The 72,089-nt window shown below is 37.0% G+C and overlaps 5 protein-coding genes across 12 annotated transcripts; 4 read left to right on the top strand and 1 right to left on the bottom strand.

Moving 5' to 3' along the window:
* Window positions 1–11,698: 11,698 nt before the first annotated feature.
* LOC114271229 (uncharacterized) lies at window positions 11,699–18,310 on the top strand. 8 transcript variants are annotated; one of them, XM_082925141.1, is made up of 8 exons: window positions 11,715–11,856; window positions 11,977–12,214; window positions 13,539–14,041; window positions 14,241–14,330; window positions 16,025–16,070; window positions 17,119–17,201; window positions 17,299–17,415; window positions 18,089–18,310. In XM_082925141.1, the coding sequence occupies exons 3-8, from the start codon at window positions 14,012–14,014 to the stop codon at window positions 18,191–18,193; spliced, it is 471 nt and encodes a 156-aa protein (XP_082781267.1). In that variant the 5' UTR covers window positions 11,715–11,856; window positions 11,977–12,214; window positions 13,539–14,011; the 3' UTR covers window positions 18,194–18,310. The 8 variants fall into 8 exon arrangements, 5 of the variants coding, with proteins under 5 accessions (XP_082781267.1, XP_028068641.2, XP_082781268.1 ...); XM_028212840.2 differs by having other exon boundaries at window positions 13,973–14,041; XM_082925142.1 differs by having other exon boundaries at window positions 11,977–12,183.
* Window positions 18,311–23,611: 5,301 nt separating this feature from the next.
* LOC145823817 (uncharacterized) lies at window positions 23,612–24,536 on the top strand. Its single transcript, XM_082923342.1, has 2 exons — window positions 23,612–24,050; window positions 24,439–24,536. Exons 1-2 carry the CDS (start codon window positions 23,612–23,614, stop codon window positions 24,534–24,536), a joined length of 537 nt encoding a protein of 178 aa, XP_082779468.1.
* Window positions 24,537–25,104: 568 nt separating this feature from the next.
* Window positions 25,105–25,569, top strand: LOC145823818 (uncharacterized). The gene has a single exon (XM_082923343.1). It carries the CDS (start codon window positions 25,105–25,107, stop codon window positions 25,567–25,569), a length of 465 nt encoding a protein of 154 aa, XP_082779469.1.
* A 612-nt stretch (window positions 25,570–26,181) lies between these two features.
* LOC145823819 (uncharacterized) lies at window positions 26,182–26,757 on the top strand. Its single transcript, XM_082923344.1, has one exon. It carries the CDS (start codon window positions 26,182–26,184, stop codon window positions 26,755–26,757), a length of 576 nt encoding a protein of 191 aa, XP_082779470.1.
* Window positions 26,758–38,266: 11,509 nt separating this feature from the next.
* Window positions 38,267–49,335, bottom strand: LOC114271257 (wax ester synthase/diacylglycerol acyltransferase 6). The gene is made up of 7 exons (XM_082925143.1): window positions 48,683–49,335; window positions 44,487–45,038; window positions 42,821–42,887; window positions 41,650–41,756; window positions 40,774–40,983; window positions 39,127–39,264; window positions 38,267–38,638 (listed from the first exon to the last, which is right to left on the bottom strand). The coding sequence occupies exons 1-7, from the start codon at window positions 48,923–48,925 to the stop codon at window positions 38,474–38,476; spliced, it is 1,482 nt and encodes a 493-aa protein (XP_082781269.1). The 5' UTR covers window positions 48,926–49,335; the 3' UTR covers window positions 38,267–38,473.
* Window positions 49,336–72,089: the final 22,754 nt, after the last annotated feature.

Here is a 72,089-nt window from a genome sequence, read left to right on the forward strand (position 1 = left end):
GAGTTCATACCCAGTATGAAGCAGAGAACCTCATCGAAGAATACAATGACTTCAAGAATAAAGACTCTGCATACTGGGATGACTTGGATATGGACGAGCTGGAACAAGGGTTAAAAGAAACAGCGTTCGAAATAAAGGCTGAAGAACTCTTTTATCAAGTGAGAGCACATCAACTTCAGCAGCCAAGCCTGGAGAAAATAAAGGATAGAATAAAAAAAGAACATAAATTTATTGACCATAGCTGGACTAAATTCCATGATCTTATTATTTATTATATTCCTTACTTTTATGAACTCGAATTTGTACCCAAAGAAGGCCTTTTGATGTAATTGCTCTTGTTTCAATATAGCTAAGACTTTTCTCTTTGTTTGGCATAGTTTGACTTTATCTCTGTTTGTCTTTATAAGCAAATTTGGGGCTTCGAACTCAACAATCTCATCATTCGAATCTGGATTCAATCATCTCAAATGAAACACTGAAAAACCAACATGAACTTTTCCAGTTCATGGAATACAGTTGACAACTTTTGCTGATTTCTATTTAGAATCAGTGCTTCGAATTTAACAATATTGCCCTTTAAAGCTTGTTTTAATCATATCCAACATATGGTCATATGGTTAGTACGATCAATCAATTTTAAATTGATCATTTTTGCTTCAAACAACAGTCCATACTTTCAAAAATATGGAAGCCCCTCTCAAGGGCTGCACTGTTTTATTTTTGAAAAAGCAATCTCTTCTGTATATTACCAAACCAACTATTGGTTTTGATACTTCGAACAACGATTTCCATCCTTAAGAGATCTCAAGTATTGCTTCAAAGGATTTATTCTCATTAAGAAACCATAAAACATGTTCTTAATCCTTTTGAAGTAAACAAAAATCCAAACATTCTTTCACCGTGAGGCATGGAATGTGCTTCGAAGTAAGCTTTCGACATTCAAAATCGTTTGTCATTTCATTTTGGCACCAAAAATTGGCTTCGAAACCAAATATTCTATTTCGAAGTTGACATTAGTATTTGAGATGTGTTTCCCTCTAGAAATTATCAATATTGAGGAAAACTCTTCGCATCTGTACTTTTAGTACTTCTTTACGAATTCCACGATATATTTTCAGACACAAAGGTTTTAAAACCCTTTTATTTCGTGCTTTGAATTCACCTATTTGCCTATCACATAAACCCTTCGTCTCTACTGACTTTTCTTTTCCTTTTACTCTCTCCCGACTTTGTATCAATGGCTTCTTCTTCTCTAAAAATACCGGTTATGGAGCATGGGAGTCCGTCTGTGACCTTGAAAAGGATTATTGCTGAAGAGTGTGAGAAGTATAAGGCCGGTAAGAAAAGCGCCATTGACGGACGCATCTTCATTCCCCGCCATCATGAGCAGCAAGAGTATGTGCTTGGGCCCATCTTCAAAGAGATTCCTATTGAGCTTCCAGCTTTATATCCACGTCTAGAAGACCATTGTCTCCTTTACGAAGGTGGTCTTAACTGGGAAAACTGGAGGATGAACCGCCCCCATCGCTGCCGGCCCACGGTGAGACCAAAGTGGCAAGAATGGTACGATCAAGTTGTCCCTGATAGGACTCTGGACCTTCAAGAGATCTGCCTTTTCGATGCCCTCCAATTATCTAGGTTCACTATCTCAGAGGACCCTTTCTTAATACCTGCTGCCTTTGCTTTTGGAATTCTGCCTTTAATTTCTTTCAATTCAGATATGGGATGATGGCTCCTACTGTTCTTGAAATCTTTCATCTATTAGGTTTGTCCCCCATTGGACCAGATTATCCTAACCTACCAACCCCTTTTTCCCTCCCCTCTCTCAACTCATCCTATAGTGAATTTGTCAAGGCTGAGAATAAAAGGGAGGGCCCTGTGACTGATAGGGAATTCTTTTGTTTCATATTGTATTGGCTTTACAAATTCCTTTTCTGCACCTCTTCTCAAAGAATTATGCATGAATTCGCCCCTCTTGCCAAAGCCCTTGTTTTACAGAAAAATGTGGCTTTAGCCCCATACGTCCTAGGTCACGTATATAGAGCATGTTCTCTTTTTTGTGAGAAACCCTTGGATGCCAATTAAGGGGGTCCATTTTGGATACTTCAGCTTTGGCTTTTTGCTTATTTTATTGAGCTACAATCTAAATGCCTTAAATTTGTTGAGCCAAACCCTACTACTCATGGCATGAGGCTAGCCAATGCTTCATTTTATCCTTCTACCTTTGCCTTTTACTTCTCTTTCTTCCACCAACTTCCAACTCCCTCTCATTCTTACAGCTTTCGTCCCTTCGAACCTACTACCATTGGCCCATCTTGGTTGAAAAACTTTCTAAGTGATAGGTTATGCTCTTCACCTCAACACAAGAACATATGGGCCTCTATTATGATCCCCAGAGAGTTGTTCATTGGGACTATGAACCCCAGAGCTTACAAGTGCATTGCTGAGCCCTATTGTCCTGCTCAATTTGCTAGGCAATTTGGCCTCTCACAAGGGGTCCCAATACCTCTCTGCAGCCAGACCAATTTAAGTCTAACCAGCAGGGATTTAAAGGTTCGAAGATCCAGATTAGAAAAAGCAACTTCTAAATTTATCCAGGACTTGATTGAGTGTGAGTATCTCCCTTTCATTCCTCAGAGTAACCTATTGAAAATGTGCCAAAACTGGTGGGTGACCAATATGGAGGTATACTTGGCCATTCCTCCCCAAGACCTATTAATGGTGCTAGATGTGTCCCAAGCCAAGCCCAAAAGAGCTGGAGTTGTCACCTCTTCCACTGCTCCTACCACTTCAATTCCTGTGCCTGCCACCACACAGTCTATTCCTACTGCCTCAACTCCTCCTAGAGTTACTCGAGCTGCCTCGAAGAAATGTATATACCTTTGTTTCTTTTCTTTTCCCCTTCTTTATAATGCTTTTAGCCTTATCTCTAGTTCTTCTTTTTGTGAAGATGGTGCAGGTGCCTCATAGAGAGATTCTCCTCAGAAGATCCAAGCTTTAAATCTTCTCAAGAGCAAACAGCAACAAAAGAAAGAAGCTTTTACTTGATCCTGAAGAGGAAGCGCCTGGGGTTCAGGCAGCAAACAAAGAAAAGGCAGATCAAGAGCAAGAGACACCCTTAAAAAGAAGAAAGAAAATGACTATCACTCTTGTTGATTTTACTGGAGATCCTATCAATGAAGCATCTGCTAAAGCAGTGTAAGCAGAGCATTCCAAAGAGCTTATTGTATTCCATAGAGCTGAGAAGAGGAAGCAACAACAAATGCTCAGGGATGAAGCTGCTGCCGCTGATGCACTCCATAAAAAGGTTGCAAGGAAACAGCAAGCTGCTGGACACTATACTCTTCACAGCTTCCCAATCATGGCCATTACTTCTGAAACCAGTAAGCTCCTTTGTACTTTTATTCATCTTTCTCAAATTCTGAATACTGAGGCTTGAGATTGTTTTGTATTTCTTCTTTTGCAGCCACAACTACTTTGCCTATTCTTCCAATAAAGACTCCATCAGTTTCAGTCAAAGTTGAACAACCTCAAGATGTGGAGCCCATTCAAATAATTCTCCCACTTCTTGGCCCTATATTTTCCATACCGTTCTTGAGGCCAAGTATTCTTGCTCCTTTTCACTTTGGCTTAACTCCATATCTCTCTCATTTGTCTTTTGATTTTACTCAATTTGATTCTTTCTCGAGCCCTGCTTCTCCTCCTCCTCCTAAGGAAATTCCAGATGCTACTTCATCTTTGATAGTAGCTGATTCCTCTGTAGAGGGTAGTGGTAGCTCTCCAACTCATGGTCTATTATCTCTGTCTAGTTCCAGTCCCTCTTCCCTACACCTATTGGTGGCTAGAACTATAGAGACTGCTGAAGATGTTCCACCCACTTCTCCTATTCCAATGCAGTCCTTTCTTCCTTCCACCAAAGCTCTTTCTGCACCTTTCATGTCCATGGATGAGGTAGACATCTTCGAAGCTAGACTAGCTAGTCTCTTCGACATACCTTCCACCTCTCCAATGGCTAGCGATGAGACTGAGCCATTAGTTCTGGTTGATTATCTGCTAGAAATTTTTGAGAGCTCTTCCACCAATAGTAAGACTTACTTACCTCCAATAGACTTGGACAGCTATCTGGAGCTGCTGACATCATTTTCGAGAATCCCTTTCGAAGCCTTACAGATGCTTATAATAAGAAATGGCTTCCTCCAGTGCTGCACGATTGTTCAACAATCCGGCATGATTGTCTCAGGTCATTTGTCTCAAGCAGCAGCCACCATTGATTTTTACATCAACATTTGCCATGCTGCCAAGGTTACAGAGGAGAAATTGGTGAAAAACCAGAGCTTTGTTTCCAAAATACATACTGAAGTATCAGAGTTAAAGGAACAACATTCCTCTGTCTCCCAATTTCGAACTCAACTATTGGAGAAGAAATCTCAACTTGAAGAGAAGCTATCCACGGTTAACCAGGCCTTAGATCGCACTGTCACCAAATTGTAGATTACCAATCAAGGACTGGCCGACCGAAAGCAAGAAATGACCATAGCCATCCAGTTGTTCTCATCATTTAAGAATAGAACATCCATTGTAAAAAAACAACTGAGACATTGTACTGACTTTTGGGCCAATTTATGGCAGAATGTATTCAACTCTTTATGAAAAGAAAATTCTTATTTATCATTTGAATATTCTTATGTTCTTTTACTTAACATTTTTTCTATTCCTTGTGTTTCCCATATGGTTGGAAAATAAGGTTTCAAATATCTGCCATTAATCTTTTTGGGATGTACATATCCATTCAAATTTCTCAAATGGTATGCTCCAAAAGACAGAAGTCTATGAACTTGATATGGTCTTTCCTAGTTAGGTGACCATGTGCCAAACTTATGGCTTTTAATCCCTATTGGGAGTATTGTCTTCCATACCAAATTACCTTCATCAAAGCCAATGTGTTTGAATTTCTTATTATAGTTTTTGGCTGCTTTCTTCTTTTGGAAAAGAATGCTATTTAATGCCAGAATTCTAGCTTCATCTATACTTTCTAATTCCAAGCACACACTCTGATGGTATTGCTCAAGATCTAACTGGTCTTGGCATCTCACCCTCAAGGACTTAACATTAATTTCCACAGGTAGCACTGCATTATGACCATATACTAAGGCATAAGGAGTGATTCCTGTGCTTGACCTTGGAGAAGTCCTACAAGCCCACAATACATCCAACAATAAGTTATGCCAATCCCTAGGATTATCTTCCACAACTTTCTGTATTCCTTTTTATAAAGCCTTATTGGATAATTAAGCTTGACCATTGGCTTGTGCATAATAGGGGGTGGAATTAATAAGGCTAATTCCAAACTCTGCCACAAAAGACTTTACCATTTTCCTATCAAATACAATCCCATTATCAACAGTTATAGTCTGTGGGATGCCAAATCTATGGATTAAATCCTTAATGAATCCAATGACTTCAGTCTGGTCTGCAGCCTTGTATGGCTTAGTTTTGACCCACTTAGTGAAGTAATCAGTGGCCACTAAGATGAAACAATGATGCTTCGAAGAGGGTGGGTGTATTTTCCCTATCATATCCATAGCCCATCCTCTAAATGGCCAAGGCTTCATAACTGCATGCAGGTCAGTTATGGGCACGTGCCTTATTATGCCATGCTTTTGGCATGCCTGGCAACCTCTTGCATATTCTATGCAGTCTTTAAGGATAGTTGGCCAATAGTAGGAATGCCTTCGAAGCAGCCATCTCATCTTCACACCAGGCTGATGAGCACCACAGATGCCTTCATGAACCTCAGCCATAGCTGTCACTGCTTCCTTTGGGTCTAAACATTCCAACAATAACCCATCTCCCCCTCTTTTGTAGAGAACATTACCATACATTATGTATTGCATAGACTGCAATTTAATTTTTCTGCTGGCTTTCGAAGTTGGGCCAGCTAGATACTGTATTATTGGATGCCTCTAATCTTGCTCTTGTAAGTCATTATGATTAACTTGTAAGACCACATTTCTTTTATTCAAGGGTGGTATTACTTTCTGATATGTTGTTTGGCTTATATCTCTTCCGGTATTATTCCCTTTCTTGAAATTCGAAGCTTTCTAAGCCACATCATTAGCTTTATTATTCAAGAATCTTGGGACATGAGTTACATTTGCTATCTGAAATTGAGAAAGCAGATGTAATGAAACAACATATTATGGAAACATGCTTATACTTTGACATTTGAAAATCCCTTTCACCTGGTTAATTACCAATTGAGAATCTCCAAATATGTCAACTGCATGAGCTTGTAATCCAATAAGTATTTCCAGTTCCATTATTAAGGCTTCATATTCAGCTTGGTTATTGGAACAAGTAATTCCATCTACTCTGAAACCATGCGTGGTTTCTACTCCTTGAGGTGACTTAATTACTATACCAATTCCAGTTAAACCATTGGCTTTTGATCCATCGAACCACATTTGCCATGGTTCAACACTAGCCATACCAAGTTCTATTATCTCTTGGCTTTCTGCTTGACATAGATGGTCTGCCAAAAAATTAGTTAAAACTTGTCCTTTTATTGCCTTTTGGGGAACATATTCTAGATGAAATTTTGATAAGGCTAGTATCCATTTGCCAATTCTCTCCCTCAACATAGGTCTAGATAATATATACTTAACCAAATCTGTGGTTACAATTACCAAGACAGTTGTAGGCAAAAGATAGTATCTTAATTTCATTGTAGCAAAATACAATGCAAAGCACAACTTTTCTACAGTTGAATATTTACATTCACAAGAATTTAAAAACCTACTAAGGTAATAAACAGCTTGCTTCTTGCCTTCCTCACTGTTTTGGGCTAAGAAAGCTCCCAATGAATCCTCTGCTGGAGCTATGTACAACTTTAAGGGCTTATCACCCTTTGGTGACATCAACACTGGAGGGTTGGCTAAGTAGGTTTTAATTCCTTCGAAAGCAGTTCGATGCTCTGCTGTCCACACAAATTCCTCTTCATCTTTTAGCCTTAACAAGGAAGAAAATACTTTAGTTTTCCCTGCAGTATTAGAAATTAATCTTCAAAGAAAATTAACATGTCCAAGGAATTTTTGTAATTCTTTCTTACTTGATAGAGGTCTGGCTTCAATGATGGCTTTGGCTTTATTCTGGTCAATCTGTATCCCTTTCTTGTATACTACATAGCCCAAGAAATTTCCAGATGATACGCCAAAAGCACACTTAAGAGGATTGAGTTTCAACTTAAACTTTCTCATTCTTTCAAAAGCTACTTCTAAGTGAAACAAATGTTCCTCCATGGATTAGGATTTCACTACAATGTCATCAATATAACGCTCTAAATACCTTCCAATAAGGTCATGAAAGATAGTGTTCATGGCCCTCTGATATGTAGCCCCCAGCATTCTTCAGGCCAAATGGCATTTTAACTCATTTGAAGGTGCCAATATTTCCAAGACACCTGAATGCTGTCTTATGGACATCTTTCTCTGCAATACAGATTTGGTTATAACCAGAGTGCCCATCCATCATTGATAAAATTTGATGCCCTGCTGAACTATGTACCAACAAATCTACTATAGGTATAGGATACTCATCTTTTGGAGTTGCTAGATTCAAGTTTCTGAAATCAATGCATATCCTCATTTTACCATTCTTCTTAACTACAGCACAATATTAGATAGCCATTCAACGTATTTAGCTGTCCTAATAAAGCCTGCCTTGAGGAGTCTAAGAATTTCCTCCTTAACTTTCTGAATCACTTCTGGACTCATTCTTCTTGGTTTTTGCTTGTATGGCTTGAAATTAGGCCTCATAGGGAGCCTATGTTCTACTAATGGCCTGTCCAATCCTGGTAGTTCATTATAAGACCATGCAAAACAATCTTTATATTTCTCTAAAACAACCAATAACTGGTCCCTGTCAAAAGCATTCAACCAAACACTTATATAGGTGGACTGTTGTATAGACCCTTCTCCTAAATTTACTTCTTCCAAGGGGTCTTGTATCTGAGACCTTGTTGATGCTCCTTCTTTGATTTCTTCTGACTTCGAAGCAACCTCCTTGCTTTGTTCTGCTCCCAGCTCCTTTGATTCAACATCTTTACCCTCCTCCTCATAGACAAAGTTTGTCCACAAGGCTTCTTCCTCCTGTATCTCTTGGACTTTTGTTTCAATGTCCAAAGCACAATATTTATCTAAGGCAAACAATCTGACCTATTGCTATTCCTTCTTACAACTAATCATCATGGTTTTTTTCTCTTGCTCTTGCATTTTCTGGACTATTGATTTTACATCCAATATTGAGAACTTAATTAGAGCCAAATACTTGGCTTCTTGGGTTTCATCTCTTTGCCTACAACAAGGCATCATTGTCATCCTTAACGACAAACTATTCATCAGCACTCTCTTGGACCAAGTGCTTTAGATGTGCAGATTCTTCATCAGCCGTCACATCGACTGATCTATCAAGTTTTCTCAGTATATTGAGTGGCGCCACTTCTTCAGTATATAATTTAGCCTCTGCGAAATCTGCACAAGCTATGAAGAGTTGAGGATCTGCATTGATCTCCTCCGTCTCTCCATTGCACAAGGCCATCAAGATTTTCTGATGTAAAAAGGAAGGCACACATTTGTTGGTGTGAATCCACTCTCTTCCAAGTAAAGCATTGTACTTAGCATTACTATCGATAACAAAGAATGTTGTCATACAGTCCTTGGTTCCCACACTCAGGTTGATGGGCAAAATACCTTGGGCCATCTGTTTGTCTCCAGTGAAACTAGCAATGGCTGTACTGGTTGGGATTAGTCTAGGGTTCTTCTTTTCTAGTTTCTTCAACGAAGATTTTGGAAGCAGGTTTACTGCTGCCCCATTATCCACCAGCACCTGATTCATCTGTATTCCATCGAAGAAGGCCTTGATATACAAGAGTTTGACATGCTGTGTCATGGACGTCATGGGATACTCAAAAAGGTATGAAAGGTTAATACTTACCTCTTCCTCACTCTCGTCTTCAGTTTCCATTGGTGTGGTTACTTCGGATTCGTCTTGCACCGTACTTACTTGCGAGTCTTCACTGGAGACTGGAATTAGGTCAATCTCCTGACCTTGGTTTTCATCTTCAGCTTGAAACTTCTATGGTAATATAAGCACCATATTCACTGACATCGGAGGAAACGAGCCAAATTGGACGACTTGCTGTACCTGCTTTCTCTCTTAGTCAACTTGTTCAATTACTTCAGAAGCGTCCTCCATGCTGCATTCTGGCACTTCTGTATTAGCAACTTGAATGGTCTGCTTCTATTGTTTTTCCGACCAAAAATATCTATTCAGCCATGAAAGCTTCAAATGTTTCTTCCTCAACGATCCCCTTCCTTTGGCCTAGGACGATTTCATCTTCTATCTCACTATCACTTTCCATCAAAGCTTTTTCCAATCCTGTCAAGCTGGATCTTTCTTTGGCTTTTAGTTTGGAATGAACTTTAGCCAACTGCTCCCTGCTGCAACTCCTTTTGTCCTGAAGAGTCGATTTTATATTATGGTCTGACTTTGAATCTTCTTCTCCTTCTGCCTGACTCTTTAGCTGAACCAATGAGGAGCTTTCTCCTCCTTCTTTCAAATCCTTCTGGTATTGAGTGTACCTTCGTTGGATCTTCCTTCTTTGGGATCTAGAAATCACTGGGACCATATTCGGCTCTTTTGTTTTTGGGTGCTTAAGCAACACCCAATTGTTTGGAGCTACCAAATGAGGTTTGACCATCCTACCTTGGTTTCCAACAACATTTCTTTGGGTAGACATCTCCCTAGGTTATAACCAAGTCATGAATTACATCATGAATTATAAGTTATAACCAAGTCATAATTTGTATATTATAATAGTTCATAATTTGTATAATTAAAGACCCAATACACCACTTTAGACATAATAATACACTTCTTCCTTTTTCTTTTTCTTTTTTTTTTTTTTTTAGAAAAAAAATATTTTGATACCAGTGAAATTCATGATTTTTGATAAATTTGATTAATACAAATGAGGATTTGATTTTAGGTTGAGAGTACCTTTTTTTTTTTAACTTTGAAAAAATTGTTTTTTTGAGTCTTTTACATAACGTTACACACAGTGACAAAAAAATTTATCAACTGATAAACCTCTTTGTATTTAATTTTTAATTATTAAAATTTTCTACATATAAAATATTAAAGCTAAAAATTAATTTTTTATTTTAGAAATAAATTTTCATACATCACATATATCACTTACTAGTGTGTGTATAGATATATATATATATATATATATATATATATATATATAATTGCATTGATATAAATAAATAAATAAAATTTAATATTAGAGGAGTCAAGCCCGCGTGGGAACTGCTTCTCCTCAAGTCCCATCACTTACTAGTGTATATATATATATATATATATATATAATTGCATTGATATAAATAAATAAAATTTAATATTAGAGGAGGCAAGCCCACGTGGGGACGGCTTCTCCTCAAGCCCTTATCTCTTTTTCATTTGTTGATTCCTCTTCCTTTTTCTTTTTTGCTTTCTTTCGAGAGAGTTGTGTCTCGGTACACTCTCTCCCAAGTCTTTGAAAATAAATTATTTTAATAATTTTTTTATTATTTTATAAAATGATATATAAAAAAATAATATAATAATTTATAGTGATTTTTTAACTTTTTAATTAAGAAAAGTTATGTAAATAGTTCATATACTTTAAACGATGTGTCAATTTAGTCCCTGTAGTTTCAATTTACTCAATTTTAACTCTTAATTTAACAGATTGTGTCATTTTAGTGGGAGTTGGGAGTTGGCATGTTGATGCAGCAGAGGCGTAGGGTGTTGATGCAGTAGAGGCGTGAGGGCTTTGGGAGGTGTAGCAGCAGAGACGTGGGCCTAGGCAGAGGAGTGGGTTGTTGATTAGATGGGTTTTTAGTTCGGGCTGCTTTGGGAGTTGGTTTAGTTAATATAGTTTGGTTTGGGTGTTTTGGTGGGTTGATTATGTGGAGATTCATGTATTTTAATTTTTTAGTTAAGTTCTTAATTTTTTTTTTTTTAAAAAAATCGAGAGGCTTAGGGGTTGATTGTATGGATGCGAGTAGCAGTAGTAGGGGTATTTTTATACTTCTGAATCTCTCTCGATGCATGTTATCTTCATGTACCTTTAATTTCATGCTGTTAAATGAAATTTTTCTTTGCTGATCAAAAAATTTTAGTCCAATAAATAACGGTTGTTAAATTAATTTAACGAAAAGTAGAATAATGTGTCAATTTAGTCAATGTATTTTTCATAATGTGTCAATTTCGTCCCTGTCAAAATCGAGAAAATTGAAACTACAGAGACCAAATTGACACACTGTGTAAAGTACAGGGACCAAATTGACACATTATTTGACATTCCATTAAATTAATTTAACAACCGTTATTTATTGGACTAAAATGACACAATCTGTTAAATTAAGGAGCAAAATCGAGCAAATTGAAACTACATGGACTAAATTGACACATTATGTAAAGTACATAGACTATTTACATAATTTACCCTTTTAACTAAAACATATAATCATCAAACAAAACCTAAAATAAACAAAAATCCTTTAATCCACTACAACAAAATTTGCCTATTACCACGTTTTTTAGGCAACGTTTTTCTGAAAAACGCTGTGAAAGACCGAAAGTGAAATTAAGACACGCGTGTTGCACCTTATAACGATGATCCGTCTCCTTTGTCCCCATTTCTCTTTCCGTCATATCGTTTTCTCTTCCATTTCTCTGTATCGTTTTCTCTCTCCGTCCTACATCTAGGGTTTTCTCTGTCTCCTCATGCCCCTTGAGAGGTTCACCAGGGTTGATTCCGATCACTTGTTCAGATCTAATTCTAAATCCATCGATTCTTGTATTAATTTGATTGAAATTTCTTGATGGTTTTTTTTGTTTTCCTTGATTCTGATTCTAATGATTTTGCAGAGGAAGATGGTTCGGTTAAGTTGCACAAATCTGTGGGGTTACGAGACCGAGGAGTGAAGAAGGATCAAGATCATCGGGATTGAGACAGGGACTGAGACCGATCAAGTCGGAGCAAGAGGAAACCAGCTGATGAAATGATAGGCTGTTCCAAGAAAGCTCGAGCGCGATGGCGTTGGATGCGCTCTACCTGTTGAAGCTCCTCCTCAGGTCTGGCCCTCCCGTCGCTACCATCCCTCAGGTCTTCTCTCTCTCTCTCTCTCTTTCTCTCTCTCTCTATTGCTCAATCAGATCTTCGATCTGGCCTCTCTACAGTGGAATTTTTTTTTTAATCTTTTCACTTGCTATTTTTGGTCTGCTCTCTTTTCAATAAAATCACATTCACTTTGATCTTTTTGCTTTTATAACTTCCAACTATTATCATCTGAAGAACATCTCTGGTATCAATGATTTACTAATATTTATGACTTTACTGTATTGATGTATACTCAAACCCAAGTTCAATTAGGCACACGAAGACATTGATGGTTGATCGGGATTTAAGTGTCAAATTTTGGTTATAGTTGAGAATTTCCTGTAATTTTTTTTCATGTTGATGTATTTAGATTCAAAATTAGCTAAGAATCTATTTTCATAATTTTCATTTGGTCTCTAATATTTACATAAAATTGACTCCAATTGCAAGCTTAAATATCAGATTTGTTAATAGTTTAAATCAAATTGGGATGTGTAATACTTCTTTGGAGTAATTATGAAGGATGCTTGTTTTTGTTTGAGGGGAATTTAGATCCATCTCATAATGCTAGTAGTATTTATGAAGTTGACAATTTTGTAGAATTATATAATTGAGAGAGAGAATGTTGGGAGGAGGTACACAGAAAATCTTGTTCTTCTCGTAAGAGAACTGAATTAGGTTCTTCAAGATATATGGATGGTCAAGTTCGATTTTCTGGAATTTTGACCCAAGAATTGTCACAAAATCTTGGTAATCATGCTAAGTAGATTCCCATGACTTGTTATTGAAAATTTTGTAATTGGCATGCCTTGTGTTCTTTTCCTTGTTAATAAATTTTCATATTCCTGTAGTCCTCTCTCTCTCTCTCTCAAACAAAATTGTGAAAATTTTGAATCCTTACACATTGATGTTTACAAGTGCTGAACTTATTCACATATAGTTTTCAATTGTTCTGGTGTGACAACAGTATATCATGATTAAGTGTGCTTTTCTCATCTATGTATGAATGCTGGCAATCATACATCTATATATGCAGCATCTATGCTTGTGAGGATATATCTACATATTCATATTTGTATCTATGTACATATGCATGCGAGACCTATTCATTTTATGTACCACTGAAAATGTTATGAATACCGCGCAGCTGAAAATTTGAAAACTTATCCTTCTTAAGCACACTAGATTTGTAAGAAGGTGGAATAAAAAACTAGCATGAGTCTTGGTATTTTGCTGCCTCATTTTAGTATTTTGCGAAGAGTAAAAAACAAAGAATACCCCTACTGATGTTTGCAGCAATTTATCATCAATTTTGCTTTCATATGGACAGATATTGGCCAACAATAGTTTCTTCCTGAACTGCAATAACCTAACCATTGTAGCTGGTTCTTATGAAGGCAAGTATCTTGTTTATTGTTGGAACATGTCATATTCTGGTTGGACTTTCATTTTGCCACTGTTGAATTAAGAACTCACAAAATGATAGCATTTGCTGGGGCCCACATAATAGAAGAATTTCTGGCTTTCTACTTCATATATCCTTTAATCCTTAGGCCCCATAACCATATAGATACAAGGTGTTGTTCACCCCTCTCAGAGTTATGTATTTAATTGTCAGTATTTCTTTTTTAAGCCTTTGAATTCTTGTTTTTCATGTTAGTTAGATATGATCAATGCTTGCTTTAGGATTTGGATAGGCATCTACACTCTTATTCTTATTTAATCAACAAAGGACTTTTATTGGATCATTTTGGGTATCTTCAGATTTCTTTAACTGGAACAAAGTCAAGATACGCTATTGTGATGGTGCATCTTTTGCTGGGCACCCTGAAAGTGAGTTTAAGGCAAGTCCAGTGGATGTTTTTCAGCTTGGTCAGGAATTATGCAAATTCTATTTTTTACATGTAGTGTGTGTGAATGTGTGTGTGTGTGTGTGTGTGTGTGTGTGTGTGTGAGAGAGAGAGAGAGAGAGAGAGAGAGAGAGAGAGAGAGATTTGACTAATTATGTCATCTCTTCATCTTTTCTCTATAGAATGGAACAGAACTATTCTTCAGGGGTCAGCTTATTTGGGAAACACTTATGGATGAGCTCTTGTCAATTGGATTGTCTAATGCTAGACAGGTATTGTTCTTAATTTTATAATAAAATTACTTTTTTTTTGGGGTTAAATTAGAGAAGTTGATAAAACATTATTCATAATTAAGCTTGTAGATGACTAATTCCTTATTCAATGGTCATTATTTCTGGGAACATAGTAACAGATTTCTTCCTTACTGTTATTTAAGGTGAAAAAGCGAACTGAGACAAGAAGACCTCCTAAGGAAGTGCAAAGTGATGGCTTCATCGAAGCGAGCTGGACACTAAGGAAATTGTAAAAAATAAATAAATAACATAGACAAAAACTCAATAATTCCCAAAAGTATGATGCATTTAACATTTCAAATAATAAATATCCATCAAAAGCATAAAGCATCCAATACAATCCGACATTCCAAATACTAATATCTCACAAAAATTTAAGATATCCAACAACAAAAATCTTAAGAAAAATTTCATTTCAGTTGAGGTTTTTTTTTTTCCTCCTTTCCATTTAATTAAAAATCGAAACAACAAAATTTCCAAATAAAATAATAATAATATCAACAACTCCATACTATTTCATGACCCATTTTGTAATAGCCACTTCATTGTCATAATTCTAAGACTCACAATAGCTGCTAATTTTTTTTCTTCTGTTTTTCCGTATATGAAATTGATTACAAGATATCGCCTAAAAGACAACCAAGTAGTGCTACATACTTTATCCATCTAGAAAAATAAAAAGAAAACTACAATACTTTAGACTATGAAGCATGGAATTTCGATAAACATGCCATACTTGTACCAACCAAGTTGACTATGAAGCATGGGTACAAATCATGTTGAGCGCCCAGCGAAAGAAAAACACATAAGAGGTTGATAATTTCTATCGAGATGGAGATGGTTTTTTTTTTTGTTTTTTTTTTATGGGCTTGCTCCTTTGTTCATATTTGTTCCGTTCTGTGCTTATCAATTTTTAATATGCCTTAAAATGGGTTGTGATGGACAATTTTTGTTTTCCCTTGCAGCTATTTTTGCTGCTATTTCAGCTACGAGGCCTCGAGTGGATGTAGCTTATTGCATACATGCTTTGGCTAGACAATTATCAAAGACAAAATTGGCGGTATGTGTTGAGGAAAATCATATTTTTATAATGGAAACTTATCCTATGGAGCACATTTTTGTGCTAACGTAACTGCAACTAATCAAAGTTACAATTTAAAGTGCTTTCAGGGTATAATCTAAGAAATATATAGTGATCGTCAGATTTATAAATGCATGCAATATTTCTTTATGTTTAAGTGAATAAGATTTAACGAGTGGAGAGTAAGTTGAAGTAACACTTCTTCTATTTTATGCTTTTTAGTATTTTTTCCTCACTCAAGTACTAGTGCCAAGTATTTTAAGATGTGGGACAAATTGAATATATGAAATATAATATTATTTTTATTAAAATATCTTAACGGTTTTTTTTTTTTTGCAGTGGAGTATATGAGTTTGCCTGCGAGTCAGTACTCTGTGTTGGATGCAGGGAGTATTGAGAGAGTTGACAATAGCACCTTCAGGTGTTACGTATACAATTTCAAGTTCTTTGCTTTTGAAGTGTGCCCTGTTTTGTTGGTTAGAGTTGAAGAGGAACCAAATGGTTACGTGTCCTTTTATGTGTCCTTTTCTCCTAATGATTACTTTGTTTTTTTGTTTTTGTGTTTTTTTCCCTTGCATTTTGTTTATGGCAGCTTGAAGGTTCACCAATTGTGGTTGCACAGAATGAGAAGATTGATGGTAAGAAGTTCATTCAAATTCTCTTTGTTTGTTGCAAAATGGTACAATTAGATTGTATAAGCAATGACTGGATTAGACAGTAATGTTTGATCTACTTTGATAGGATTTTTGTTTGTAGTGGGGTTTAATCTGCTTCAGTCTGATCTGTTGGGAACAACACCATAATTGCTAGAATCATTTTTTTTTTTAATGTTCAAGTATGTTGATTACATAGTTTTGTTTGAAATATCCTCTTCAAAAATGGGGCAAAAAGGTTCTTATTGATATGAAATAGTAAATTATGCTTTAAATATTTGGACAATGCATGACCTCACTTCTTACAAGCTAGTTTACAATTTGATGAATTTATTGCAGCAAGGATAACATGTACTTCTGCAACCAATGCTGGTCATATTTTGAGTTTTGTCACACCAGTTTTCTCGTTTTGTGTAGTTATTATTTATCATAAATTATTGAATAAGATTTATGCAAAGTTTAAAACCGATAATCGTGTGAATCATATTGAATCGCAATGAATCGTAAATTGGATCTTGCAATTCACTCAATTTCCGATTCAACACCATGATTCCCATATTTCCAAAATAAATTTCAAACCAATAATGTAGTTTACTAACTTTAATAATTGAAATTATAAACTTTTCCAACACTTTGTAATTTTTTTTTTGGTCTTCCAACTGATTCATAATTTCCTCAAAATTTTAAGAATGCTGTGCAACATTTAAAGGGTTGCTTGCCAACGTAACTGCTTCCTAGTGATGAAATGAATAGGTGCAAAAAGTATGTTCAAGGGAATTTTATTTGACATCCAGAATCATAAAATAGTACTGTTTTATTAATGCCATGTAACTTTTTTACTTATAACATTTCCAAATAATCCAGACTACCCAAAATTATGTACTCTGTTCAGGGGAAGTTTGTTTGACATCGAGAATCATATTTTAGTGGAATGTTGCACTTTATTTTTAGCTTAAATTTTTTGGTTCTGAGTTGAATTATGAAATGCTTTTTTTCAGGAGTGCTTTGACACTGATTTGGTGTGGGCATGCAGCTTCTATGGTGAATAGAGTATCATGCAATAGGAAACAGAGCGACTCCTCGGTGGATGTACTCACTTCAGATATAGCTATTGAGGTAATTGCTAATTGGCTTCTCTTCTAGCTGCGACATTTCATTTTGGAAGTTGTTTTTATTTTTTGCAAAATTTCTTTTGTTGTCATGTGAATTCCAGGTCAGCATTGAGATTCCTTTTGCATTTCAACCAATTCCCGTGCAAGCCATTGAATCAACCGACACTCAAGTACTAGAACAAATATTGAGGATTATGCTTCCTTGCTTTATGGCACAGGTTTGTGATTTAGATATTTTCCCCCTTTAAATCAAATTCAAGATGAAACTTGGTTCTTAGGAAATTTTGTCTTTACCTCACAAATTTGAATTTCTTTAGTCAATTTTAGTTACTTAAGGTTAAATGAATGTTGCAATTTGTCTCATATTTATATGATAAGCTGATTATGTTGAATTATATTTATGCTCTATAAGCCACTTGATTGAGTCATTTGCCACATAAAAACAGGATGGTTAGTCTTGTGCGCTTGACAGGTTTCATTTGACACCATTTCACAATAAACACGAATTGTATTTCATTTTTTGTGTTATAATAGACTTTTTCCACAGGTATTATTGGGTATCACACTTCCTGAATTAGATTTTGGATCACATGCAATGTTTGTAGGGTAAATAGGGATCAGACAATTAATGGAATGTGAATTTTACGAATCTGGGTGTTATAATGAGGGGAAAATGAAGCATTGGTTCTTTTTACCTGCTTGTTTGCATACTATCACTTTTAGGGTAAATTATGTTCATTTCTGATATAAATATATGAAAAACTTATCGACGTGTATGGTTCAAGAGTGAGGTTGTGACCTCTGAGGTTGATTTATGATATAAATAATTTTTTTTTCAATTATATATTTATTGGGTGTATTGAAGTGTAATGCTTTGTTGTATCATTGCAGAGCCAACATGATGAGTTGGAGGCAAAGTTTTTCGAGGAGAGAGCACCTTTGAAGCTAAATAGCAAAGCACACTCCATATTATTATTATTATTATTATTAAAATGAGAGTATTAGGAATTTTTATTTTTATTTTTTTGTATTAACATAATGTGATTTGAGGTTTTTGTTTTTGGTTATGGAAAATTGGAATACTGACTCATATTATGGTATATGTTTTGAAAATGGTGATGGATTATAGGTTGGTTGTTATTTATTATTATTTTATTTTTATTTTATTTTATTTTTTGAGGAAAAAGGTTTGCTTTGAACAGAAGTTGAAATATCATACATTTGATTTTTTTTTGGAAAAAAAAGTAAAGGTGGCGTTTTTGAAAAACGTCGCAAAATGACGTCATAATTTCGTCATGTTAACTCCTCTGACGGAAATAGTTAACGGATGTAAAGAATTGGTGACGCTGTTAAAAAACGTCGTCTAAAGTCTATAGTGGCATTTTCAAAACGCCACAAAGATATGACGGCGGCCGTATTAGCGACGAATTTTTAAAACGTCGTCTTATTTTTTTGCGGCGTTTTTAACACTTTGTGCGGCGTTTTAAAAACGCCGCTAAATCTCGATTTTCCTGTAGTGATCTTTCACCATCGAAGATAAATCAAAGGTCAAAATGTAGAGCATGGTGAGCATTATATTTTGACCAGTAGAGATCAAAATCCAACGACATCCAAAAAATATTGTTTTTCCTCTTCTAAGGCTTGAGATAGAAATTTTTTAAACATTGAGTATGTCTTTTAGCATTTTTAGGCGTTATTTTAATAATATAACACTTGAAGGGATTATGATTTTAATAACGATGTATGTATTGTATAAAAAAAATGAAAAGTTTTCAAATTCTTTTTTAAAACGTTTCCTATTAGTTAACTATGGATATTTTATGAATCATGGAATTAAAAAATGTATCTATAAAATGAGAAATTTCTAAATTTTGATAAAATCCTAAAAACTTGAGATGTTGAATTTGAGATTTTACGGTTAAATTTATGAGAAATGACACGTGTTAAAACTTATGTTTTATGAATAATATGAAATTGAAAGTATGAAATCAAAAGGATGAGACCGAGGAAAATCTTATTGAGAATATTGAAAATTTTGAGTTTATTTTAAACATTGATTAAATTGAAGATATTGACATTTTGAGAGAGGATGAGAATTATTTATTATGTTGATATTGATGGGAATTATTTATTATGTTGATATTGATGGGAATTATTGTCTTTTGAAATATACATTTCGGACAGAGAATTATTCTGGCAATTGGTGGATGGTTGTCTTGATTGTTGTAAAACTCTCATGTAAACTAGGTAAATTGGAATATTTACAAATTCATGTATAGTATTGATCATGGCATAATCTCATGATCTAATTTTTGCATTTGATTTGAGAAATTGGCTTTGGAAAATATTCGTTGGAAATATTTGAAATGTGTTGTGTTATGAGGTAAATAACTTAGTGCATCTGGTTAGGAGGTGTAGAATTAAGAATTAAGTTGGCTTGAGGTCTATGGTGAAAGTCTGAAAATACGCGAGGAGTAGGTACTGTAAAGCCCCTGAAATATGTATTTATTTTTAAGACCCTAATGATGAATTATTTTCTTAAAGCCCTCGTTTACTTGAATTAATTCGAATCTTCTCGATTAGCAATTACTATTTTTTTTATTTTTATTTTATCAAAACAGAAATTTCCTAACCTAATTTAATTCTACCTAGGTAACATGTATTTAACTTCAAGCCCTCATTTCTTTTTTAAACTTGTCCCATCTTGTACCTTGGTATACCATCAATCTTGCAATATATATATATATATATATATATGTGTGTGTGTGTGTGTGTGTATAAACACCTTGAGGGATGTGCCTAGGACCAAAATTAATAAAAAATTTGCCCCATCACACTCCTCCAAGGCCGGTCCTCCTAGGGAAGGGAGAGAGAAGCCAATTTTCTAAGACCATGATTATGAGATTCTAGAGAAACACAACCTAGTGACCTACCTAGGATGCAAAATCCAAGAATTAGTTTTATTACAACTAGATGTGGCCTTAACCAATGGAACACACCTCCTAAGTCCCTTCCATTCCTTTAGAACTCAAGCAAAATCCTAACTTTCCATCCAATTCCAACTAAAGGGCTTTTATGTCCTTTTACCCCAAATTTGGCTATATATACCACACCCTCCCTAGCTTGCAAACATACACACAACACACTCAGTCACACACACATTTTGGTTAGAGAGAGAGAGGAGAGCAAGGAAGAGAAGTCTAGAGGAGGAGAGGGAAGAAGAGAGTTTCTTGTGCAAAGATAGAAGGTAAGCCACCAACACAACCTTCTCTTCATTTTCTTTTCTAATGCATGTTCTTTTAAAGATTTTAAGTGATGTTTTAGATCTGTTATTATCATGTTCTTATGTTAAAAATACTAAGATTTGAGTATTGTTTCCATCTCTCATATATTTTACCCATTTTGGCACAAAGCCATCTTCTTTTGTACACATCTCTCAACTTTTCAAGGGTACTCTTTCAAAAAAAATTTCTGAGTTAAACATGTGATAGTTAGCATATTTTGTTCACAAAAGAAATGAAACTTTCCCATGGTGGAACCCCCTTTTTATAAATTTCCTTGTTTTGGGCATTCCACCTTAAAACCTATTTTTTTCAGTCAACTTTAAAACATTCCAGAAAAATGTACAAAAATATTCTGAACCTATATTTTATGTCAAAACCTTCCTTAAGGAGTTATCTTTCAACGAAAATTGGTTTGATCGAAAAACATTGAGTGGTTTGCAAGAAAATCAAGTTTTCGTAACAGTCGACAGATTTGGACAGATTCTGGACAGATTCTGGAACAGTGCTGGACTATTTTCTAAATAACTTAAAATCGGGAAAAGCAATCCCATTTCCGAAAAATGTTCTAGGAACTAGATCAAATTCTCTACGAACCATAGGAAAACCGAGTCCGGTGGATGAACCTAAGTAGTCCTTCCATATTAACCTTCATGTGATGTTAAATCTGGAAATTTGTTATGTTTGGATGTTTTATACCCTTGTATTCATGAAAATGTTGAATGGCCTATTATCATATCTTGGCATAATGTTGTATGGGTATGTTATGTTATTTATCTTCTTATCTTGAGGAGGCATGCTTATGTGAATTTTATTTTATTGTTTAGTTGGACTAACCTGGACTTAAAACACTTAATTCAACGGGAAACCTAATTGGGTGGGTATTGGGTTTTTCAACATTTGAGTAATGAAAAGATGAGAATACGTGGTATATGGTATATTGGGATGAGTTCCCTATTTAAAAGTTAAAGTCTTGCGCAAGTGGTTTTCGGAACCGTTGAACGGAGCGGTTGTATTCGGACCCTAGGTGGTTTGGTGTAAGGAGGGATTCGAGCAAGGCCCTATTTCTACCATCTCCTTTGAGGCCCTGCGGTTGGCGCTACACGGTATATAACCGTTGGTAGGCATCCGAGGTTAGTTCTACAACAAAGCAGCAAAAGAGGGGGCATACCAAATAATCCGCCTCCGATTCTTGTGGTTGGGAGAACGGAATCTCTTTGGGGGATTTCTAGTTTACTGACATCTAAGTTAACTATTTATTTATTTATTGATTTATTTATTGGAATATCATGCTTTACTACTTGATGTTATATTTTGTGATTGTGTATTGGATTGGGAAAAAGGGGTAGGGTGTGTGCGTGTGTTTACTGGGCATTCAAAGCTCACGGCGTATCATGCCAGGTGACGAAGAGGAACTCATAGCTGGAGATGTCGAACCTGAAACATTTGAAGACTTTTGGCTATCCTAGAATATAAGAAGTTTCTTTTTGATATTTTTGTAAGACTCATGTGAGGTTTAAAACTTTCTTTTTAAGATGTAATGTAATGGAACAATCTTTTTAATCAAGTATATTGTGGTTATTATGTATTATATCCTATGTATGTACCTTATCGTTACTTATGAGACCTTGTGTCAATACCTTTTAAGATCTGTCAAAAGGGTAGTGCGCTGCCTAAGAAAGCTGGACTTAGAAGGGAGGTTGTCTGACTCCTCTGGCGATCTGGGATCTTACTGGTTATTGACCATAGGACTCATTAGTGACTCTCCCTTGACTGCAACCAATGGTGTAGAACCGGGGCGTCACAACTTGGTATCAGAGCCTAGGTTCAACCCTTACCCACGCGTTTCGACCCGCGGTTAGAGACTACCTTGCCCTGACTATGTTAGAATCTTCTTGACCTATCTTAGGGAATTTTTTCAAATTTCAGGCACACCAACCTCAACTCATGAGGACCTACTTCAGAATCGTAAAATGGTTTTAACTTTGAGTAAGGCCTCACATCGCGCAATAGGGGGTACTATTAGTTCTACGCATCTTCTATCGATTGTCGTACCCTCATCTTGTATTCATAACCTTTATTCAATGTCATCCTTTTCCAAAATTAAGTCTTGTCCATCTGGTCCTGTTTTATGTACTACTATTTATTCGACCTCCTTTGACCCTTGATTATTTTATTTAGCCCAAGACTTCTTGTAAATAATTTCATTTTCTTTACTCGGTGATGAATCTTGGATATTCAATTTGAAACGCGGATGGCCAACGCAGTTTCAAGTTAAATATCTAGTTTAGTCACTACATCTATGACCTTGATCACATTGAAGTTCGAAACCATAACATCATACCATTCATCCATATTTTAGTTAATCCTTATATTATCACCATAACTGCTTCGTATTCTTCATCTCCACTTCAATCCAATTTTAGGAATCTTGTAATTATTATTATGTATATATGAAGTTGTGCTGTGTGAACACCCTAGGATAATTAAACTCTAACTTAAGATTAGTTGCTTACCCATAAGGAATTGCCTCTGTAGTTAGAATTTGACTTACGCCTCACCCCATTCAAAGAACAACAAATGGTGGACCATACTTCGAGACAAGTAATAACATGAGCTTGCAAGCAACCATAGAAATGCGGTACCAGGAAATTGAAACCTTAAGAGTGGACTAGTAACCGTGGCTAAAATCCCGAACCCTATCAAGAATCAAATTTTGGAGGAGTCGTACCATTTTTGTGGAAATAATCAGCACAACATTGACTTCAGAATGAAAGGAGGTAGAATCCAAGAGGATTTGGAGCTTATGGAAAGAAAACCCAACTTCATGAGGGACCAGAAAGGAGCAACCAGAAGGCAACCTGCAGAGTCTTTGCCTTGCAAACCCGTCTGTAATTGAGGGTAATTTAGTGCTATACAATTCTTGGGTGCATGTTTTATTGATATTGGTGCATCACATTCTTTTATATCCTCTACTTGTGCTAAACCATTAGAACTGGTAGGAGAACCCTTAGAAACTGCCTTAGATGTAATGTCACCTATGGGAGGATGTGTTCGGATAAGATTGATCTGTAAGGACTGTAAAATAGGAATGTCGAACCTACACTTAACTTGCAACCTACGTGTCATGGAAATGTCGGACTTCGATATCGTTTTGGGCATGGACTGGTTGTCTGCCCACCGAGCGGTGATCGACTGCCGTCAGAGGAAAGTGGTAGCTCACACGCATGACGGAACACGTTTCCAGTTTAAGGGGGATAGACAAGACCCCATGGCTTCAACAAAACATCAGATGCAGTGGCGCGATCAACTTGTCGGTATGATAGCAAGCCTGATTCTAAATGAGGAAGGTCGAGGAGAGTCAGAGCTTCCGCGCGTAGTGTGCGATTATGCAAATGTATTTCCCATGGAATTACCAGGATTGCCACCAACCCGGGAGGTCGATTTTAATATTGAGCTACAACCTGGAACCACCCCAATATCCATGGCTCCGTATCGCATGGCACCAGCAGAACTGCGAGAATTGAAGACACAACTACAGGAATTGCTCAAGAGAGGATTCATTAGGCCAAGTACTTCGCCATGGGGAGCACCCGTGTTGTTTGCTAAAAAGAAGGATGGATCGTTGAGGCTATGCATCGATTATCGTCAACTCAATCGAGTCACGATTAAGAACCGCTACCCACTCCCAAGGATTGATGACCTTTTTGACCAACTTAAAGGCTCAAGGTGCTATTCAAAGATCGATCTCAGGTCGGGTTACCATCAACGACGAGTCAAGGAGGAGGATATACCAAAGACTGCCTTTCGTACTAGATATGGCCACTATGAATTTGTAGTAATGCCCTTCGGACTAACCAATGCATCAGCAGTATTCATGAGCCTAATGAATAAGATATTTAGACCATGCCTTGACTAGTTTGTAGTAGAGTTCATTGATGACATCTTGGTATATTCAAGGTCTGAAGAAGAGCATGAGCAACATTCAAGGATTGTCCTTCAAGTTCTTAGGGAAAATCGGTTATACGCCAAGGCAAGTAAATGTGAGTTCTGGTTGAATGAAGTAAAATTCTTAGGGCACGTGGTATCAAAAAATGGGATTGCGGCGGATCCAACCAAAGTGGAGGCAGTATTAGATTGGAGACAACCAAAAACTATGTCGGAGATCCGCAACTTTTAGGATTGGCCGGTTATTACCGAAGATTCATCCAAGATTTCTCCAAACTAGCTAAACCAATGACTCGTTTGACGCAAAAAGGAGTAAAGTATGAGTGGGACGAAGCTTGCGAAAAATCCTTCCAAGAGCTAAAGAAGAGGTTAACTAGTGTGCTACTTTTTGACCACCCAGAAAGAGAAAAGGGGTACACTGTGTATTGCGATGCATCTAAAGAAGGGTTAGGTTGCGTGCTCATGCAAAATGGAAAGGTGGTTGCATATGGATCCAGACAGTTGAAACCTCATGAGCGCAACTACCCCACCCACGACTTGGAGTTAGCAGCCGTGGTTTTTGCCCTAAAGCAATGGCGACATTACCTGTACGGGGAACAATTTGAGATTTTCACAGATCACAAGAGCTTGAAGTATCTATTCACGCAGAAGGACCTTAACTTGAGATAGAGACGATGGATGGAGTATCTTGAGGATTTCCAGTTCACTCTCTCGTATCACACTGGTAAGGCCAATGTAGTAGCAGATGCTCTAAGTCGTAAGAGCAGAGGGATGATGGCTAAGATCTCCGTCAAGGAATGGGATATGGTTAAGACACTCAGTGAGTTCAGGATCCAAGTAGAATCTCAAGATACAAAGGCATGTCTTAGTGCGCAGAAGGTGATGCCTAAGTTAATGAATGAGGTCATAGAGGCCCAGAAGCATGATCAAGAGATAGCCTACATCAAGGGACGTCTGGAATCAAGAGAGCCCATGCCCGATTGGGTAATTCACCCCAATGGGAGTTTAAGGTACCAAGGTAGATTGTTTGTACCTAGTGACGAGTTACTTAAAGAAAAGGTACTGAAGGAATGTCATCATTCTGCATTTGCGGTACATCCAGGAAGAACAAAAATGTACCAAGATTTGAAGAGGCAATATTAGTGGAATGGGATGAAGGAGGAAGTGGCTAAATTTGTAACAAAATGTTTGACATGCCAACAATTGAAAGCGGAACATCAGAAACCAGGAGGAATGTTGCAACCTCTACCAATAGCCGAATGGAAGTGGGAGTATGTGACGATGGATTTTGTGACAGGGTTGCCTAAGTCACCTAGAGGGCACGACGCTATATGGGTAATAGTGGACCGTCTTACCAAGTCAGTATATTTCTTACCCTATAAGATGACCGACACCTTAGAGTCTATGTGCAGACTCTACATTGGGGAAATCATTCGACTACATGGAATTTCGGTATCTATTGTGTCAGATCGTGATCCACGATTCACCTCTCGATTTTGGGGAAGCCTGCAGGAAGCTCTTGGTACGGAGTTATGTTTTAGCACCGCCTTTCACCCGCAGACAGACGGACAATCTGAACGCACTATCCAGACGCTCGAGGATATGTTGAGAGCTTGCACAATGGATTTTCAAGGAAGTTGGGAACGACACCTACCCCTAATTGAATTTGCCTACAACAACAGCTTCCAAGCTAGCATCGGTATGGCACCCTTTGAAGCATTACACGGACGACCTTGTAGATCGCCGATTTGTTAGATGGAAGTAGGTGACGCAAATCTGGTAGGACCCGAACTTGTCTTAGAAACTACTGAGAAGGTCAAATTGATCCGACAACGGTTGAAGACTGCTCAGGACCATCAGAAGAATTATACAGATAGGAGGAGGAGACCGTTGATGTTTGAAGTAGGCAGCCACGTGTTCCTAAAGGTGCAACCCAGGCGTGGAGTCGTACGTTTTGGGAGAAAGGGGAAGCTGTCACCACGATATATTGAACCTTTGGAGGTATTGGAAAGAGTGGGCGAAGTAGCATATAGACTAGCTCTACCCCCGCAGTTAGCAGGAATCCACAACGTCTTCCATGTGTCTATGTTGAGAAAATACATCGCTGACCCGTCACACGTCCTCAAATGGGAAGATATCAGCCTTGACAAGGATGTTACATTCAAAGAAGGACCGGTAGCAATACAGGACAGTCGAGAGAAGAACCTCAGAGGCAAGACGGTTCACTTGGTGAAAGTGCTGTGGCGTCACCGGGGAATTGAGGAATCTACTTGGGAGCGCCAGGATTGGGTGAAGGCAAATTACCCCGAGCTTTTCGAAAGCAGTATGTAACTGAATTTCGAGGACGAAATTGTTTTAAGGGGGATAGGTTATAAAGCCCCTAAAATATGTATTTATTTTTAAGACCCTAATGATGAATTATTTTCTTAAAGCCCTCATTTACTTGAATTAATTCGAATTTTGTCGATTAGCAATTACTATTTTTTTTATTTTTATTTTATCAAAACAGAAATTCCCTAACCTAATTTAATTCTACCTAGGTAACATATATTTAACTTCAAGCCCTCATTTCTTTTTTAAACTTGTCCCAAAATAGTACTTGTATCTTGTACCTTGGTATACCATCAATCTTGCAATATATATATATATATATATATATATATGTGTGTATAAACACCTTGAGGGATGTGCCTAGGACCAAAATTAATAAAAAATTTGCCCCATCACATTCCCCCAAGGCCGGCCCTCCTAGGGAAGGGAGAGAGAAGCCAATTTTCTAAGACCATGATTATGAGATTCTAGAGAAACACAACCTAGTGACCTACCTAGGATGCAAAATCCAAGAATTAGTTTTATTACAACTAGATGTGGCCTTAACCAATGGAACACACCTCCTAAGTCCCTTCCATTCCTTTAGAACTCAAGCAAAATCCTAACTTTCCATCCAATTCCAACTAAAGGGCTTTTATGTCCTTTTACCCCAAATTTGGCTATATATACCACACCCTCCCTAGCTTGCAAACATACACATAACACACTCACTCACACACAAATTTTGGTTAGAGAGAGGGAGGAGAGCAAGGAAGAGAAGTCTAGAGGAGGAGAGGGAAGAAGAAGAGAGTTTCTTGTGCAAAGCTAGAAGGTAAGCCACCAACACAACCTTCTCTTCATTTTCTTTTCTAATGCATGTTCTTTTAAAGATTTTAAGTGATGTTTCAGATCTGTTATTATCATGTTCTTATGTTAAAAATACTAAGATTTGAGTATTGTTTCCATCTCTCATGTATTTTACCCGTTTTGGCACAAAGCCATCTTCTTTTGTACACATCTCTCAACTTTTCAAGGGTACTCTTTCAAAAAAAATTTCTGAGTTAAACATGTGATAGTTAGCATATTTTGTTCACAAAAGAAATGAAACTTTCCCATGGTGGAACCCCATTTTTATAAATTTCCTTGTTTTGGGCATTCCACCTTAAAACCTGTTTTTTTCAGTCAACTTTAAAAAATTCCAGAAAAATGTACAAAATTATTCTGAACCTATATTTTATGTCAAAACCTTCCTTAAGGAGTTAGATTTCAACTAAAATTGGTTTCATCGAAAAACATTGAGTGGTTTGCAAGAAAATCAAGTTTTCGTAACAGTCGACAGATCTGGGCAGATTCTGGAACAGTGCTGGACTATTTTCTAAATAAATTAAAATTGGGAAAAGCAATCCCATTTCTGAAAAATTTTCTAGGAACTAGATCAAATTCTCTACGAACCATAGGAAAACCGAGTCCGGTGGATGAACCTAAGTAGTCCTTCCATATAAGCCTTCATGTGATGTTAAATCTGGAAATTTGTTATGTTTGGATGTTTTATACCCTTGTATTCATGAAAATGTTTAATGGCCTATTATCATATCTTGGCATAATGTTGTATGGGTATGTTATGTTATTTATCTTCTTATCTTGAGGAGGCATACTTATGTAAATTTTATTTTATCGTTTAGTTGGACTAACCTTGACTTAAAACACTTAATTCAACGGGAAACTTAATTGGGTGGGTATTGGGTTTTCCAATATTTGAGTAATGAAAAGATGAGAATATGTGGTATATGGTATGTTGGGATGCGTTCCCTATTTAAAAGGTAAAGTCTTGTGCAAGTGGTTTTCGGAACCCTTGAACGGAGCGGTTGTATTCGGACCCTAGGTGGTTTGGTGTAAGGAGGGATTCAGGCAAGGCCCTATTTTTACCATCTCTTTTGAGGCCCTGCGGTTGGCGCTACACAGTATATAACCGTTGGTAGGCATCCGAGGTTAGTTCTGCAACAAAGCAGCAAAAGAGGGGGCATACCGAATAATCCGCGTCCGATTCTTGTGGTTGGGAGGACGGAATCTCTTTGGGGGATTTCTAGTTTACTGACATCTAACTTAACTATTTATTTATTTTGTGATTGTGTATTGGATTGGGAAAAAGGGGTAGGGTGTGTGCGTGTGTTTACTGGGCATTCAAAGCTCACGACGTATCATGCCAGGTGACGAAGAGGAACTCATAACTGGAGATGTCAAACCTGAAACATTTGAAGACTTTTGGCTATCCTAGAATATTAGAAGTTTCTTTTTGATATTTTTGTAAAACTCATGTGAGGTTTAAAACTTTCTTTTTGAGATGTAATGCAATGGAACAATCTTTTTAATCAAGTATATTGTGGTTATTATGTATTATATCCTATGTATGTACCTTATCGTTACTTATGAGACTTTGTGTCAATACCTTTTAAGATCTGTCAAAAGGGTAGTGCGCTGCCTAAGAAAGCTGGACTTAGAAGGGAGGCTAATCTGACTCCTCTAGCGATCTGGGATCTTACTGGTTATTGACCATAAGACTCATTAGTGACTCTCCTTTGACTGCAACTAATGGTGTAGAATCGAGGCGTCACAGGTACCAAGTTCGTTCCGGTTAGGAACCGGTAAAGTAGTTTTTGTAGCGCATAAAGAGTCTACTTGCAGACATTGGCTTAGGAATTACCAACGTCGTAGTTACCCTAATTGTTTTATCAAATGGATGATTGAATTGGTTATATATTCGAACAAGTGCATGGCATGAGAATTTCAAAATGAGAAAACTTATATTTTAACATTGGCATTTCATATGCATTGCACCTCATGATATTGTTAAATTGCATGCACTTTATTTTGATTATTTCTGCTAGGTTTTAAGCTCATCCCGTATTGGAAATCATTTTTTAGTTATTGACGGTGTGCCTTCGCCGAGATGAAGGCATAGAGGATTATTTTTGGAGCATAAGGCTCGACTTTGTGTTTTGTTTATTTTGCAAGCTAAGGGCTTTACATGTATTGGTTTTGAAAACTATTTTTGTTGTAACCGGGCTAAGCCTTAGAACTTGTGGCCTCTAGGGCATGAAACTGTATTTATTTAACTCTTATTATGTAATCACATGCTATAGATTCATGTCATGAGAATGATGAATGTATGAATGCATGTGATCACTTTTGTTAAATCGCAAGTGGACTCTATGAACAAAATACGGAGATTGATGTCACTATTAATTATTGAAGTTTTGAGTATATTTATCATTTTCATACGCTAAATCATGATGATAATGGGAATTGATGACAAATGTCAATTGATTTAGATATTTCAGATGTTAATATTTTGGGGGCGTTACAAGATAGGAGGTGAAGAGTTTAGATTCAAGCTACCCAATTCCCTTGAGGTCAACCAAACTTCATTCAAAATCACTCTAAAAATATTTTGAATAGCTATTAAATCAAGAACCCAAACCTTAGATCATAAGGAGGAAGATCAAAGCTTGGTCACACAACAATGGAGTGAGGAAAAGTAAAAATCAAAGGAACATAGAAAAGGAGGGCCAGGGGTTGGCCGGTAGATATGTAGAAGATTCTGCTTGTTGTTCAAAATTGTGAAATTAAATAAATAGATTTATGAAGAAAACAAATTATATACCAAGAACATATGCTGATAATTACAACTAAATTTCAACAGAAATACACAAAAAACAATAAAGGGTACAGAGACAAAATCGAAGCCTGCACGGAAGCAGTTTCCTTAAAACAGATTTCGTCGCCTCACGGGTCGAGTGCTTGAGGAAACCCGGCGTCTGTCTCCCAGGATACGACGGTCAAAACCAGCTATGGTAGAAGCACTATCTGTCTAGCTTAGCGAACAAAACAATGGCAGCACTCTCTCACAATAGGAACTATTAAGCAAACCGACTTGTAAAATGGAAGCAAAAATTTCTATATTGAAACTTGACAGGAGGGTCTCAATTTATACATGTATAGGGGAGAGATGAAAAGCCTCCAGCCTTTAAGGCTAGTCATTAAAACACCAAGCATCCATAGCCCCTTTCCACAAAATGAAAAGTATGGATGCCCAAAGGATTCACACCCTTTAGCCAAGAAAAAAGATTTAAATACTCTTTAAAATTCTATTCATGAATCTAACATCATGAAGCAATTTCTTGGCAATTTCTTATTCAAAACCCATTGGTTTTTGGCTCACTTGGACCCAACATAAAAAATGGTTAGGACCCACTTTAATATTTAATTAAAGTTACTACACTTTAATATTAAATTAAAGTCCCCAAAAATCATTTTTTCCAACAATCCCCCACATGAATAAAAATTGACCGAATGACTCAACAAACGGACATCGTTCAACAATAAAGACTCTGAGAGAGAGTACAACAGACTAACCCCGACATCAGAGAAGGTAGCTTTTGGCTTTGAACCTCTCCCAGTGAAAACCTATCAAGTTTACTGGCAGATCAGTGAATAAGACATCTTGAACTGCTCTACCGTTTATGTAAACTGAGACAATAGATCTCACACGGGAATTACTCCTACCACCATTATGTTCTCACTGGTGTGCCCTGTGTGGCCCTGGACACTAGCCTAGTTCAGCGAGTGGTTTCAAAGAATCTTGGCCTGCCCAATTCTTTTAGAAGCGGCCCCACTTCAAACTCACATAGGTGACTCTACTAAAGTATCCTGCAATACTTAGCTCAACAGCTTAACACATAAGAGTCATTAAAAGCTCAGCTTATCCTCTACACTTGCAGGTATCACTAATAGAAGGAATGGCTGGAGGTTTAACCTCCTCAGTGACATACCACCGTTACACGTAATTAGGTTGTCCCATTGAACCTAGATCTTGGGATCTCCAGTCAACTAGGTTGGGTTTCCATTCCGGTAACTTCCAAAGGCCTTAACCCCATTCCTTTTGACGATGTTTCGACTAACACTCGACTTAACCCTTTGGTTAGCGGATCCACAATGTTGTCCTTAGACTTTACATAGTCTAAAGAGACAACTCCATTTGAGAGTAGTTGTCGTATACGACGGATATGTCTAGACTTTCCATTATACATATTACTCTGTGCCCTACCAATTGCAGATTGACAATCACAATGAATACAAATAGCTGGCACAGGTTTAGACCAACGTGGAATATCTTCAATAAAATGGCGAAGCCATTCTGCTTCTTCCGTTGCTTTATCCAAAGTAATAAACTCTGATTCCATCGTTGATCTAGATATACACATTTGCTTGGAAGATTTCCGAGACACGGCTGCCCCCACCAAGAGTGAACACATATCCACTAGTGGACTTTGAGTCCTTCATATCTGATATCCAATTCGCGTCACTATATCCTTCAAGCACCGCTGGATATCGAGTATAATGCAGCCCATAATCCCGAGTGTAGCGTAAATACCTTAATGCCCGCACAATGCCCTTCCAATGAGAAGCATCAGGATTACTTGTGTATCTACTAAGCCTGCTAACCGAGTAAGCTATATCTGGCCTAGTACAACTCATCAGATACATTAAACTTCCAATTACCCGAGAATATTCTAACTGAGAGACACTCTCTTTATTATTCTTGGTAAAGTGTAGACTTAAGTCTACAGGTGTCGATGACACACTCGTATCTGATCCACTAAACTTCTCATGTATCTTATCAACATAATGAGACTGAGAAAGTACAATTCCGCCAGAGATTCTGGTAATCTTAATTCCCAGAATAACATCTGCAATGCCCATATCCTTCATGTCAAATTTAGAGTTTAACAACTTATTGGTAGTTTTGATCATTTCATCGTTACTACCTATAATGAGCATATCATCAACATATAGACACAAAATGACATAACCTTTGTTAGTGTCTTTGACATAAATACACTTGTCACATTCGTTGATTCGAAACCCATTTGACAACATTACATTGTCAAACTTCTCATGCCATTGCTTAGGCGCTTGCTTCAAACCATACAAAGATTTGACAAGTTTTACAGACTTTCTTGCTTTGTCCTGGAGCTGAAAACCCTTCAGGTTGCTCCATGTAGATTTCTTCATTCAAATCCCCATTTAAGAAAGCTGTCTTTACATCCATCTGGTGTATCTCAAGATTGCGCAAAGCTGCTATCGCAATCACTATGCGAATGGATGTTATCCTAGTTACAGGTGAGTACGTATCAAAGTAATCCAGGCCTTCTCGTTGCCTGTACCCTTTGATAACAAGCCTCGCCTTATACTTGTCAATAGACCCATCGGCCTTCGTCTTTCGTTTAAAAATCCATTTGCAGCCTAAAGGCTTACAACCTGGAGGTAATTCTACCAACTCCCAGGTGTGGTTCTGTAAGATGGAGTCAATCTCACTTTTGATCGCTTCTTTCCATAAAGGACTCTCAGAAGAAGTCACAGCTTCGTGGAAAGTTTGAGGTTCGTTCTCAACCATATAAGTCAAGAAGTCTGGACCAAAAGATTTGGATGTCCTAGCCCTTTTACTTCGTCTGGGCTCATCTAAAACCTCAATTTGATCATCACCTGGATCATCAACATGATCATCCTCACTAGCAAGCTCATCAAATTGCTCTAAAGACTTTGGAACTCTTGCATGGGTTCGGCAAGGAAAAATGTCTTCAAAGAAACATGCATTCCTCGACTCCATGATGGTATTCCTATGTATGTCTGGAATTTCAGACTTATGAACAAGAAACCGATATGTACTACTATTATGTGCATAACCAATGAATATACAATCCACAGATTTCGGGCCTATCCTAACCCATTTGGGTGTAGGAATCGCCACTTTTGCAAGACACCCCCACATTCGTAAGAATTTATACGAAGGCTTAACGCCTTTCCATAACTCATACGGCGTCTTGTCCACCTTCTTCTAGGGTACTTTATTCAGAATGTAATTTGCAGAGAGAATTGCTTCCCCCCACAAGTTCTGTGGCAATCCAGAACTTATCAACATTGCATTCATCATTTCCTTTAGCGTCCTATTCTTCCGCTCAGCAATCCCATTAGACTGAGGAGAATAAGGCACCGTGGTTTGGTGGATAATCCTAGATTGAGCACAAGTCTCAATAAACGGAGATTCATACTCACCACCACGATCACTTCTTAGAGCCTTAATCTTGCGGCCTACTTGATTCTCAACTTCATTCTTATAAAGAACAAACTTGTCAATCGCCTCATTTTTGCTTTTGAGCAAATAGACATAACAATACTTAGTGCAATCATCAACAAAAGTGATGAAGTACTTATTGCCACCACGTGATTGTATAAATTTTAAGTCACACACATCACTATGCACTAAATCCAACGGTTCTGAACTTCTTTCAATAGAATGAAACGAAGATCTTGTCAACATCGCTTCAACACAAGTTTCACACTTATGTTTCGAATTAATCTTAAAAGATGGTATGTGATCTAACTTGATTAATCTACGTAAAGATTCAAAGTTCACATGTCCTAGTCTACCATGCCACAAATTGGAAGACTCAAGCATGTAAACAGAAGAAGATGCACCTTTATTCATCTTTGGGATAACAGTCATAACATTGAGTTTAAACATACCCCCCAACATATAACCCTTACCCACATACATTCTGCTTTTGGTAAAAACGACCTTGTCGGACTTAAAAACCCTACGAAAACCATGTTTACTAAGAAGAGACCCTGAGACAAGATTTTTACGAATGTTCGGAACATACATGACTTCGTTCAAGGTCAGGTCCTTTCTTGATGTCAACTTCAAGACCACCTTTCCTTTCCCCTCAACAATCGAGGTAGCAGAGTTTCCCATAAACAACTTCTCACCGTTTGTAACCGGTTCGAAAGTTGTAAACAGTTTCTGTTCGGAGCAGATGGGCGTGTAGCCCTAGTATCAATCCACCATTCTCTTGGGTTTGAACCCACCAGATTCACCTCAGAGACAACGACAGACAAGTGCATATCATCCTCCTCATGGGAGTAAGTCTGCCATATGAGCACGAGGTTTGGTCTTGTATGGCTTCTTCTGCTTGCGGCAGTCACTAGCCCGATGCCCCTCATTACCACAGTTGTAACACTTCCCAAAGAACCGATAACCAGGTTCTTGCGGCTTGTAAGCCGACTTCTTTGCAACACCACCCCTTGGCCCCAGCTTAGAGCTCTTGTTCACAGGGGGCTTCTTCCTTATCCCAGAAGATTTGCCATGCTCAACAACATTGGCCTTTACTGAGGAGGTACTCCCTCATTTCTTTCTATTATCCTCTTCAATCCGGAGTCGGACAACCAGCTCTTCAACATACATTTCCTTACACTTGTGCTTCAAGTAATTCTTGAAATTCCTCCAACCATTGGGAAGTTTCTCAATGATCACAGCAACTTGGAATGACTCGTTCAAAGGCATCCCCTCAGCATGAATTTCATGCAAGATCACTTGGAACTCCTGGACTTGGCTTATACAGTTTTAGAATCTACCATTTTAAAATCAAGGAAACGGCCAACCACAAATTTCTTTGCCCCGGCATCCTCAGTCCTATACTTTTTGTCCAGAGATTCCCATAATTATTTTGCTGAGCTCTTGGAACAAAACACACTATAGAGTGAGTTTGCCAAGCTGTTGAACACATAGTTCCGGCAAAGATAGTCTGTCTGCTTCCATGTGTCAAGCGCCATGACTTTATGCCTGTCAGGCTCATTCTCTACCACGGCTGGAGGATCCTCACTCAGAACCTTGGCAAGGTTTAGCGTGGTCAAGTAAAACAACATCTTTTGCTGCCATCTCTTAAAGTTTTCCCCAGCAAATTTTTCTAGGCGCTCATGGTGACTAAGCGGTCCTCCCGGAACAGCCGGAGTAACACCAGGGTCGACCACAGAGGTCACAGCAGTAGGGGTTGGCAATCCAGTTGCCCTAGGGTTCAAATCCCCACTAACATTAGCAGTAGCAGCAGCATCAGTGATAGTTTCCATTTCTGAAAATTACACCAGAATATCACTTCTGTGTTTCCAGAAATTAAACTTAACCCTTAGAAAATCCCTTAGAAGAAAAATTAATTCAAAAATTAGTCTCACCTCAAAACCTAGAATCGAACATGGTCAAGAAAGTTCCCAAGAAGACTGGAGGGGTCACATCGGTCCCACTTAAAACCCAGTTAACCTTTTGACAAAACTTTTAAGAGCATGTTGACTCCTAGTCCGTGATAAACAAATTAAGAATTAAATTTTCTTAGGGATGAACTAGGTTAAAGCAAACCAGGGTCCAAAACTATTCCAAGCAATGTAAAACTATTGCTACAACAATATAAGCAAATAAAACTTGCTACTATAAATTAATAAACAAATCAATTACATCTCAAGCAAACATGCTTCAAACATTTTTGTTTTTACATCCCAAATTCTATTCATTTGGTTTTATATTTGTTTTTCGCATTGGTATCCCTACAAAGAAAGTTAGTAGCAAACCACAACAAAATACAAACAAATAATCTAAAAAATTTAATTATAATGAATAATTGAAACCATCTAGCCAACTATTAATTATATAAGTAACCAACTAATATAAGGTACCAAAACAAAATACAATTTATAACTTCAAAATTAAATTACAACTTTAAAATAAAGTTCAATACTCATGAGTCATGAATGAAATTAATTCATAATAAACATTTAAACTAATAACTCCAAATAGATAAGTCAAATTCAAAGTTAATGCACCCAATTAAATAATTCAGATTAATGCACCTAATTAAATAATTTAGATTAATGCACCTAATTAAATAATTCAGATTAATGCACCCAAATAAATAATTTAAATTAATGCACCTAATTAAATAACTCAGATTAATGTACCCAATTAGATAATTTAGATTAATGCACCCAATTAAATAATTCATATTAATGCACACAATTAGATAATTTAGATTAATCATGTACACAATTCATAAAACTATATAACTCTAAATACATTAAATTATGTAATCTAGCCTAGAAAATAATAAGCATGTAACAAATTGAGACTAGAATAGAATTAGCATGTCAAAATTGCAACATCCATAAATTATATTTTATAACCTTAAAATTCATGCAAATCATGGTAGGGAAATGATGAACCATACGCATAAAACAAGATCATACTAATACAATTAAGTATGCAAATTATAATAGAGCATTCTAATTAAACTAAGCAATTAGAGAGTACCATTGCATAATTTACAATTATTGAAATAGTGAGCAATTCCACAACAATTCCTAGTAACATTAAGCAAAACTAACCTAATAGTCTATATAAATCTATTCGATCAATTTCATAGAAAAGATATATAAAATCTATTTTAAGCTTGTTGTTCAAAATTGTGAAATTAAATAAATAGATTTATGAAGAAAACAAATTATATACCAAGAACATATGCTGATAATTACAACTAAATTTCAACAGAAATAAACAAAAAATAATAAAGGGTAAAGAGACAAAACCGAAGCCTCCACGGAAGTAGTTTCCTTAAAACAGATTTCGCCGCCTCACGAGTCGAGTGCTTGAGGAAACCCGGCGTCTGTCTCCCAGGATACGACGATCAAAACCAGTTACGGCAGAAGCACTATCTGTCTAGCTTAGCGAACAAAACAATGGCAGCACTCTCTCACAATAGGAACTATCAAGCAAACTGACTTGTAAAATGGAAGCAAAAATTTCAATATTGAAACTTGACAGGAGGGTCTCAATTTATACATGTACAGGGGAGAGAGGAAAAGCCTTCAGCCTTTAAGGCTAGTCATTAAAACACCAAGCATCCATAGCCCCTTTCCACAAAATCAAAAGTATGAATGCCCAAAGGATTCACACCCTTTAGCCAAGAAAAAAGATTTAAATACTCTTTAAAATCATATTCATGAATCTAACATCATGAAGCAATTTCTTGGCAATTTCTTATTCAAAACCCAATGATTTTTGGCTCACTTGGACTCAACACAAAAAATGGTTAGGACCCACTTTAATATTTAATTAAAGTCACCACACTTTAATATGAAATTAAAGTCCCCAAAAATCATTTTTTCCAACACTGCTTTCTGCCTCTAAACCTCCCTCAAAGATTTACAACATTTATATCTCCCTTCAAACCCTAACCAATCCCTCATTGATTAAGTTGATCCAAGGGTTCAAAACCCATCTATGATAGCCCAAAACATGCTCACCATCCATTCAAATTTTCAAATTATTACTTGTAGAAAGTACATACAATATAAATAAAAAAAAATAAAAAAATAAAAATCATGCAAAATTGCCAAATGGTGCAAGCCTCAAAGGGTTGTAGAATGGTTGTAAAACTTGCATGATCCAAATGAAGAAAGTCACATAAGTTACAATGGAAAAAATGTGGCCGGTTATAGCAGAGGTGGGGATTTTCTGCCTTAATCTATGTTATCCTCATAATCAAATCTTTGAATAACTTATTTTCTCCAAGAATTTAAAATTTTAGGGGCCTAAACACATAATTAATTATTCAAATTTTTGAAATATATTAAATAATCGAACACAATATTTTAACACAAAATATTATCTATTAGGTATGGAGAGTCCATTTCTCCAGAGTCCATACCGGAATGAAATGTTGTTCACGAGTATTGATGAAATAATTTATTTAGGACATCAAATAACTAGAGTTCTTATTATAAATAGCAACACGCATCCAGGTTCCAAATTTATTAAATAAAAGTTTAAATTGGTCCAGTCTTTCTGAAACTCTTTCTAGTCATCCTTGACGTGCTGTTTTGCGAGGACAGCTGCTTTGATGAGGTTGAGGGACTCTTCAAGATCATCACATATTTGGTGAGGATCAGGAATGGTTTCTTCTTCTGCTGATATTATGAAGATCAATTTGTTGACATAACTTACGGCATGAATCATCAACGCCTGCAACAGATGTAATTGTCAGCTTAATTAATCCAAACACCCATTACTATATTACAGTAATTGTCTCTTAAATTTGCAATTTATTATATTTTCACTTTAATTCTCAAAGCATGTGATCCATTATATTTGACTTTCGTCAACTTCATTCAAAATAAATAAGGGGAGGGTTATTTTTGTAATTTTATCTTTATTATTTTAATTTTGTTGTATTTTTTTTTTATAACATTTTTGAAAAGTCACCATCTCGTGTTATTTTTGAACCGCTATGAAACCAGGAACTAAACTGTAACAAATTGCATTTTTGTAGAGCAAAGTAGAAAATTTAAGAAATTGGAGACTAAAGAATAACAGATCGTATATTTTAGAAGTCAATATTATAATTTATAACTAAGGCATATATATACCAGTACCATTTCAAACATATTTACTAAATTTATGTCAATTTAGTTTTATTTCAAACTAATTTCGTTTCAAGGGTGGATACTTACATTGGGTTGGCCATAACAAGTTGGAGCATAATAGGAAATTTCATGGCCACAAAATGCAATTTCATCTCCAGTTCCAGGTACATTGGAGAACCATAGTGTCGTATTTGAGAAAACTTTGTAGTTAAGATATCCTGCAACCTATTCATGATTAAACAAAAAACAGATACAAATTAGTAATTTATAATAATCACTCATACAAGGTTTTCTATATATCGCCAATTAATTTTTGTTAGTTTTCACCTCTTCTGCGAATATATAACATATGCCATAGATAAAATGTAGGACCATCACACTGAGGTGGGGCTTAGCAATTAAGTTTTTTATTTTATTTTATTTATTTATTTATTTTTCTTTTTAATCTAAGAAAGGTTTGATAAATGCTAAAAATTTAAATTTTTGATAGTGAAAAAGTTGACTTGATCCTTCATTATTATGATTTTTTTTGTCTATTGTTAGGTTTTTTAGCCGAATAAAAGGACTTTTTGTGCCAAATAGGAAAATTTAGGTTGTCCGCATTCTTTTTCGAGTCCTACGTTACGTGTGGGACATTTATTGTGTGGATATGCTTAGAGAAGACAAAAATTAGTGATATTCCTGAAGTGAAAAATATAATTTTTTTTGGATTTATTTTTCATTTGAACTAAAATAGAAATTTATTTTGGTAAATTATAGTGACCACAAGTCCCATTAATTATTTTTACTATGGCGGATTCTTCATCTACAAAATTTTTATTACACAAATATACATGAGAATTGAAATAAAGTAGTGAAATAAATCCGGTTATAAATAATATTTATATATATAATCATTTTAACCGGTTTTTTAAAACGATAGTGTCAAGACATTATTTTTTTTAATGAAATGAGAAATTTAAAACATTTATGACAAATAGGTGATGAATATGATAAGTTGTCAATTTTATTTTATTTTTTATAAAATGTTTTTTTTTTTTTTTTAATAACATCATTGTCAAAAATTTATGAAGTTGTCACTGGCAATGATAAAATACATATTTAAGTATATAAGAGATGATAACATTATTTTCTATCAATATGACTAACAGATAACTAACAGTAAGAGGACAAAAGATTATGTGAATTTAACCTAAAAAGAGCACAGGACATTTATGCTAAATTTTTAGAACTTGTATTTTTTATGAGATATATTGGAGTGATAATTTACACAATATTTTTTCTTTAAAAAGGTTTTTTTTTTTTTTTTTGGGGGGGGGATAAATTATACTTTACCCTTTCATATTTGGTTATTTTCTTACTTTGGCTTTTAAAGTTTTTGTTCTTACACTTCAGCGCTTAATGTTTTAAAAAAAATTCAATTAACTTCAAAAACTAACTTATGTTCAAAATTAAATAGAAAATAACACATCGACAACCATGTGACATAAAAATATATAATTATATAACTCACATTTCTTACATAAATCCAAATCTTAATATAATAATACAATTTTTATATCATGTGGCAGTGAACGTTGCATTTTTTGCTTAATTTTAAATATAATTTTATTTTAGAAGTAAATTGAAAAAATTTTAAATATAAAGGGCCAAAATAAAAAATAAAAATTTAAAAATGAAAATGAAAAACAGCCAAATATAAAAGGGACAGTGTCTGTAGCATGAATTACATACCTTATTGCCAAAAAACTTGATAAGGTTGGTTGTGAGGAATGCCACCCAAAAGGGCTCAAGAGAGGACTTTTTTCGGTCGATGGCAACCTTTGCTTCACGAACGTAATCTAAGGGGTCATCTCGAAATCCGATGGTGAATGGAAAAACAACATATCCAATGTTATTGCCCCATCTCACTGGATTCCCCTTCTCCATCATATCAGAAAAAGCCTATATGTTAAAAAAGCAAAAAAGAAATCAAATTTATGTTAGTGTTTTGAATAAAAATTTGATTTTTTTTTGAAAACGCAATAAAAATAAAAATCATGATCAATCTTATTTATCAAAACAAACCAGTTATTGGTGTTTGGGGTTTGTTTTTTTTCATTGGTATTTTAAAAAAAAAAAAAAAAAATTGGAGTGACCTTTTTTGTTAATTTTTTTTTTAAAAGCTTCTACACTTTTGAATTTTACTCTTAGACAGATGAGAAAAATATTTTTTTTACATAAGAATTAAAAAAAAAAGTCCAAAAAAGTTTTAAAAAAATCCCGAAACAATTAAAAAGGCCTGAATTTTTAATTTTTTTTAAAAAAATTCATCTACAAAAAAAAGACCTGAAAAATACATAATTTTAAAAAAATTAAAAAACAAAGAATAAATAAATAAATTTTTAATTGCATGCCAAACCACACTAAATGATTGAAAAATATTACTGATCTCAAAAATTCTATAAAATATTTTACCAAATATCTCACATAAATATAAGATCTACATCATGTGAGTCTCATATTCATACGAGACATTTAATAAAAATTTTAATCTTTAACATTATCCTAAATGATTTGTACAGTATAATCGATTGAAGCAAGAAATTGGAAAGTTCGAGGAGCACGCACTTTGATGCCCCCAAATGGTCGTAAGTTGACGTAAAATATTGCTCTAAGGCGGATATTTTTCGGAAGATAATTTTTCTCCTCACTTGGTTCTTTGTCAATAAGTTCACCTGTCATGATAGAAAAATTATCATGAATTGGAAAGTTAGGGGAGCACGCACTCACTTTTAAATTGTCCTCTTCAATGTGTATATATAATTTAAAAAATTACAAATCAGTGAAATAATTAAAATATGTACATATAGTGAATGCACACAGTAAATTTTATTTGTACATATAGAACCAACGTGTTTACAAATATATTTGGAGTCACTGGTGTCCTTTGTAGGAATAAGGATTTATTATTGAAAAAATTGGTGAAAATTTTAATTTAAAGAGGGTATAATGTATTAGATCTAAGATAAAATCTTATTTGCTGATAAAGACATGTCGGAAAAATTGTTGTAGCCAGAAAAGTCACCTGAAAAGTCAGTGGCGGCCGACGGCAACTAATGGTGGTAGTAAGGTAAAGAAATGTGTGATATTTAACAGATAGGGTGTTGAATGAGTGACATGTGTCATATTTCAATAGATAGGTAGTTTTTTGAATTTCAATACATAGACAAATTAGGTTATTTCAAGAGATAGGGTGATTTTAAAAAATAGACAGATAGGTTAATTTTAACAAATAATTGTCATTTTGAACAAATTGTGTCATTTTAGCCCAAATAGATTGGAGCTCGGGCCTAATGGCCTAAAAAATTAAGAAATAGATTTATGGACTGAGTGTCTTTTATTATTGTGTTAATTACCTTTATCAAATGTGTACACCAAAATTTTATTTTCTTCCCTTTATTTTTAATTGTGATAATCAAAAATTAAGTTGCTCTGTTCATTCACCTTTAAAGAGGCTAATAGTGAAGGAGCCGGCCAAAATAAGATTTTGGCAAAAATATAAAGATTAAAATAAGATTTAAGAAAAGTATTAGAGTGTCAATGACGTGAGAAAAATATTATGTATGGCTCAGAGAATAAGTTTCGTTGTTAACATCAAAATTTAAAGATTTGACAGTCATAATTGAAAATAAAATGTTCAAAGTAAATTTTGACAAAAATACAAGAATTGTAACTGTAATTAATTTGTTATTATTATTTTTCATGCATTTAATGTAATTTGAAAATAAAAGAAGCTCACCATATCTCCTGTTTAGGTATTTAGTTAACCCAGCTTCTGAGACCCCAAGCACGACATCATTAATGGTCTGTGAAGCCAAAGCAAAACAAGCAATTTTTTACTTATCAAAAAAAAAAAAATTAAAAAAAAAAAACAAGCAATTTTAGCATTACAAGCAACAGGTTTATAAACATGTACATTCCTAAAAGTATAATCTAATTTCTTTTGGGGTTAATTACACTTTTCATTTTTACAAATTGACTTAAATTTTATTTTAACATTCATAATTTTAATTTGAACAATTTGGACCTTATACTTTAACTCTAGTTTCAATTTGTTCCTTCCATCTAAAATGGAAGTTTTTTTTTTTTTTGATGAGCAAAGAAAGTTTTATTAATTGAAGAAGTAAACAGAGTAGGGGGAACAAAACACCAAGAGGCTTAGTGTATGTTTGGAGAGAAACCAAACTTACACACAGCCTTCTGCAAACCTATACAAAACCTACTGATATTTCTCCTACCCAACCATGAAAGCCAAGCATGACAGATGGAAACAAATTCTGCAGAACAGATGGGGGATCCACCAGACATCCAATAGATATCAGCAGAGATGTGAGAATGAGCATGTGCACCATAATGACCACACAGCAGCATGACACTCCAGAGCAGTGAACCTTGGCCAGCAGAGATACAACCAATACCCAAAGCAGAGACAATTTTGAAACACTTGTCAATTTTTAAGGTTTCAATTTAGTTCTTCCGTCTAAATTGGAAATTAAAATTAAGAATTTAGTACACTTGTCAATTTTCTATAACGTATGCATAGACAAAATTAACAAAAAATTTAGACAGAAGAACTAAATTGAAACTAGACTTAACTTTACAGACCAATTTGTTCAAATTGAAAGAATAGAGATTAAAATAAAATTTGAATCAAACTATAAAAAGTATAATTAATTCTTTTTTAAAAATAAATAAATAAATAATTAGTGGGTACATTATTCATAAAATAATTTTGTTAGGACTGGATTTCTCTAAAGTTCAAAATTTGAACTTGACCGTTATATTAGGATCCATGGGGCCTATCATGGGTTATATTTCGATTATCCGAGAAGTTCATTTTGTAGAATCTACTGTCTTATCATTCATTGAAAAAATTAGGTCTATAAAATAATTGTACCATTTTCATTTTATCGCATGTCTTTAAAAAAATGAACCACAAATATGCTTTCGGAAATAGATCATCCATTTTTATTGAAGACAAATGTAACAAAATGAAAATTATTTGATTACCAAATAGACCTAATTTTTTTCCATAAATAATATATACGAAAGATTTTACAAAATAAATAGTTCGAATAATCAAAATATAACTCACGGTAAACCTTACACACCTAAAATAAAGGTTAAGGTCGGTTTTTAACTTGAAAGAATCCATGTCATTTTTAGTTAATATGTATTCAAGTTGAAAAGATTCTATATGGTGCAATAAAAAATATATAATTTTTTAAAATATATGATATATTTTTAAAAATTATACTTATCATTTATTTTATTTTTAAAAAAAAAATTAACATGAAGAGATCATGAGATTAATTGATATAAACACATCAAACAATCATACTAGAAAAATTTTTGAAAAAAAAAAAAAAAAAGCCAAATCAAATGACATATGCAGCAAAACTTACAACGTTCATGGCATTCTTGATCAACTTTACATCATCTAAGTTGACATTGCGTACGATGATACGCCGACCATTCTTCTCAACACGCTTTGAAGCTTTTATGGGTGTTTCTGTATCCTTCAAAAACAACGAAGTCGCCACATACAACAAAACTCCAATGATTGTGTTCCAAACTAGCTGCAAAACCGACCAAAACCCAGATTTTTTAATCAATGATGAATTCTTCATTACTGGGATGCTCGGTAAGGCCTCGGGATCGGAAACTTTCCGAGAACAGGCAAGCAAGAGAGCCATGAGAGACGTGCCATCGCCAATGGAGTGGTGGACACGGTACACGATCACGCCTTCGGAGTCGGAGGTTTTGATGTCAAGGATGTGGAGGTCCCATAGAGGCTTTGTTTTGTCTACGTCACTTTTTGTTAAGTTGCATATGTAGTCCTCCACAAACTTGTCTGGTGAGTCCATGTTTTGGTCCAGCTTTGGGACTACAACATGATCATCCACATTCAATTCTGTTGCTTTCCATTTCAGCTTTCCACTTTCTTTGTCAAATACCTGCAAAATTAACATTTAGAGTTTTATTGGTGAAAATATCTATGACAATCTCATTAGGTCTAAGGATTAATTTTTTTGGCTCACGAGGATATACGTGAAAAAGTCTCCAAAACAAGTTGTCACAAAATTGGTTAGAAAAGTTTCTGGCGACGACTAGTGGCGGTTAAGTGAATAATAGATGGCATTAGACAAATAATTGAAACAATAAGTGACTTGTGTACTCATAGATGACATTTAAATTAATAAATAGACAAATAAATGATGTGCATTAATAAGTGACATGTTGACCAATACGCAAATATTGACTTATAAACATATGGTAAAATTTTGGCATATAAATGTCTTTTTCATTCCAAAAGATTAAAGTTAGGATATATTAGCCCAAAAATTTCAAAAATAAAAATGCTAGATATAATTATATTTTTTACCTTATTTTCTCACTCCAAACAGACAAGTGAATAGGTTTTATATACTTTTATAAATGTAAGCCACATTACTTTATACTTGAGAATGCAAAAATAATACAAGTAATAAGTTATGTATACTATTATTCTTTTAAAAATAAACTTCTTGCGTGAATGTCCTAACATTTGGAGTTGGTAGTGTGATTGTTAAAGAGGAAAATTCAGTTTAGGTTAAAATTAAAAAATATATATAATTATAAGTATGTGATAAATTTTACAATATTAATTATTAAAACTCTTGAAACAATAAAGGCCTGTTTGATAAAATTCATGTTTATAGTTTTTTAATTGTATTTATAATAACTTTGAAAATTGTGAATATAAATTTTTTTGTTGTTTGAATCTTTTTAGAAAAAAATTCTAAACACTTTATAAACTTTACTAAATTTTTGTAAACACAAATTTGATTTACTTATTTAAATATAAATAAATAAATAAATAATAAAAAACAAATTATTATTTCCTTCTTCTCCCATCACTCATCACCACCCACGGCCACCACCACCATTGTTGTTCAGTGGTGGTCACCTCATCTTATGGTCTGCAATCATCTTTCGCTACATCCTTGACAATGACCTTGGGCCACTACCTCCTGAAATTACCTTCAGCCATCACCTTTGGTGATTAGTATCCACTGTCAAAGTATCATTTCCAATTATGGACAATTCCAACGATTATTTTCAACAATAATGTTAAGCGGTCCAAAATTTTATGTTTTGAATAATTCAAATGTTTCAAAATAACGTTATTTTGATACATTCAAACTATACAAATTTAAATTACCAAACATTTTCCTATCTCTAATCATTAACATCTATCCTCCACCACCACTTCCAGCCAAAACCATCTCTGACAGTCACAATCACTTTTTGCCAACCACTTCTCTCACTTCTTTCAAATTAAGTTTTTAAAATACATGTTTGTCAAACATGTGTTTTATTTTTAATTTTATAAAAAACAATAAACATAAATATTTTTTATTTTGTTTATAAAAAAAATAGTGAACTCTAAATTTTAAATGCCATCAAACAACACCTAAATATAGCATCCCTCTTCTCATTAAAAAAAATAATAATAATATGCACTTTGTTACAAGTTTTACTTCATTTGTTGCGGTGGTAAAAAATTACATTTTTTTGTATGTATGGTATAAATTCATTTATATGTTTGGTACAACTCTTCTTGTTTGTCAGAATTGCATAAAAAAAAATAAAAAATTCTCATTTGTAGTGTAATTATATTGTTACTGTCCCATCTATTTACAATCCCTTAAAAAATATATACAAGTCTACTTTTTGGAACCACTTTATGGATCCAGTGATGTGTTAAAAGAAGATGATTGATTAATAATTATCAATCAATCATCTTCTTAACACATCACTAGATTTAAAATGTGGATCTAACTTTTGGGTCTAAATGGCAATACTTTCCCCTTTTGTATTCCCTTATAAAAGGAAGATAATCTTGTATTTCAGTACACACTCAAAAAGATGTGTACTATATGTAAATTATGACATTTGTGAATTTGATTATTATAAATGTAATAACTCAATATTATGAGATTTATAACCAAAAACAAATTGAGTTATATGCTATATAAGCCATAATCAAGATAACAACAATGATTTATCCCACTAAATTTAGAGCACTAATTGACCACTAATGAGGTGGAAATTCAAAAAAGAAAAAAAAAAAAAAAACTTAAGGCCAAAATATCACATCAATAAGTGGGATCCACTCTCTAGAGCTCCATTAGAGCTCCCAAACATTTTTCTCAAGATAATGTAATAATCAATATCACAATAAATCATAACAAAAAAATATCAAAAGTGCTAATTAAAGATGCATACAGTGCCCAACCAAAACATAGAATTTCCTTCTTTGCCTTTTGGGTAGTGGCATAATACGAAAAAATAGTAAAATAAACCTATGGCAAAATTGCATTTTAACACCATTATTATATTAATTTTAAATTTTATACTAATAGTCAGGTGCAATGTATGAGGAAGGCCCGTGCGATAGGAACCTTCATGCCCTGACTAAGATTTTCATGTACTATAAAGAATAACCTATGCAATAATTATAAGTACGTGTCTATTGATAAATTTCAAAACATAAAATATAGGGTAAATTATAAATATATTTTTTGAGATTTGATTAAAATACAATTTATCTCCAGTGGTTTTGGAAATACATCCCACCTCCTGAATTTTCTAATTTCATAATAAATAGTCATTTTTATTAATATATAATCAAGTTAATCAATAATTTTTAATAATGTCATAAATTTATTTCAATTAATAATTTAGATAATTTTATTATTGTATAGGATTGTAGTTAAGAATTTCATTTTTTTAGTTAATTCTGTTAAATAAAAATTTTTAACAATGACTATTTATAATTTTTTAAACCATAAAAAACAATTTATATTTTGAACAAATCTCAGGAGGTGTATTTGTAATTTATTCTAAAATATATGATTGTCTAACTAACTGGGTTTTAGGGTGCCAAAAACTCTACACCTCACTTAGAAAATTAAGAGCTCGTTCGGAATGAAGATTTGGTCCAAAATAGTCATATAAGATAAAATATGTTATTTTAGTTAAATAGGATAAAATATCTTATTTAACCTATAATTATTTTATTTTTTTCTCATAAAAATCAAAAAAAATCAAAAAAATATCCAAAATAAAACTTTTAATCCCAAATTAAAATAGCTAAAAAGCCCATAAATAAAAAAAACTAGCTCACATCCTAAACGAGCTTCAGACTTTAAGATAGAGTTTGATTATTAAAATGAAATTTGAAATAAAATAATTATTGGTACGTACTTCCAAGTTTGATTCAAAATATATATATACACATTTTAATTTGAAATATCATTTACAAATTTAAGATGATGAGTATTCATGTCAATGAATAATCATTTCAATTACGTCTAAAATCATTCCAGTTAACCAAACGTTAAATCTCTATAAAAAATAAAAATAAAATTAATATTTCATCCTCTCCAATACTCTATTCATCCAGCTATCATCCAGTAGATAATTCAAAAGTTTTAATTAGTGATCTCAACAGTTAATCATTGACACTAATTAAAATCTTTGGATCAATAGTTAGATGATAACTGAAGGAAGAAAGTACATATTGGAGAAAATTCCTCTTTGACTTATTTCATACCTGTAAACTGGAGAAGCGAGGGTGCTGGAGCAAACCATTAATTAATTTGGGTTTTGCTTCCTCTGGGTTGATTTTGGTTTTGGAGCCAAAGATACCTATGACATAGAGATTGGAACCAGGTTCATGAAACACATGAGCCAAGGGACTCAACGGTTGTCCGTCGTCGTTGTTGATGATCGAACGTTTTCCATTTCTGCTGGTTTGAATAGGTTTGAGAGGTTTGTGACCTTGAATTTCATCCATGGTGATTGGTTTTGAATGTTTGAAAGATATGCAACAAGTGAACCCAACTACTGTGGAGCTGGTTTCTATTGTTGCCAATTGTGTTGGTTTATATAAAGATTATTCATACACTGTGGCCTCAATTATTTCTTGGTAAATTTAAACGTTGCGTCATTGTGACATCAAGAGAAGTAGAAAAAATGGAAAAAGAAAAGTAAACGTAAAAATTTACATGATTGATTGGAAATATGTTTGCTACAAAATGGGATCATGTGATCATGTCTTGTTTTATCTCCTACCCTTATCGCTAGTCGGTGGCCCTGCAGGCACATTCTGTTTTTTCATATGGACATGCAAAATTATTGTCCCGGTTAGAAAAAATATATAAAAAATTGTATTGAAATACATGAAAGTATTTTAGAATAATAAAGAGTGTATTGAGATTCAAAATCTCATGGTATTTAATATTACCTGTTAATAACCCTTAAGGCTGTCCTTAGTAAGATTTTTTTTTTTTAAATATAAGAGAAGATAATTTTACTATGCGAAATATTAAATGTATAATATTGTCACAAAAATATGTAATATTAGGACAAAATACGCAATTTCATTTATGAATCACAAATTATTATAATTTTATAGCAAAAATATGTAAAATTTATGACAAAAATGCATAACATGAATCACAAAAATACGTAGCCAGGATGCATATTGTTCTTCTTATATTGTTTAGATTTTTGTACTGATTTTTATTTAATCTTTTACTAAAAAAATATGTATAACATATACTATAAAAATACATGATAAGGGTGCATATGATTTTATGATTTTCTTTAGATTTTTTTTTAATGATTTTTTTTTCAATTTTTTATGTATAAAATACCCTAAATATCATTGTGAAGAAAATCAAGAAATAATTGTTTGTTTAAATCCATTTAATGTTATGTTTTTTTTGGCCCTGTCCATTGGTAATTTGAACAATAAAAAACATTATTTATATTTTTACACGAGTTGGGTTCCAACAATAGGGGCATGAGTATTTGAAAGGGTAGGAGCATAGACCTAAATATCGGCCGGTACGTATCGTATTGGTCGATTCCTACCGGAAAATTAGAGCGTTGATTCGGATATGGATTGGTATACCGGTGAGAATGAAATTTGCAGTCGTAGCGTCCGAGTCTCGGTATGTAGCAATCTAAATTTGATACATAGGGCGACACAATCAAATATAGTTTCATAGTCGCCGGTACGAATGAATCAGCGCAGAGAACCTGCAAAAGCAAAAGTAATTGCGGAAAAGAAAAGAATAAAACATCACATACATCACTTAGACATTTCACTTCAAGTGCTTTGTTTTCTTCAAGCAATTTCACACTTTCACGGACCATAAATTTGCCTTTGTTTACAGATTTGTAGTTCACAATCAAACTTCTTTGTGGTTTCGCTCCATGGATCAAGGCTTCTTTGGGTTGTGGAGTTCACTTTGACCTTCAAGCTTCTTCAAAGAAGGTTTCTCTCCCTGAGTTGCAAGTTGTAATTTGTGCTATGTTGTTGTGCTCTATTTTGTTGTTGTGCTCTGTTTTTGGTGAGTTATGTGTTTTGCTATGCTCTATTTTTTGTTTCGTATTTCTTTTTTCTTTTTTTTTTTTGTCTTGCTTTAGTGTAAATGTTTAGGATTTTTTTTTTCCATTTATTTGTTTATACACCTCCATCTTTGTTAATACGAATATATATATATATATATATATATATATATTTCTATGTTGAACAAGGGAAAAAAAACAAGAACAATAAATATTCAAATCAAGATCTTCATCTGTCAAAAGCTTGGATCCACAGAACCTGCAAAAGCAAAAGTAATTGCAGAAAAGAAAAGAATAAAACACCACACACATCACTCAGACCTTTCACTTCAAGTGCTTTGTCTTCTTCAAAAATTTCACACTTTCACGGATCGTAAATTTGCTTTTGTTTATAGATTTGTAGTTCACAATCAAATTTCTTTGTGGCTTGGCTCCATAGATCCAAGCTTCTTTGGTTGTGGAATTCAATTCGACCTTCAAGCTTCTTCAAAGAAGGTTTGTCTCCCTGAGTTGGAAGTTGTAATTTGTGTTGTGTTGTTGTGCTTTGTTTTGTTGTTGTGCTCTGTTTTTGGAATGGAGTTGTGGGTTTTGCTATGCTCTGTTTTCTGTTTCGTATTCCAATTTTTTTTGGTCTTGTTTTAGTGTAAATGTTTAGGATTTTTTTTTCTATTTATTTGTTTTTACACCTAGACCTTTGTTCATATGAATATATATATATAAATACATATATTTCTCTATTGAGCAAGGGGAAAAAAAAATAAGAAAAATAAATATTGAAATCAAGATCTTCACCTGTAAAAAGCTTGGATTCACAAACAGGGTTAGGGGAAAAAGTCAAAAAAAACGCATAAAATTGAGTTTTAGAGAGATTTCCAATGATTTTTAAAATTTCACGGCCAAAACACCTGATTCCCAATATGTACCGACCGATACTACAGATACCGATACTCTGCAATCGATACTGTTACGTTACCCGATACCGCGATTTAGAATTATGGGTAGGAGCATAGGTGTCTGGAAGGGTAGGTGAAGGAGCGTTGGGGTATTATGGGTATTTGGAAGAATTAATGTTTGTGTCTTTTTTATTAAAAATTGTTGCGTGGCAATTTTCTTAATTATTAAAGCCACGTGACAATGGAAGATAAAATATCAAAGATTTGATAGGATCCATTACCAAAATCAAGAAGATGATTGCTGAAATTGATTTATTAGATTGACCAAGCCATTGGATTAATTAATTAATTAATTTAGATTTGCTTGGATTTGATAGATAGGGCTTAACTATTACTAAAGTTGAGGAAGTGATTGACGCTTATCTCCTATTTTTTAGGCTTATCTCCTATTTTGGTGCCTTCTCTAGTTGATAGGTGATGATGCTAATAAGATTTGAAGATCTACCACATTAGCTACAAGTCTACAAAAGTGGAGCCGGTTTTTCCTAAGATCAAGGCAAAGGGCTTTTTATGGACACATGGCAGCTTGTGGAGATATAAAGAATTAGCACAGACTACAATCAAGGAGTTAGTTTTCCAAGCAAGGCAAGATTGGTTTGTAGATTTCCTTGAGGATAAATAAACGTAATCTAGAAAACAGGATTTTATGCAACAACTAAGGAATATGTTCCTCAAATCAAGTAGAATAAATTCAAATTCAAGTTTAGAGGGACACGTGGTGGTCTGTTAAAGTTCAATGGACCAAGTCAAGATGCTAAAGATGTTGAAGGTCAAACCATTCCTATTCTTGGGGAATGAAGATTAGTATCAAGGACACATGTCACCAGGATAGACTGCTACGTTTCTGGTAGTTAAGAAGAATTTGGGACTTACCCAACACAATGTAAAAGGCTTAAAGTGCAACATTTGAAGAGGTCCCCAACCAAACAATTGACCAAGAGTATCTTAATACAAGTCCTTTAATTCATTTTAGCTTTATAGCTTATTTATCTTAACTTCATAACTTGATTATCTTAGTTTAGCTTTATAGCTTCTTTATCATAGTTTCACAGCTTAGTTCCTTTAGTTTCATAACTTAGTCATTTTAGATTATCAATTGTACTTCATTCTCAATCAATGCAAGTCACAATTTTAGTTTAATTATCTTTGGTACCTGTAAATTTGTTAAAAATTCCTTTTATTGGGGCAAGATCTAAACTAATGGCAGTTTCTCTTAGTCACACACAGTCATTTCTCTGTGTTAGAAATGAGAAATGTTCAACTATTTTTACACCTTGAACTAGATTCACAAGTTTTGGCACGCCCCTATTTAATCAACAATTGTTTTTTTTTTTTTTTTTTTTTTTTTTTGTGTGTTTACACTTGCAGGACTTCTTGAGTGGCAACATGAATTTCTAAGGAGCGCAAACAAATTTTGGCACGCCCAATGGGACATTAGGTATTGTCTTTATCAAACATTCATTATGGTTGGTAAAACGAGAAGAAAAGGTGTCACGGGTCAATCAGGAGTGGTGTCGCCTCATAATAGTCCAGGATTAGGCGGTTCCAAGCAGTTAGCAACGTAACACGCTTTTGAAGGATTCCAAGATATGACAAAAAATCTGAGGCATTGGTTTATCACGGCTAATAAGGAGTCTTCTATAGAACTCTCTTACTCTTTGGCCATTTCACTACACGAGATGAGGCAATCCCAGACAGATATTATGTTAGCAATTGCCAATATGATAATGACTTTGGGAGACATGCTTTCTGCAGTTCTTCTACCAGCTCTAGTTCTGTTCACGGTAGGATTTTTCAATGCCGTTGCAGAGCAGAATCCTTAAAGTAAACTAGTTGTCGCAAAACCGTTACCTCTAGGAGTTTTTCATGCCTCTTTTTCTAGTAACCCATTCTTGGGAGGCATGGAGGACAAGGCATTAAACGAGGAGGGAAAGACATTGAGACTGGGGGGGGGCAATTTCCTGGGTTTTAGCAATTTGAGATCAGGGACAACTAGACTTCTTAGAACTCCCAGAACCCATAGAATCTACAACATTAGGGACCTCAAAACGAAAGCTTCTTCAACCAGAACCTTCAGAACCAGAGTTTGTAGAACGTCCAAGGAGTTGGTTCTAGGCCTATGCAGAGCAATCAAACCTCAGTTCCAACGAGGATGGTCAGAAGTTAACCCTTTTTTTGCTGCTCGAGAATAGAGAGAATTGAATTTGTAACACCCCCAAAATATTTAATATAAAAACATCAATTAAAACATAGTTAAACACCAAAAGGACATTTTCCTCATTGAACTAAGGTTTTTATTTACAGTTCTGTGCTCAACATATTAAATACACTTCGCCATGACAAAGTTCAACAAGTTAGAGGGGTGCAAGATAGAATGCCTTAATGGCGTACAAGAGTTCAGGGCATTGCCTTGTTACAACAAAAATGGACTCATGGTCCTAAACAAATAAGCTCGAAGCTTCCACATTTAAACATCCGTGAGCATCAACGCTCTAATCAAAACAAAAGAGTATACTTCATCTCACTGAGGTGGTGGCGCATCATCAATTCCTGAAAATTTTAGATGGGGATGAGCTATATGTTTAGTAGAGATACATTTAATAGAGTATCTAATTATTTGAACATCTACATGGCATCATCACAACTCAAACATAATTTAAAGTTTATGTTCAAAAATAAAATGGGTAAGAAAACAAATACATTTTGGTTCCATTGAAACCTTTCTCAAAACAAGGGTGGTAAATATGCCATGAATCCCTCGTATAAGCCCCAAACTACATTTATAGGTTTACAACCAAAACTATTTCCCACATTTGCCGACTATTAATACAGCAGGTGGTGGGCACCCAAAATCATCTATTTTTCCACTTTTGCTACTTATTATACGGTAGGACCAGTCGATAACCAAAAACATTTTTCCATATTCGTTAGGCGATAAGCTCAAGACAGTGCAATTGGGTACCTTAACTCCCCTTGCAAGTACTAACACATCGCATTGTTCTCAAAAACCGACTCCCTACTCGAACTCATACTTTGTTTACCTCCTCCTTATTACCACATTCCAAGTAATCAAGTATTCAATAAAACATGAGATGAATAGTAAAAATATATTACACGGGTTATCAATTTCCATGTCCACAATCTCAACTCAATGTACATTAATAATGTATTCCAAACTCTAATTATCCATATAATTTCAAGATTTGAAAGTCAATTCCATCCAAGCATCATTGCTCACCAAAATCAAAACTAGGGTTTTAATAAATTTGGGGCTTTCACCCTCTCTTTATATATATGGTAGTTCTCAACACCAATACTCAACATCCATAATAATTCATTTGAAATTTTAATAAATGTTGGGTAAAATCCCCTTTGTGTTAAACATAAAACTTAACTTTTGTTCAATCATCAAACAAAGTATCATGGTTACGACAATACCACATAATCATCCTCAAACTAAAGAGATATTAAGTTAAAAGTAACCCTACCTCAAGGAAAAAGCAAGAAAACTAGACTTCTAAGAAGAATCCTTCGTAGAATCAAAATCTAATCAGTAGAGAGCAAGATCCTTACGTAGACTCCACTCCTTGCAAGTGATTTAGTCTTAAAACTTAGTGATATGAGAGATATGTAGAGAGAGAATTCTAGGGTTTTCAAAATTGGTGAGAGAGGAAGGAAGAGAGAAAAAGAAAGTGAAAGAAATGATGTAAGAAGTGATTTTTGAGCTGCTAAATTCGCACAGACCACTCGAGTGGTGAACGAGACCTCTCATTATCTATGTCTAGGAAACAAGATACTGGGAACCTCTCATCTTCGCTCAAGTGACCACTTGTCCACTCAAGCAGTCCTTCAACCTACAAAACAAACTACTAGGAGCACCTCATCTCTGCTCGAGTGGTCTTTCCACTGCTCAAGTTGTCACCTAAAAAAAACTGTCACAATCTCCCCCCCCCCCTTAAAGGATTTCACCCCCGAAATAACCTTAATCCTCAACACAACATCCATAATATGATAACAACGTAAGAATCATCAGTTTTTAACAATCTCCAAATAGATAACAAACCATTTCTAGTAGCAAAGGAAGGGGAAAAAAATGAGAAAATATGGTTTGCACTCGACTTACCACATATTAATGGAAAATCAATATGAGTGGATACATCACATATTTTGGAATAAATCTAGGTATTTCTCACTGGACCTCGGCTTCCCACTCCCAAGTCGCTTCATCAACAACGTGATGACGCCACAACACCTTGACTAATGGAATGATCATACCCCTTAATACTTGCTCCCGAGTATCTAGAACTTGAATCGGTCTTTCCTCATAAGACGCATCCTCATCAACTTCAATATCCGTCCAATTTAAGACGTAGGAAGGATCAGGCTCATACTTACAGAGCGTTGACACATGGAATAAATTGTGCAATCTTGAGAGTTATGGTGGTAAGACAAGACGATATACAATTTCTCCTATCTTCTCTATGATGTCAAAAGGGCCAATCAATTGGGGAGATAATTTTTTTCTTGTACCAAACCTCATCAACCCCTCCTAGGCAAGATCCTTAGAAATACATGGTCTCTTACTTCAAAGGACAATGGTTTTCATCTCTGATCAGCATAGCTTTTCTGATGGCTTTGAGCCGTGACTAATCTATTCTGAATAAGAGCTACTTTCTTGGTGGTCTTGCAAACTAACTCCAGTCCAAGCATAGGTGAATCCCCTACCTCAGCACAACAAGCCAATGATATACAAGGACGTCCATAAGGAGCTTCAAAAGGTGCCATCTAAATGATAGCCTAGTAAATATTGTTGTAAGAAAACTCAACTAATGGAAAGTGTTTCTCCCAAGACCCCTTGAAGTCTAGCACGCATGCTCTTAACATGTCTTTTATAATTTGTATGGTGCGCTCGGATTGTCGATTAGTCTGAGGGTGGTAGGTGGTACTAAAATTCAGTTAGGTACCCAAGGCACTCTGAAGACTTGGCCACAACCTGGCAGTGAAACGAGGATCTCCATCAAACACTATGCTTGTCAGAACTCCATGGAGTCAAATAATTTCACGGATGTAAAGTTCGACTAAAAACTCAATAGAATTTCCCACACTCATGGCAAGAAAATGGATTGACTTGTTTAGTCGATCTACAATCACCCATATTTCATCATTACCCCTTTGCGTTCTTGGAAGACCCGTAACAAAGTCCATGTTGACTTGTTCCCACTTCCACTCAGCAATTGGGAGAGGTTGTAATAATCCCACGGGTTTTTGATGTTCGGCCTTGACTTATTGATAGGTTAGGCACTTAGCCACAAACGATGCTTCATCTTTCTTTATACCCCTTTACCAAAACTGACGACTAAGGTCATGATACATTTTGGTGCCTACTGGATGCACTGCAAGGCAAGAGTGGTGGAATTCCCGAAGAACTTCATCCCTAATAGGTTCAGGCATAAACAACTGGTTAAAATAACTAACACACATACTGGCATAAACATTCAGACCCTTCTCCCCCTTTCTCTTAGAGATTCTCTCCCGAATTGTCTCAACTTCTGGGTCATTCTGTTATAGTTCCACTACCCGTGTAACAAGTGTAGTTATGCGACAACAATGAACAGAGAAACCTGTTTCGAGAACTCATGAAGTTATAAGTCAAATTCACTAATATCCACTACAAGAAAAAGCAGATTTCGCGACTAAAAATGGATTTTTCGTCGCTGAAAGTAGCAGAATTGCCGACTAAAATGGAATTAGTCGCCAAAAGTGAACACTTTTGGATTTGGCGACTAAAATAGTTTAGTAACCAAATGTAGGGGTTTTAGCGACTAAAACTCAGTTTAATCGCCGAATATAGGGGTTTTAGTGACTAAAAAAATTTTAGTAGCCAAAAGAGAAGGTTTTTGGCGACTAAAAACATTTAGTAGCCAAAAGTATAGGTTTTGGCAACTAAAAAATAGTTTGGTCGCCGATTATACGTGTTTTACCGACAAAAATCAATTTCGTACCCAAAAGTGAAGCTTTTTGGCTACTAAAAAAAATTTAGTAGCTAAAAGTCAAGAATTGCCGACTAAAATGCAGTTTAGTCGCCCAAAGTAGAGGTTTTAGCGACTAAATTTCAGTTTAGTTGCCAAAAGTGGAGGTTTTTCGGCGGGAATGAATTTTTTTAGCGACTAAAATATAATTAGTAGCCAAAACTATACAATTGGCGACTAAAAAATAGATTTAGTCGCCAAAAGTGATCTAATTTTTTTTTAGTAAATAATTTATTTTTTACATAAATTATATTGAATAAAAATAATTATTTTTATATATAGCTAGAGATTAATACGGGTCAATATAGTATATAAATAACATATGTTGCATATATATTCATGTGGTGTTGTAGTGGCATAGTGGAGAGAGTGTGTTGCTAAAGGTTTAGAATGTGGGAGAGGTTGGCGGCTCGAATCTCAGAAAAAGCAAAAAAGTTAATTTTTTTTTTTCACGGAAGCACCTTTGGCAACTAAAATTTTAGTCGCCAAAAGTGTTTATTTTGGGCGACTAAACGGTTTAGTCGGCGATTCCTGGACTATTGGCGACTAAAAGATTAGTCGCTAAATGTGTGATTTTAAAAAGTGTAAATCACTATTGGCGACTAAATCGTTGGTCGCTAAAGAGCTATTTTTTGCCGACTAAAAAAATTTTAGTCGCCAATACCTCCGGCGGCCATATATATGCGACAAAACGAGCGACTAAAAACGGACTTTTGGTGACTAAAAATTTAATCGCCAAAGGTGCTTTTTCTTGTAGTGATCCCCCATCATCGTCCATTTCTTCACTGCTAGACTAGCTATGGCACTTACAAATTTTCTAATCAAAGCGTCAGCCACAACGTTGGCCTTTCCGAGATGATAGTGTAATTCAAAGTCGTAATCTTCCATAAATTCCATCCATCTCTGTTGACGCAATTTCAAATCTTTCTGAGAAAATAGGTACTCAAGACTCTTATGATTAGAGAATACTTCAATTTTTTTCTCCATATAAATAATGCCTCCATAATTTCAAGGCAAATATGACAAGCTCGAGGTCATAGGTCGGGTAATTTCTCTCATGTGTTTTTAATTGTCGAGAATCGCATGCTACCACCCTGCCCTTTTGCATCAAAACACACCCATTCCTTAGAGGCATTACAATATGCCGTATCGTCCAAGCCATGTTCGAGTATAATGAGAATAGGAATGGTAGTCAACCTAAGCTTTACTCCCTAAAAGGATTTCTCACAAACTTCACTCCAAACGAATTTCACCCCTTTACGAGTCAATCTAGTCAAAGGTGATGCTATAGAAGAGAAATCTCTTACAAAGCAGTAGTAGTAACCAGCTAATCCCAGGAAACTACGGATTTCAATTTCATTTTTAGGTTATTCCCAATTCTATACGGCTTTGATTTTTGAAGAATCCACTATCACCCCGTCTCCAAAAACTACATGGCCCCAAAACTTCACTTTTGAAAAGGGCTTTAAGAAGGTCAAAAATGTTTTGGTTAAAGCGAGTGTAAGGTTGGGATTAAAGCTTGAACTTTACTCTTCTATTGAGGAATTCATAAGATAGCATATTCCAACTTTCCTTATAGGGTATTCGGAAGAAAGCACCCAAGTCTTAATGCCGGTCAAAATGGGGTGTCTACAATACCCTATGCTTATAATAGACTTGTTAGTTGATGGTGCTGCTAGGCACAAGGTTTTTTCTTCTATGGATGGCCACTTAAGATACAATCAGATTTTCATAGCATAAGAGGATACATCCAAAACAGTTTTCTATTATCCTGGTGCATTGGGAACGTAAAAATGGGTTGCAATGCTTTTCGGCCTTAAAAACGCTGGGGCTACGTATCAGCTTGCCATGAATTCCTTATTTCATGACATAATAGGCTAATTTATAGAGATATATATTGATGATGTGGTGGTGAAGTCTAATTACTATGAGAAACACTTGGCAAATCTACAGAAATCCTTTGAGAGAATGAAGGAATGTGACCTGAAAATGAATCCTTTGAAATGTGCCTTTGGGGTAACAGCAGGCAATTTCTTGGGATTTTTGGTTCATCGGAGAGGAATTGAGGTTGACAAGAACAAGACGAGAGTGATCCAGGAAGCCAAGCCTCCTACTTACAAGAAGGAATTACAGAAACTTCAAGGACAAGTAATTTTCTTAATCTGGCAGGAAAGGTTCAAGTTATTTCTCAGTTGCTGAAGTTGAAAGATGAAGAACATTTCAGATAGAAGCCTTACCACCAGCATACTTTTGAAGTCATTAAAAGGTACTTAGCATAGCCTTCTATCCTAACTCCTTGGACTTTGTTATTTGATGGTTCTAAAACTGATTTAGTTTATAGACGTGAGATCATAATCATTTATCCCAAAGGCTTGAAGACATAATTATCTTTTCAGTTTGACTTTGAATGCTCAAATATTCAGGCCGAATACAAGGCTAAGATAATCAACAGTCGAAGTGATTGGGATTCATAACTTGTTGTTAATCACTTGGGGGGCATTTACAAATGCCATAGTGAAGATTTGGCTCCATACTTTATGGAAGCTAATAACTCCTCGAAGATTTTGATGATGCTTCACTCAAACACATTTCTAGAATATTCAGCTATGAAGCTAATGAAATGGCTCACGTTGCAACTGGAGTGAAGATTCCTCAAGCTTTTTATCAAAGAACTATTACCATCCAGAAAAGATTGTTGCCTTCAGTCAAGAGAAGAGAGTAACCCATCCTGGAAGTAAACATGACAGAGATTTCTGAGGAAGATTGGGGCTTTCCCATAGCCCAATTCCTAAAACATCCACAACATCCTGTAGACAAAAAGACTATAAGGAGAGCAACACATTAGATTTGGATTGAGGGAGAATTATACAAAAAAGTCCTGAATATGACTTGGTCCTGTAGTGCTTTTCCAAAGAGGAAGCAATCAAAGTGATGGCTGAGGCACACGAAGGAGTTTATGGGGTTCACCAGGCCGGAAAGAAGATAAGATGACTAATAGGAAGATATGGATACTATTAGCTTACTATTCTTTCAGATTGTTTTAGATTTGCCCAAGGATGTCTAGCTTGTCAAGCCCATGGTCCTATCCAGCATGCTCCAACAACTTCTATGAATTTCATAGTTAAACCATGGTCATTTAAAGGTTGGTCATTTGACATGATTGGCAAAATTTTTCTTTTTTCTTCTAAAGGTCTTTCTTTAATAGTTGTGACTACAAATTACTTTACAAAGTGGGTCAAAGCCATTCCTATGAAATCAATAAATCAGAGTGACATTATCAAGACAATCAAAGAGAACATTATCCATAGATTTGGCCTGCCTTAGCACATTGTGACCGATAAGGGAATAGTTTTCTTTGGTGAGGAAGTTTAGGCCTTTTCCAAAGAGTATGGTATAGAACTTTCTCATTCAACTCCATATTATGCTCAAGGTAATGGCCAGGCAGAATTAACAAACAAAGTTCTGAAAGGCATTATTGAAAGAATGATTGAGGACAAACCTAGGATTTGGTATGAAGTCCTATCAGAAGCATTGTTGGCCTACAAAACTTCAAAGAGAACAGCAACAAGAATTACACCATTTTATGCTTACTTATGGGCATGATGTAGTCCTACATATGGAGGTTACTGTGAAATCCTTAAGAGTTGCATTTCATAATGGTTTAACTCCTACAGAACACAATCAAGCAATGCTCATGGAACTTGAAGATCTTGATGAAGTGAGCTAGCAGCTTTGGATCAACTTTTAGTGCAGAAATAGAGAGTAGCCAAAGCTTATGATCGAAGAGTTAGAAAAGAGAGTTTTGTAGAAAATAACTTAGTCTGAAAAGTAGTTTTTCCATTTGGTGCAAAAGATCCTAAGTTTGGGAAATGGTCTTCAAGTTGGAAAGGCCCATTTTAAGTTTCAAAATTTGCAAAGGAGGTTCCTACCAATTGCAAGACTTAGATGGAGAATTACACAAGAATCCAATAATTGGCAAGTACTTGGAGAAATTTTATCCAGCAATGTGGGAAATGATAGAGTCAACAAAACAAAGTTTTGTGTATTCATCAGATAAAAAATGGTTTGAGCAGGCCGAACAAAATTAAGCATGCACATAAATATTCAAAATGGGTATAGAACCAGGTCGAATAAGCAAAAATGGCCTTAACATGTCAAACAAAAACAAAAGGTATTGCTGATTCCTAAGCTAAGAAAAAGTTTTAGAGTGTAGAAAAAGGAAATTACAGAAAACTAGTGAATTTGGCCTCGAGAATGTTTAAAGGAGCATTAGCTACTTGCAAGTCGATTATCACTCTAGCATGGGTTTCTGCAAGTTCAGGAAGTTTGACATCCAACTCTGAGGATTCAGTGCTTATTGGAGAGGAGATTGAGTACAGTTCTTGCTTTTGGACAATCAAAACATCCTCTTATTTTTCTACATCTTCCAGTTGATCTTTAAGAATAGCAAGTTAATCCTTCAGATGGGCAATTTGTTTAGCTTTGGCATCAGTAGTTTCCTTCAGTTTCTTATAGGACTCCACGTATTCTTTTTTATGAAGTCCTATAGGGTAAGCCGATCATTAGATTTCCTATTAATTTCTCCTTATTGGTGAACAAGGAAAAGATGAGTCTGGTTGAGGTAAGGAATTTTCTGCAAAAAAATCTTAGAGAGCTGGTTGAAAGAAGGGATCAAAGGATGCAGAAGTGGCAAGAATGGTCAGGGCAGAGGTCAGAACTGGAAGCTGTCCTGGGTGTGTAAGATCAAAGAAAGAAAAGGCTAGCAGCGACTTCAAATCACTGTTGGCCTTCTCAATTTCATTTGATGAAGGTATGACTTGGCTTGATGAGGCAATTCCACTGCCAGAAACTCCATAAGCAGTTGGAGTAGTTCTCTAAGACAATGCCTCAAAGAAAGCATCCAAGTCCACAGTTGGCTTTGGGATAGATGGAGCAAGTTCTGGTGCTTTGAAGGCTAAAATGGTCTTACCATGAGCGATTGCGGTTTATTGGGCCTTTTCCTACATAGGAAGATTAGATGTAAGAGGCTCAAAGGAATCAAAGAAGGAAGTTCAATGGTATGAAGTTTAACCTTATTAACAGAAAGTGGGGAAATTATCTCTAGGGGACTGTCTTCTGCCTGAGGATTTGTAGCAAAACCGAAGAAATCCACCAAAGAGGTTTGGCCTTTACGGGCCACCATTTTGAAAATTTTAGGTTTGATTTGGGTGGGTGTTTATTTGGCTGGAGCCTTAGTTGTTTTGGTTACCACAATCTCAAGAGATTTCTAGGATAATGAATGAAGGCTCAGTGGAAGACCAAAGGAAGAAATTCAAAGATGATGGAAATTCCTACCTGATGGGAGGAAGAGAGGGAAGGACTAACAGTAATTTCTACTTTGTAATTTCACCTATTTCTTTTGGCTAGGGGAGTTGCATCTTCCTGGAAGACATAAGTTTCGTTCATCAGAAAAATTGAGGTTTTTATGTGCCAAAAAAGGATGGTAAATTCTAGACATACTGGTTCAACTCTGTAGACAACAACTTTTCTTTTGGCTGGTAAGCTCTTCTTGCCAATTTCTGTTGGCATTTCAGGAGTGGCAAGCACAACAACTGTAAATCCAGAATTAAAGAAATGGTCAGAAACAAGCAAAAATGTGGATAAGTGACCAAAAATAAAAGAGACTAACCTGTATTATGGACAAGAACTACTTTGATTATTCCTTGTCAAATAGCATCCTCAACTTCCCAAGGAGGAATGTTGGTCTTGCAACATTAACTTTCCCCTTTTTAGGGAGGAAGGCATTCATCCCTTCCTTATAGAGAGTGTCAGGAAAGATAGATGATGCATCAGGAAAGAGAGGAATGGTTCTGCTGTAAGGTTTTAGGAAGGTTTCTAAGGTAGGAGTTTTGGCACCTAAGGTTTGATAAGCTTTAATAAATGCCAGGTATACTTTATCTTTCTATTTGTTAGAAATTTCTGTCAATTTTTCCTCCTGATTTTTTTTTCATCTCTTCAAATTTCAAAGGATTCCATTACACTTGAAAAATTATTCAAAATGAATGACTGAAATGAAATGGTCAGAAAAGGAAAGAGTATATTTTTTCTGTCCTCCAGGAGGAACAGGACTTTGGGCAACTGCTTCCTTAGTGTCTTCAATTCGAGCAATATGGTTTGGCAAGACACAAATCAAAAATGCATTCAAGTCAATGGAAGTCTTGTTCATAATGTACATTCTCCACCAAACATCAAATTCTATGGTAGCATCAGGAGCGTCATCGAAGGCCCTGAGATGGAAGTTCTATTTTAGAGTGGGGAAGACAGAGCTAAGTGCCTCAATGTCTGTAGTGCTCAAAACAAATCTGCTCCTAAAAATGTCATTTTGTGACCAGTAAAGAGGAACGAGGATCATTGGAGATAGACCAAACTGACAGGGTCAATTGTGTAGCATTGTAAATTTCTACGCCACATTCGCTATTGTTTGGTGTAAAACTGAGCCCGAATGGAAGATCTCTTGAAATCAAGAAGTTGGCCCAGACTTCAAATTGCTCGTCTTGTTGTCCAGTGGCTTAGGATAAAGGAGTGGTCAACCAGGAGGGAGCATAATTGCATGAAATGGGCAGAAAAGTAAAGGCATCATGGGACACCAATTTTCTTTAGAAGAAGGTAAAGCAGTAATCAAAGGAGTGAACTTTAGCATAGACCTCTAGGAAACGAAGGCCAAAACATTCAGATTGTGGTACAGAGGCAGGAATTGATGGAGCAAACTTTGGAAAGCAAGCCCAAAGCCAAAGTTGCATGAGCCAAAAAGGTCCAGATCTGTTGACAAAATGTGAAGAAACTTGCTTCATCATGCCTCTGTAAAGGTGAGCCAGAACCAATGGGCCAAGTGCAAGCTTTCTGCCATGAGAGAGGGCCATGGTCGGCTCTATAAAGTCTTTCGTAATATTCTGGGAAGGAACACATAATAGGCATTTGTTCAACTAGAAAATCAAAATCGAGATATGCTCTGTGTGGGGAGCAAATATTCAGGCAAGCCCGCACTCCTTTCTTCCAAGCTCCTGCCTGTCCGATCGACCTGCGAGCACAACGGCGGTGAGCTACCTGGCGGTGTGTGGCCGGAAAACCCCTCCGACGATCAAGTTAGACACACACACAGGGATAGAGAGAGAGAGAGAGGACTGAGTTATGTTTAGTGTTTTTCTCATCAAATTGTGCCATCCCCCAAGCATGGGTGGCGCAGACATGCCTATATACCTTCTGCGCCCCAAATCTACTCCCAGTGATCTCTCGACACGTGGTACTGCTATCCCATCTGTCAGCACAAATCTTGCTGAACATCACCTAACCCGACTGCCAGCCCACTCTACTGGGAGCTCGGCAGCCGGGCTATAGCATCTCGGCTGTCAACGGCCGTGTTGTGCAGTTGGCCAGAGCGCTCCGCTCGTCGCGCTCCGTTTCGACCGAGCTCGGTTGCATCCCGGCATTGCCGAGCTTGGGACAGCTCACGCTGGTTTACCATTGGCCTTCCTGCCGAGCTAACTCTTGGACCATGGAACAACCACGCGTCGCCTGGCGCCAGACATCCCGCTTGACCGGCTTCTAAGTCGTGAAGCCAAACAGCCCGGTCCAACCACGCCTTCCCTTATCCAAGCAAAACCTCTAAGGATGGGGCCGTGTTACCGCGGCCCAACCTTGTTCGGCCAAATTCGTCCGGCACAAATCTATCTGGCCATTACCATGGCCCAAACCAGATCATAAATCTCCCTCTCAATTGCCCCTTAATTCCGTCCGCGCAAGCGTGACTGGGATTACCTGTTCTGATCGGGTTAACTCTTCCTCAGTCTTTAGTTTTACGAGAGGTCAACCGGGCTACTTTACTTGCTCGGTTCCCTGACTTGCTCGGTCGCCGCTTCGTCTGACCAACCTGTCCCCTCAACTCTGTCGCCGCCATTAATGGGGCACGTGTCATTCACTGATTGGTCCTCGAGCGGCCAAACAACGCGTCCATTAGCATTCAAATTTTTGGTGGTTTTTTCACCTTAAAATCATGCCCAGCTTCCTTCATCCTACTCTTCTTGCCTCTCCATTCTCTTCGACGACCCAGAGCTCGTGCCATTCTTCCCTTGCCATTTCTTCCCTTGTGTTTGAAGGAGGAGCCACTGTCTTCAACTGGTAAGTCCTTCAAGCCCCCCTTTTTACTATTTCACTTGGTATTGCACATATTAGGGCATAAATCTGTAGATTTTAGGACGTACCCTACCCCAAATCCTTACCTGGCCCTTATTCGCGTCGCTGTTCTTGCTGTTCTTCATTTTCCCTGATGAACACTGAAGATCTGGGGCGGACCGGGCTCTAGGTCTTCTTTTGATCCAAAAAATCATTCAGACCAAGCAAATAACCAATCTGTCAAAACCTTAGGAGAAACCAGTAGGCAGAGAACTCGGTCGCTAGACCAGGCTAAAATCTGGTCCACTTGAGCGACCGAGCTCCTTAACTCACCCTATCGACCGAGGTGGTTGGCACCCTCTACGACCGAGCTAAAGTCAAGCTCGTTTTGTGCGACCGCGCTCACACTTACAATTGCCATCCTTTTCCTGCAGAGTCCAAGGGGACCACTGACCAAATATTGAGGCTCTCAAAGACCGAGCAGCCATCTAGACACCAGTTTTTGCCAAACCACCTCAGCTGAGTTAAACCAACCAGCTACACATGGGGCGCTTCCGCTTCCTCGTTGACACCCCGGCTGCCTTGGCCGTATTCCGGGAAGACTACGGTATCCCGGTAGATGTTCACCTAGAGCTCGCCGAGATCGAGACGACCCCTTGGGGCAGATTAGACCAGTGCCCCTTCACCGTTCTTTCCATTGTTGAAGGAGGCCTCCGCTTCCCGGTCAACCCTCTGCTGACTGAATTCCTGCGCTGTACCGGGCTAGCACCCACACAAGTGTCAACCAACACCTACCGAATAATCAACGACATTCACGAACTAAATAACCGGCTAGGGACCAACTTAGGTTTAGCCGAGATATTGCGACAGTACACCCTTGAGCACACTGGCGATGGCCTTGCCTATTACTTAAAAATTCGACCGAGCAAAGAAAAGATAGTGACCGGCACCCTAGACAAAGACTTACACGACGACGACTTCTTTTGGGTGTCCGGCAATTATGAAACAGCCGACGTACCGGGCTGGTTCATTAGCAAGAATTTCGGCGAGACATGTAAGCCGTGCTAACTTTCCCGGTCAATTGCCTTTGTTCCATAATCTGAACTTTAACATTTTTCTTCTTTCCTTTGCAGCAATCCACGCCTTACAAGCCAACTACCACTACCCCAACGAGGAAGCCATCAGGGTCGTGCTCCGTTTTCGCAACTAGGATTGCAACGAGCTACTCGGCTACACCCCGACATACTGGTACTCTGCTCCACGCCGGAGTAAGGTCACAGACTTCCTCCGTGCTCCATCACCTCCTCCAGACCCAACACTACCGGACGTGCCCCTAATCCGGTTAACCGAGGAAGAAGAGATGGCAAAATGAAGTCGTATCAAAAACCTCCTCACTGCAACATCCGCCAAGATACCGAGCGTCGTCACCCGCGCTCCAGCTGCCGGTCAATCACGTGGCACCGTAGTGGCGTTGGCGTCCCCAGCCAGCCAAGAAGTCCGCCGGGCTGGGAAAAGGCCTCGTGCAGATCCCTCTGCCGAGCTGGTTAAAGAGCTGACTACCGAGCAACCCACCGTCACCATCGACCCAACACCGGCATGGCGACTGCAGCTCAAGCACCGGGGTAAGGAGATCCCGGCAACGGCCTCCGTGAAGGGTGACAAAGAACATCTCCTTGCCTTTGACCTCTCCAAGGCCCTTCTGCTGCCGAGCGACGTGGTCGGAAGCGACCATGTCCCAAACACCCAGTTGGTGAAGTCGATCGTGAAGTCCATGACCAGGGTAAGAGTCTCAAACTTCTACTCAAATTTTCACAAGTGTTTGCACGGTTTCCACTCTAATCCAATTTTCTTCTTGCAGGGCATCCAGAAGCAACACTTGGTCATGGAGGCAAACGACACTGCCAGCCAAGTCCAAAGCCTTCAGACTGAGCTCGGCCGAGCAAAGTCTTCACTGCAGATTGCCAACGCTGACAACACCAAGTTGCTCGGCCAGCTTGGCGACGCCGAGAAAAAGAGGGATGAGCTCCAGGCCGAGCTGGACGCACTCAAAGAGTCAAGGGAGAAGGAGTGCGAAGACGCCAACAACGCCGGCTTTGAGGAGGCCGAGGACAGCTATAAGAAGCAGATCTTTGCCACCCAAGACATCTATTTTAAAGCGGGTTGGAAGTCTGCCTACGAACAGCTCGGTCAAGGTCCTGATACCGACGTGTTTGCCTCTCCGCTAGCTGTCTTCCTACCGACCTATCTCGTGCCATATGCCAATGACATCTTCAGCGCGTTGGAGGCTGAGGCCGAGGAAGGACTTGAAGGAGCAGCCGAGGCAGATGCTGAGGGAGAAAACCGCCAAGAGCAGGAGCAACCCTGCCAAACTGCGACCGGCGTTCGAGATCAAAGCCCACCGATCAACCTGGAGGAAGCTGGCGACGAATTCACTAACCTTTCCCCCCTAGTGTAGTTTTCTTTGTTTTTCTTTCTTTTTGCTCTGCACATGTAACCGGGCTGTCTGCCCCACCTCTTGTACATATTTTTATCATCAATGAAAAAGCTTAATTTTCTTGAAGTGTTGGCATGGTTAGCTGAGTAACCTCAACTGGACAAAATACTTCAGCAACATTAACCATCTTTGCTTAACTTAACTAACCGGCAAAGGCATCTCGGTAGTAGATACAGCTGAGCACGTCAACTCTTTCAACCGAAGTAAATCATCTCGGTTGAGAATACTCAGGTTGAGCAAAACATCAACTCTTTCAACCGGAGTAAATCATCTCGGTTGAGAATCCCCAAGTTGAGCAAAACATCAACTCTTTCAACCGGAGTAAATCATCTCGGTTGAGAATCCCCAAGTTGAGCAAAACATCAACTCTTTCAACCAGAGTAAATCATCTTGGTTGAGAATCTCAAAACTCAAAGCAACATTAAAAATGCTGAGGCAAAGATGAGTCACTTCTATATATTGACAAAAATGAATATTACATGAAGTGTAAGGCAAAAAATTCCTTTACACAAAATAAAAGCTAAAGCTAGAAATAATACAGCTTGAGGTTGGCTGCATTCCATGGCCGGGGTATTCCTCTACCATCCAAGTCCTCTAGGTGATATGTCCCTTGCCCGCCAGACCGGTTATCTTGTAGGGTCCTTTCCAATTTTTCCCTAGTTTGCCTTCTCCTGGCACCAGGGTATTGCCTATGACTTTCCTCAAGATCCAATCACCTACTTTGAACGGTCTGGGGTGCACCGTTTTGTTGTATTTCCTTTAGAGCTCTTGTTGGTAGGCAGCGACATGGATGAGAGCCTTTTCCCGACGCTCTTCCACTAGATCTAGTTCAAGGGCAATAGCTTCGGCGTTCAGCTCGAGTTCAAAACTTTCACGTCTGAGGGTGGGCATGCCGACTTCCAAAGGTATGACTGCCTCCATGCCATAAGCCAAAGCAAATGGAGTTTCCCCAGTAGACCGCCACGGGGTTGTTCGGTATGCCCAAAGGACGTTGGGGAGTTCCTTAGCCCACTTTCCCTTGGCCTTTTCCAGCCGTTTCTTCAACCCATAAAGTATGATCTTGTTCGACATTTCAGCTTGGCCATTGGACTGTGGGTAAGCCGGAGTAGAGTTGTAGAATTCAATCAATAAATCTTCACAAAACCCTCTGAATAGGCGACCGTTAAACTGGGTGCCATTATCAGAGATCAGAATTTTGGAGACGCCAAACCACGTGACCACGTTCTGCCAGACAAACCGCTTCACGTCTTTCTCCTTGATTGTTGCCAAAGGCTCCGCTTTAACCCATTTGGTGAAGTAGTCTATGGCCGCGATGAAGAACTTCCGGTTGCCTGGTGCTGTTGGGAGCAGCCCCGCTATATCAAGCCCCCACATCGTAAAGGGCCAAGGGCTGGTGAGGGGAAGAAGTTCCCTGGCTGGCTGGTGGATCTGGTGGGCAAACTTCTGGCATTTTTCACACTTACGAACGTATTTCTGGGTGTCGGCTTGCATGCACGACCACCAGTAGCCTTGCGAAATAGCTCGGTAGGCCAAGGACCTGCCCCCTATATGACTGCCACAGATGCCTTCGTGAATTTCGTAAAGGAAGGCTTCCACGCTGCTCGGGTGCACACACTTCAGGTAGGGACCGGTGAAAGACTTCTTGTATAAAGCACCTGATGGAGAGAGCCAAAACCGCTCGAACTTCACCCGCACTTTATGTGCTTCCTTCTTGTCGGCTGGAAGGGTCCGTTCTCTAAGAAAGAGGATGATAGGGTCCATCCAAGAAGGACCTAGCTCGGCGTAGAGTACTTCTGTCTGCCTGGTTTCCTCAATGCTGGGCCTCGAAAGGAATTCAATCAAAAGAGAGTTGGGAGATGTGCTGTCGACCATAGAAGCAAGGCCGGCCAACTCATCTGCTCAGTCGTTTTCTTCTCGGCCAATCTGTTAGACCCTGATCTCCTGAAATCGCTTGAAGTGGTCTCTGACTAGAGCTTGGTACTTCATCATTCTGTCATCCTTTGCCTCGTAAATCCCAGAAACTTGGTTAACCACAAGCTGGGAATCATTGTAAACCATTAGCTCGGATGCTTGCATCTGAAGCGCGCTCTTGAGACCGGCCAATAGCGCCTCGTACTCGGCCTCATTGTTGGATGCTGAGAAGCAAAGGGTGATAGAATGTTCAATAGTCAGTCCGTCTGGCGAAATCAGAACTATACCCAGCCCGGCACCGTGACGGTTCGAGGCTCCATCAACAAAAAGCTTCCACATTTTGCCGACAAAGAGCTTCTAACACTCTGAGGGGTTCTAATAAGCTTGAAGGTTGATGGGATCACGGTTGCTTAGCTGTTCAACTTCCGGTCCCGTGCTGAGCGGTTCCACTTCAGCCCCCTTTGGTGATTCGGCGTCGGACTCAGCAAGTTGATTCATAATGCCTAAGTCCGTAGGCGAATCGCCAGGTTGCGGTATTATGCCGGCCACAGGCTCTGTGCTGAGCAGTTCCATTTCTTCCCTCCTCGGTGATGTGGTGTCGGACAAAGCGGGTTGGTCTGTGATACCCAACTCTGTCATCGCATCACTGGGTTGTAGTATCGTATTAACTGAAGTTCTTCGGCGGGGCGCGCAAGTTCCGCGTCGCCAATGCCGCCAAGCTGTGGTATTTCAGTCGAGCTTGCATTCACCTCTTCATCTGCCATGGCAAGATCGACCGGGCATACCAGATGAGTTCCAGGTGAGAATTCAGCAACGAAGTCGGCCAAAGTCTGGGCTTTTATGGCAGTGCGCGGCTGGAACTTCACATCAAACTGTCCCAATTCGACTGCCCACTTAAGAATCTGACCAGAGAAGTCTGCCCATTCGAACAAAGCTTTGAGAGGGAACTCGGTCAAGTCGATGATGGTATGGGCATCGAAATAGTGTGCCAACTTCCTTGAAGCCATCATCAAAGCTAACGCAAGTTTTTCCAGTGACAAGTACCTCGACTCTACCGGTAGCAAGGTTTTGCTGACGTAGAAGATGGGTAGATGTTTGATTCCTTCCAACCGGACAAACACTGCACTGACTGCATGCTGTGATATGGCCAGATAAAGGTAGAGTTCTTCTCCAGGCTCCAGTGTGACCAACAGCGGCGCTGAAGACAAATACTCCTTGAGCTCGGCCAAAGCCCGGTCACACTCTTCATCCCATGAGAACTTTGATTTCAAGGCTTGAAAGAAAGGGTGGCAATGATCTGATGACCGACTTATAAATCGATTAAGCGCGACGGCCATTCCGGCCAGATGCTGCATATCCTTAGCCGAGCTAGGCTATTTTAACTCTTGCACGACTCAGATTTGTGTAGGGTCTGCTTCGATACCTCGATTCGTGACTAGGAAACCCAAAAAATTTTCGGATCCCACGCCGAAGCCACACTTAGACGCATTCAGGCGTAGCCTGTGTTTTTTGAGAATGGCGAACATCTCGGCCAAATCGGACAAATGGTCTGCTTGATGCCGGCTCTTAACCACCATATCATCAATATAAGCCTCCGTTGTCCGGCCTAGCAGAGGAGCGAACATCTTGGTCACCATCCTTTGAAAAGTTGCCCCGGCGTTCTTCAAACCAAAAGGCATGACTCGGTAGCAGAAGAGTCCCTTTGGCGTAGTAAACGAGGTGATCTCTCGGTCGGGCCCATGCATGGCAATCTGATAGTAGCCGAGTAGGAGTCCAAGAAACTGAGCCTGTTATGTCCAGTCGTTAAGTCCACAAGCTGGTCCATTCTAGGCAGAGGGAAGCTGTCTTTCGGACAAGCTCGGTTGACGGTCTTGTAGTCAATGCAAACTCGCCACTTCTCATTCTTCTTGGGCACCACGACCATGTTTGAAATCCACCGACGGTAGTGCACTTCCTGAATTGCTCGCGCCTCAAGCAAGTTCTTCACTTCCTCCGCAACTACCTCGGCGTGATGCAGCGTCGATCTCCTTGTTCGCTGAATGACCGGCTTGGCTCCAGGGAAGACAT

The sequence above is a fragment of the Camellia sinensis genome, chromosome 4 (genome assembly GCF_055761805.1).
Source record: "Camellia sinensis isolate YWXY chromosome 4, ASM5576180v1, whole genome shotgun sequence".
NCBI lineage: Eukaryota > Viridiplantae > Streptophyta > Magnoliopsida > Ericales > Theaceae > Camellia > Camellia sinensis.

Excerpts from the sequence above, each read along its gene's own strand:
- LOC145823817 (XM_082923342.1), top strand. The coding sequence starts at position 23,612 with ATGTCGGACTTCGATATCGTTTTGGGCATGGACTGGTTGTCTGCCCAC. Across the intron at positions 24,051-24,438 it reads GAGAGGATTCATTAGGCCAA|GTCTGAAGAAGAGCATGAGC; the intron begins GTACTTCGCCAT and ends GGTATATTCAAG.
- LOC114271229 (XM_028212840.2), top strand. The coding sequence starts at position 12,143 with ATGGCGTTGGATGCGCTCTACCTGTTGAAGCTCCTCCTCAGGTCTGGC. Across the intron at positions 14,331-16,024 it reads GATTGTCTAATGCTAGACAG|CTTGAAGGTTCACCAATTGT; the intron begins GTATTGTTCTTA and ends TGTTTATGGCAG. Across the intron at positions 16,071-17,118 it reads ACAGAATGAGAAGATTGATG|CTTCTATGGTGAATAGAGTA; the intron begins GTAAGAAGTTCA and ends GTGGGCATGCAG.
- LOC114271257 (XM_082925143.1), bottom strand. The coding sequence starts at position 48,925 with ATGGATGAAATTCAAGGTCACAAACCTCTCAAACCTATTCAAACCAGC. Across the intron at positions 45,039-48,682 it reads CTCGCTTCTCCAGTTTACAG|GTATTTGACAAAGAAAGTGG; the intron begins GTATGAAATAAG and ends TTAATTTTGCAG. Across the intron at positions 39,265-40,773 it reads TCAAGTTTTTTGGCAATAAG|GTTGCAGGATATCTTAACTA; the intron begins GTATGTAATTCA and ends AATCATGAATAG.
- LOC145823818 (XM_082923343.1), top strand. The coding sequence starts at position 25,105 with ATGGAGTATCTTGAGGATTTCCAGTTCACTCTCTCGTATCACACTGGT.
- LOC145823819 (XM_082923344.1), top strand. The coding sequence starts at position 26,182 with ATGGAAGTAGGTGACGCAAATCTGGTAGGACCCGAACTTGTCTTAGAA.